The 72,089-nt window shown below is 43.1% G+C and overlaps 2 protein-coding genes across 2 annotated transcripts; both read right to left on the bottom strand.

Moving 5' to 3' along the window:
* Window positions 1-36,113: 36,113 nt before the first annotated feature.
* Window positions 36,114-43,531, bottom strand: LOC146250784 (histamine H2 receptor-like). Its single transcript, XM_084681270.1, has 2 exons — window positions 42,491-43,531; window positions 36,114-36,593 (listed from the first exon to the last, which is right to left on the bottom strand). The coding sequence occupies exons 1-2, from the start codon at window positions 43,529-43,531 to the stop codon at window positions 36,438-36,440; spliced, it is 1,197 nt and encodes a 398-aa protein (XP_084537396.1). The 3' UTR covers window positions 36,114-36,437.
* Window positions 43,532-44,211: 680 nt separating this feature from the next.
* On the bottom strand, window positions 44,212-67,181 carry ddx20 (DEAD (Asp-Glu-Ala-Asp) box polypeptide 20). The gene is made up of 11 exons (XM_084681033.1): window positions 66,926-67,181; window positions 66,170-66,264; window positions 65,861-66,029; window positions 64,746-64,860; window positions 64,415-64,557; window positions 64,087-64,225; window positions 63,878-63,936; window positions 63,219-63,301; window positions 62,977-63,082; window positions 62,619-62,720; window positions 44,212-45,682 (listed from the first exon to the last, which is right to left on the bottom strand). Exons 1-11 carry the CDS (start codon window positions 67,119-67,121, stop codon window positions 44,442-44,444), a joined length of 2,448 nt encoding a protein of 815 aa, XP_084537159.1. The 5' UTR covers window positions 67,122-67,181; the 3' UTR covers window positions 44,212-44,441.
* Window positions 67,182-72,089: the final 4,908 nt, after the last annotated feature.

The following is a 72,089-nucleotide window of genomic DNA, read 5'->3' as shown; positions in this document are numbered from 1 at the left end:
CTGGAATGGATAGGTTCACCAAGCCCCCTCCCTTCACGTATTGGCTTGAAAAAAGGCCCATGTGGATCTTGATGGTATTGCATTTCCGATTTTGTATGCAATGGTAAAAAGGTCTCAAAATCCTGAAACATAGATAGTATAGGCAAAGAAACAGTTTAACAAAAAGCCCATGTGGATCTTGTTGGTATTGCTTTTCCGATTTTGTATACAATGGTAAAAAGTTATAAAAATCTTGAAACATTGATAGTATAGACCAAGAGTAACTACCACACCACAAATGGCCCACTATTACCCATAGGTCTTCCCTTGACACACGCGCGGGCTTGGCAAGACGCACACGCAACATTTCAGGAGAGTGTGGGCTTACCAAGCCCCCACTCATTCCTTGGTCTTTTGCAAAGGCCTTGTGGATCTTGATGGTATTGCATTTCAGATTTTGTTTGCCATGGTAAAAAGTTCTCCAAATCCTGAAACATTGATAGTAAAGGCCAACAGTAACAACAACACTTTAACAAAAGCCCATGTGGATATTGTTGGTATTTTTTTCCGATTTTGTATGCAATGGTAAAAAGTTAAAAACATCCTGAAACATTGATAGTATAGGCCAAGAGTAACTACCACACCACAAATGGCCCACCATTACCAATAGGTGTCGCTACAGGCCACGCCTTAAAGCACAAAGCACTTCACTTCTTGTGAAGATTAAAGCACTTCACTTCTTGGCTTGAAATAAAGGCCCTTGTGGATCTTGATGTTATTGCATTTCAAATTTGGTATCCCATTGGAAATTCTGCAGCATTGATTTTTCTATACAGTTACAATTTGTCAAGAATATACATTTTTCAATGGTTCGCAATGCTTTACATGTAAGCCAGTCAAACAAGTTCATATGAAGACTCTTGAGAATGTTTAGTACACAAATCTGAGAAAAAGTTGACTCTAAGATGAAAGGTCGATTTTTGGTGAATCTTTGAAACATGCATGCTTGGCTAATTTCTAGGGAAATTTACAATGAAATGTGTCCCCTGCTCCTCCCCGCGCATGCTCCAAATTCTCACACACTCATTCTTCCCTTGACACGCGCGGGCTTGGCAAGACATACACGCAACATATCAGGACTGTGTGGGCTGACCAAGCCCCAACTCATTCCTTGAATATCAGCATAGGCCCTTGAGGACCTTGGTGTCATTGCATTTCCTACTTTGTATGCAATAGTAAAAAGGTCTCCAAATCCTGACACATTGACAGTACCGGCCAAGAGTAACTACCACACTTTACCCAAAGCCCATGTGGATCCTGTTGGTATTGCATTTTCGATTTTATATGCAGTGGTAAAAAGTTTTTAAAATCCTGAAACATTAATAGTATAGGCCAAGAGTAACTACCACACCACAAATGGCCCACCATTACCCATAGGTGGCGCTACAGGCCACGCCTTAATGCATAAAGATACAAGGCTTTCTGGAATGGATAAGCTCACCAAGCCCCCTTCCTTCACTTACTGGCTTGAAATAAAGGCCCTTGTGGATCTTGATGGTATTGCATTTCAGATTTGGTATGCCATTGGTAATTCTGCAGCATACATTCTTCTATACAGTTACAATTTGTCAAGAATAAACATTGTTCAATGGTTTGCAGTGTTTGGAGGAATCCGCCATTACTGCTTGCAGTTATATTTAGGATTCCTCCGTAAGGAGGAAACCTATTGTTATTGGTGGTTTTATTATTTGTAATTCTTGTACCATGGGAGTCAATGGCAGCCCCTAGACCCCATCGACAACTTTTTGTGAAATTTGGCACACTCATTAAGGACAGTTTCTTCTATACCTACACCAAGTTTCATGTCTCCCATTAGACCACTCTAGCGCCACCAATGGGTCAAAGTTGGACTTGTGTTTACACACGCAACTTTTGAACCGTATGACTAATTTTCAAAAATGAGGTACCATTGGATTCCCTGGATCAAGCCGAGTTCAACGCACACCATGGCGTTAATTTCCGGTTATATAGATTTCCCGCCATTTCCGGTTTTATCAAAAACCTTTGAAAGCCTACTCCTCCTACAATTTTTGTCATATATTCTTCAAAATCACCAGAGATGATCTTCAAACCAAGCCTCACAAAAGTTATCAAAGGAATTTTGATCCTCATAACCGTCTGTCCGGTACAGCCAATCAAATTCATCAGAAAAGCCGCCAAACAGGATGTGAAGTCATGTCTCAGCAAATCTTTGAGATATCAACACTAAACTTGGTAGATCGGAGGAAGACACTACAACATATTACCATGTGCAAAGGCAAATTCATATCTCTAAAAATGATTGATATAAATCAAATTGAACTTATCGCTAACGCTAAAATAATGCTTTGCACATCAGCCAGTCAAAAACTGATACTCTGATTCAATCACAAGTTCATATGAAGACTCTTGAGAATGTTCATAACACAAATCTGTGAAAAAGTTGACTGTAAGATGAAAGGTCGATTTTTGGTGAATATTTGAAACATGCTTGCTTGGCTAATTTCTAGGCAAATTTCCAATGAATGTCTCCCCTGCTCCTCCCCGCGCGTGCTCCAAAATCTCACACACACTCAGCCTTCCCTTGACACACGCGCGGCCAAGACGCACACGCAACATTTCAGGAGAGTGTGGGCTGACCAAGCCCCCACTCATTCCTTGGTCTTTAGCAAAGGCCCATGTGGCTCTTGATGGTATTGCATTTCCGATTTTGTATGCAATGGTAAAAAGGTCTCAAATCCTGAAACATTGATAGTATAGACCAAGAGTAAATACCACACCTCAAATGGCCCACCATTACCCATAGGTGGCGCTATAGGCCACGCCCAAAAGCACAAAGATACAAGGCTTTCTGGAATGGATAGGTTCACCAAGCCCCCTCCCTTCACGTATTGGCTTGAAAAAAGGCCCATGTGGATCTTGATGGTATTGCATTTCCGATTTTGTATGCAATGGTAAAAAGGTCTCAAAATCCTGAAACATAGATAGTATAGGCAAAGAAACAGTTTAACAAAAAGCCCATGTGGATCTTGTTGGTATTGCTTTTCCGATTTTGTATACAATGGTAAAAAGTTATAAAAATCCTGAAACATTGATAGTATAGACCAAGAGTAACTACCACACCACAAATGGCCCACTATTACCCATAGGTCTTCCCTTGACACACGCGCGGGCTTGGCAAGACGCACACGCAACATTTCAGGAGAGTGTGGGCTTACCAAGCCCCCACTCATTCCTTGGTCTTTTGCAAAGGCCTTGTGGATCTTGATGGTATTGCATTTCAGATTTTGTTTGCCATGGTAAAAAGTTCTCCAAATCCTGAAACATTGATAGTAAAGGCCAATAGTAACAACAACACTTTAACAAAAGCCCATGTGGATATTGTTGGTATATTTTTCCGATTTTGTATGCAATGGTAAAAAGTTAAAAACATCCTGAAACATTGATAGTATAGGCCAAGAGTAACTACCACACCACAAATGGCCCACCATTACCAATAGGTGTCGCTACAGGCCACGCCCTAAAGCACAAAGCACTTCACTTCTTGTGAAGATTAAAGCGCTTCACTTCTTGGCTTGAAATAAAGGCCCTTGTGGATCTTGATGTTATTGCATTTCAGATTTGGTATCCCATTGGAAATTCTGCAGCATTGATTTTTCTATACAGTTACAATTTGTCAAGAATATACATTTTTCAATGGTTCGCAATGCTTTACACGTAAGCCAGTCAAACAAGTTCATATGAAGACTCTTGAGAATGTTTAGTACACAAATCTGAGAAAAAGTTGACTCTAAGATGAAAGGTCGATTTTTGGTGAATCTTTGAAACATGCATACTTGGCTAATTTCTAGGGAAATTTACAATGAAATGTGTCCCCTGCTCCTCCCCGCGCATGCTCCAAATTCTCAGACACTCATTCTTCCCTTGACACGCGCGGGCTTGGCAAGACACACACGCAACATATCAGGACTGTGTGGGCTGACCAAGCCCCCACTCATTCCTTGAATATCAGCATAGGCCCTTGAGGACCTTGGTGTCATTGCATTTCCTACTTTGTATGCAATAGTAAAAAGGTCTCCAAATCCTGACACATTGACAGTACAGGCCAAGAGTAACTACCACACTTTACCCAAAGCCCATGTGGATCCTGTTGGTATTGCATTTCCGATTTTATATGCAATGGTAAAAAGTTTTTAAAATCCTGAAACATTAATAGTATAGGCCAAGAGTAACTACCACACCACAAATGGTCCACCATTACCCATAGGTGGCGCTACAGGCCACGCCTTAATGCATAAAGATACAAGGCTTTCTGGAATGGATAAGCTCACCAAGCCCCCTTCCTTCACTTACTGGCTTGAAATAAAGGCCCTTGTGGATCTTGATGGTATTGCATTTCAGATTTGGTATGCCATTGGTAATTCTGCAGCATACATTTTTCTATACAGTTACAATTTGTCAAAAATAAACATTTTTCAATGGTTCGCAGTGTTTGGAGGAATCCGCCATTACTGCTTGCAGTTATATTTATTATTATTATTACACTTCTTCTGTCATTGGAGTCTATGGCAGCCCCTAGAACCGTATGGTAAAAAGTTGTGAAATTTGGCACACTTATTAAGCACAGTCCCCTCTTTATATTCACCAAGTTTCATGTCTCTCATTGGAGCACTCTAGCGCCACCAACTGGTCAAAGTTGGACTTGTGTTTACACACGTAACTTTTGAACCGTATGACCGATTTTCAAAAATGAGGTACCATTGGATTCCCTGGATCAAGACGAGTTCAACACACCCTATGACGTCAATTTCCGGTTATATAGATTTTCCACCATTTTGAATTTTAAGGAAACACGTTTTTTCGCTTCAACTACTTTTATTTTTTTCAAATCTTCCCCAGAATTGGCACACATTATCATCAGACCAACCCTCACAGAAGTTATCAAAGGATATTCGATTTTCAAAACCGTTTGTCAACAAAGCAACCAAACAGGAAGTTGGGTCATATCTCAGCTAATCTTTGAGAAATCAACACCAAACTTAATATGATGACTCGGAACCCTCTTCTGAGGCTGTCCAATTAATTTGGTGTCATGTGATCACTGGGCGTGGCCGCAGGAAGCAAAAATGTGTTTTGGCCAATAACTGTCTATTTGTTTGCTTTCATTAAGTGATTCCTTTGTCTCATGATATGTTGGGACATCCCGTATGTGATACATGATAACTTGTGATAATAGCCTAATTGATCCGGCCGCCATTTTGAATTCATTGAAAAACGTTTTTTCTTTACTCCTCCCACACATGTTGTCCAATCTTCACCAAATTTGGCAGAGAGTATCTTCAGACCAAGCCTCACATAGGGTTTCACATAATTTTTTGATTTTCAGAACCGTTTGCCCGGTACAGGCAGTCAAAATGTGTCATTAAGCCAGCCAACAGGAAGTTGGGTCGTATCTCAGCAAATCTTTGATGGATTCACACCAAACTTGCTGCATGCACTCGGAACCCTGTTCTGAGGATTTCCAAAGTGTTTTATGGGTCATTTGACTGCTTGGCCACCACATTGCTGCTTGCAGCTATATTTATTATTACACTTCTTCTGTCATTGGAGTCAGCGGCGTAACAATGACTTGGCGGGCCCGAGTGCAGATCTCACCAACGGGCCCCTTACCGACCTATCGTCAGGCGAAATTATTGAGTGTTGAGCTTAGCGATGCACAGGGAAATTTAGGCTACTTATGATGTAGGCTACAATTAAGGGTTGCAACAATGTGTTTTAATGAAAACACCAATGAAGCTAGCTCATTACAATAACTTTACACATTGTTGTAGGCATAGGCTACTTATCGCAAAACTTTTTGATATTTTTCTACTTTCATTTACTTACCTAACAACTACTGCTCCTTCTATGTGAAGATAAATGACGGTTTAAAAAGTGAACGCCTCTGACTCGCGAGTCTCTGGCTCTAGATATGCTTGCAATAGGCCTACAACACGGAATGAGCATATTGGAACAGTCAGTGATGAGCCGACATATCTGCGACGTTTGAAATAGAGCACAGAGATGAGAAGAAATCTGATCATTTGCCGATGCTTATCCGACTGTCGTGTGCTATCTGGGTACTAGTAAAAAAAAGTCACTTCAATGCTGAATATTTGATTTTATGTTGGTTAGATATGCTAGTTTACTTTTAGTCTATCTAGCTTTAGCTATTTTCCGACTACATCCTGCACATAGTTTACAATATCTAACCTGGCTGCTGCCTGGTATAGCCCAGGTCTATATGTGCATTTTTATGACGTTTAATAGCCATGTCAACTGCATACACCAGACAGTAAACGTTATGTTAGGGATAATGTATAGAACGCCGGTCATTATCGGGAAAATAAGCCCCGACAGAGCGAACAGCACCCCGAAGCGAAGCGGTTTTGTTTCGCCCTGAAGGGGCTTTATTCAGCCAGATTATCCCTTACATTATCCCGCTTATTACACGGCTACTTGCCAACAAAAATAACTTAACACAGTGTGTCTTTTTACAGTTTATTTGTTACCATTCGTAGTGTTGATCAGCAGAGAAATAGTTCGCCAAAGATGTTGAACTTCATAGACGTTGAACATTCTTTAGGCTTCAAATCAGCTGACGTCGCTAAGCAACGGAGAATGCTGGGGTTGAAAAGTTACCGGACTACTTGCGGAGTGCTACGAAAGACGTGAATCCGAGGCAAAAAGTCCACTTCCCTTGACAGCGGTCAGTTATTCATAGCAACGGTCTGTTATCAAAAAATTATTGACCGCAGAACGTGAACATTCAAGTGAATGGGGCATTCTACAGCATTAAGAACAGCCGTGTAATAAGTAATTATTAGCCTACCCTGGTGGCTGAGTTTCACACTCATTGCTGTTGCCGGGCTGGGGGTCAGACGTAGCGTCTTCTTCAACACGCTTCGCCGTAAATCCAAATGAGGATAGACAGCTTTGCCACCCTTACATCTTGCTCTTTTCGTTCCTGCCGCTTTCTGGATCCACTTTTATGTTTAAAGGGCATGGCATGGGGTAGCCTAATTCGCTTCAAAAACACTAATGCAACACAACTGTATCCCAACAACAACTGTCTGTGGTATTCCAACAACTGGATGGGAACAATCGTGTGTGGGTGGGCGGGAATCTTTGACAATATTACCCAGACATCCTTGCTATTTTTCGAGGGCAATATTACTTAATAAAAACGAGATTTGTTTCATTCAGCAAAACGCAAATTAGGAAAAATGAATTATTTGCTGTTGTTAAGACTGACTGTTTTTAAAATGTTTATTGGGCAGGTGATAGCTCATAATGAATAACTGACACCATAATTGAGAAATGTTTGCGAATTGATGGGACTGGATCATGTCGGATTACAACTTGCGGTGTTAGAGCGGAGCAAGGGGCCCGGTCAAGTTGCCTCAAGGGGCCCGGTCAGGTTGTCTCAAGGGGCCCGGTCAGGTTGTCTCACTTTTACGATGACATCGAGGACGGGCCCCCTTTCGCCACGGGCCCTAGTGCAGCTGCACTCCCTGCACTCCCTGCCTATAACTGTTGATTTGTTTGCTTTTATGAAGGGATTCCTTTGTCTCATGATATGTTGGGACATCCCGTGTGTGATACATGATAACTTGTGATAATAGCCGAATTGATCCGGCCGCCATTTTGAATTAATTGAAAAACGTTTTTTCTTTACTCCTCCTACACATGTTGTCCAATCTTCACCAAATTTGGCAGACAGTATCTTCAGACCAAGCCTCACAAAGGGCTTCACACGATTTTTTGATTTTCAGAACCGTTTGCCCGGTACAGGCAGTCAAAATTTGCCATTAGTCCAGCCAACAGGAAGTTGGGTTGTATTTCTGCAAATCTTTGATGGATTCACACCAAACTTGCTGCATGCACTCGGAACCCTGTTCTGAGGATTTCTAAAGTGTTTTATGGGTCATTTGACAGCTTGGCCACCACATTGCTGCTTGCAGCTATATTTATTATTAGTTTTATTCTTTTTTTTTGTTTGTTTATTCTTGTACCATGGAAGTCAATGGCAGCCCCTAGAACCATATGGTAACTTTTTGTGAAATTTGGCACACTCATTAAGGACAGTCACTTCTACAGTTACACCAAGTTTCATGTCTCCTATTAGACCACTCTAGCGCCACCAACGGGTCAAAGTTGGACTTGTGTTTACACATGTAACTTTTGAACCGTATGACCGATTTTCAAAAATGAGGTACCATTGGATTCCCTGGATCAAGCAGAGTTCAACGCACACCATGGCGTCGATTTCCGTTATATAGATTTTCCGCTATTTCCGGTTTTATAAAAAAACTTTGAAAGCCTACTCCTCCTACAATTTTATTTCAATCTTCCCCAGAATTGGCATACATCATATTCAGAGCAACCCTCACTCAGGCATTACTTTCGTATTGGATTTTCAAAACCGTTTGTCCGCTACAGCCAATCAAAATTGGTAACAAAAAAACCAAACAGGAAATTGGATCAAATCTCGGCAAATCTTTGAGATGTCAACACCAAACTTGGTATGATGACTCAGAACTCTATTCTGAGGATGTCCACACAATTTGGTGTCATGTGATCACTGGGCGTGGCCGCAGGAAGCAAAAATGTGTTTTGGCCAATAAGTATTGATTTGTTTGCCTTTATTAAGTGATTCCTTTGTCTCATGATATCTTGAGACATCCCGTGTGTGACTCATAATAATTTGTGAGAATAGCCAAATTGATGCGGCCGCCATTTTGAATTCATTGATATACGTTTTTTCTCTACTCCTACAAATGTTGTCCAATCTTCACCAAATTTGGCAGATATTATCTCCAGACCAAGCCTCACAAAACCTTTCACGTTTTTTTTTTCTTCTCAAAAGCGTTTGCCCGTTACAGGCAATCAAAATGTGCCATTAAGCCAGCAAAAAGCAAGTTGGGTCGTATTTCAGCAAATCTTTGATGGATTCACACCAAACTTGCTGCGTGTATTTGTTCCCCTCTTCTGAGGATGTCTAAAATGTTTTCTGGGTTATTTGACTGCTTGGCCACCTCATTGCTGCTTGCAGCTATATTTTGAATTGGTCAGATTTGTTAGCCCCTTGGTAAGTCTGCAGCATAGATTTTTCTATACAGTTACAATTTGTCAAGAATAAACATTTTTCAATGGTTCGCAATGTTTGGAGGAATCCGCCATTACTGCTTGCAGTTATATTTGTTAGTTTTATTAGGATTCCTCCGTAAGGAGGAAACCTATTATTATTGTTAGTTTTATTATTGGGGTGTGCTTGCCATCGGCTAGCACAAACCATTGTAATCTCACATATATATTATTATTCTTTTTGCCCCCCTAAAACTTTGTCAATATTTGGACTACATAGACAACCTAGGTGTCAAAAGTTTCGTCTTGGTAGAGATTGAGATGCTTGTATTTGGATTTACGTTCCGTTGCACAGTTTAGGAGGTTACAACGTTTTTGTGGGGACAAAGTGCCTTTTGTCGACGAAGGGTAATCTGTGCTAGCCACGTCACCACGTCAACACACGTTAGCAATGACGCATGGATACAACGTGATAGACTTTCTAGCTCGCAAATTGGAGCTTGGATTACGAGTGAAAAATACCACACCCAAAAAATCACAACCATTTGGCTTTGTAGAGAAAGCGATTTCGAGTGGAACTGCAATCTCGCATTTTTGATTTAGGTCGTGACAGTCTATGAAATTTGAACAAGTGCAGGTCGCCCGTGAGACCGCCTCGTTTTTTAGGTGGCAGCCATGATAGAAAGCGTAATAGTAGTATTTTTTTAAGCTAATTTTCTAGTTCAATTTTACACCAAAAAACAGAAAGAGGGAAATGTTTTGACGATATGACTATTGTGAAAACAGCCAGGTGGTGCGATTTTAATCTAGGTTGCTGTAAAAACGTTAATTTGTTTGCTACGTGAGTGCCTGTCAGCCTCCATCGACGATTGCGGAAGTAACAACAGTGTTGACACTCAGTCAACTGACGATCTGCGTCTGGTGAGTATTTTCTTAATTTCGTACCAGGGTCAATTCTACATCTATATGGACAGCAGTGTTTTAAACATATGGCGATTGCGAAGACAGCCAGCGGGTCAGCATAGTTTGTTATTTGTGTAAAACTTCGAATTTGAGTGAGACCGCGTCTTGTTTTGACGTTGGCCTCAAAGTCACAGACTCAGCTTGCCCACTGGCAGTGTAGTAGTAGCCTACAGTACTGTCTTCAATGCCACAGCTATGGCTAAACGTTATTGGGGTGTGCCTGCCTTCGGCTTGCACAAACCATTGTTATCTCACATATATATTTATTATTATTATTATTTATTTTCCCACCCCTAAAACTTTGTCAATATTTGGACTACATAGGCAACCTAGGTGTCAAAAGTTTTGTCTTGGTAGCGATTGAGTTGCTTGTATCGGGATTTACGTTCCGTTGCACGGTTTAGTAGAAATTACGTTTTTGTGATGAAGTTAAGCTAACGGTGGCTAACTTGCTAGCCACAGTCACTGACGCCACTAACGTCACTAACGTCCCAGTCACTGACGTCACTGACGCCACTAACGTCACGAAAACTTGCGTGACTATCTCTAGCAGAACGTTAGTTTAGCAGCTCGTTAACTTCTGGGAGATGGCTAGGCTTAGGCTAACTTCTTTACAGCAAGGCAGCTGCAGAAACGCCACAAAAAAAGAGGCCTGGGTGATAACTATTTGCTCATTTTACTTTGTGATATGACACACAATTATGATGTGTTATGTACAATAAAAGGTAATATTATTAAGGAAGTACATCTACTTTCGGAAACGGTAGTCTACAATTTCACTGAAGTATTCGCATCATGACATTAGCCTCTGTTGCCCGGGCAACACATTCTACTGCGGTCTAATAAACATTCCTCACAAATACATTTTTGTTGTAGGATTTATTATGATATTAGATTACAACTAAACGATTTGTTGGTTAAATTATAATTACCTGTGGTTTCAAACCAGTGTAGCTCACTGCAACGCTGTACTGTAGCCTAGTCTAGAAGAAGGCTGGTAGCGTTAGCAAAAAAAAACATCTCCACAGCTGTTAACAGCTCGTAGGATCTCAAACGGCGGCTCATGTTCGGCACTACCCCTTACTTCAAAAGTCTTTTAATAGGTGAACCTATCTGACTAGTGACTACTAACCTGAACTCCATTGCCACAGCCTAAACTTTGTCAATCTGTTCATGAAAATAATTCATTTCAGCCTAGACCGTACAACAGAAGTAATGTTAAATCGAATTAAACCAACACAATCGCTACCAAGACAGTAGTACAGTAGTAGTAGCCTACAATTTACCAGGGCAGCTTCTCCACACAGCAGGGCTATATTGCATTTTGCCTTGTTACTGACAATGATCGCTACCACTGACATTTTTATGAATGAGTGATTTTCCCCTAACTAAATGTCAAGTTTATTCACGTTTTTGGGGGCATATTTTCAGTTAGCAGATGGTACTATTTTAATTGCGATTCCATCTGAGATAGCTACTGCTGGTAACGTTGTTGTTAAAATAAGCTTCAAAGGGGGTTCTATATTAATGAATGAATGCAATATGAGTAGGCTAAATGCCTGAAAATATCACGAGAAGGGAAAAACTTGCAATGACATTTAAGTCATAGAGATTACAATTTTTACACCGGTCTGCCAAATGTTTTCGTTTTACATTGTGATATGAAACACGTTTGTGAAATGTAGCTAGCTAGCTAAATATGATAGCTCTATAGCTACTACGCTGATATTATTAGAGCTAAGCTAGTAGATCTACTTTCGGAAACAGTGGTCTGCCATTTCAAAGAAGAGTTAGCTCTAGCTGTTAACCCAGCACATCTGCTACTATCTGCAGTGTTACCAAGTGTTAGACCTAGCTACAGTTAACTTGCTATCGTCCAGCCACCAGCTAGTGCCGTAGTGGTAGCCAGTTAGCTAAAAAAAAATCTAGCTAGTCTAGTCAACTTTGTTGTCTTTGGTAGAATACAAAGTGATTATTTATATATATTTCAAGTAGCTAAGTGAAATGTTCGGTTTACACATAACAACAGACCAGGAGGGTTTACAAAGATGCCTTTTCCATTCATACGTCTGAGCTTGCTTTTAAATAACAGAAAACATTAATTTATGGAGTTTAGATGGTTTTATGAATCAATAAGTCCTACACCAGCTTGCGATCCACTTGGGTCGGGAGTCGGGACCCACCACTTGAGAAACACTGTCCTACACATAATTATACTAACTGTAATATTGACGTCCCATAGCCTACAATTGACCCTTTAAATATAGCAAAGATGGATGTTGATTTTTTAATCCTTAATGTTTTGTGTAAAATTAGCTACATTATGCTGATGTCTTTCTAACCCGGTGCAACAGGTGCCCTGAGAGGATTAAGGAGTTGAAGAAGCAGATGCTGTGTCTTCCTCTTGTTGGGCAACCAACAAGTTGTTGAAGACTATGGGCAGCTGGGGCAGCCGCAAGCACACCCTCACAATTTCCCCAGAAATTGTATGCTCTCTAGTTATGTCTTATTACACGGCTGTTCTTAATGCTGTAGAATGCTCCATTCACTTGAATAGGGCTTCCCAACTTTCTGCGGTGAACAATTTTCTCATATTTGACCGTTGCTATGCATATTTGACCGCTGTCAAGGGAACTGGCCTTTTTGCCTCAGATTCACGTCTTTCGTAGCACTCCGCAAGTAGTCCGGTAACTTTTCAACCCCAGCGTACTCTGTTGCTTAGCGACGTCAGTTGATTTGAAGTCCAAATAATGCTCAAAGTAGCCGTGTAATAAGCGGGATAATGTAAAGAACGCCGGTCATTATCGGGAAATAAGCCCCTTCAGCTTTTCGTCGCATTATCCCTTACAAAAGAAACATTCTAATTTCCTGCGCTTTCAAACAATCAGTGGAGTGTGGATAGCAAGGGCAGCTAGCTTGCCTCTAGCAAACTGCTTTTGAATTAGCCATGTCCCCCTAAATTAATATCGAACTTATTTACGTTTTGGGGGGCTTATTTTTTAGTTAGCAGACTGTACTATTTGAATCGCAATTCCATCTGAAATACTGCCAGTGACAACGTTATTACAGTAGCTTGTTTCAAAGGGGGTTTCTTGTTTCAAAGGGTGTTCTTAATGAATTATGCAATATGAGTAGGCTAAATGCTTGAAAATATCACTAGAAGGGAAAACGCCAACCTGCAACTGAAGCAAGCAAGCACACCCTACAATTTCCCCAGAAATTATACCCTCTCTAGTTTTTATTCTTGTGCAATGGGAGTCAATGGCAGCCCCTAGAACCATATGGTAACTTTTTTTAGAAATTTGGCACACTCATTAAGGACAGTTCCTTCTATACCTACACCAAGTTTCATGTCTCCCATTAGACCACTCTAGCGCCACCACTGGGTCAAAGTTGGACTTGTGTTTTTTTGATTTTCAAAAATGAGGTACCATTGGATTCCCTGGATCAAGACGAGTTCAACGCACCCTATGACGTCAATTTCCGGTTATATAGATTTTCGGTTCTATCAAAAACCTTTGAAAGCCTACTCCTCCTACAATTCTTTTCCAATCTTCCCCAGAATTGGCACACATCATCTTCAGTTTGTGATAATAGCCGAATTGATGCGGCCGCCATTTTGAATTAATTGAAAAACGTTTCTTCTCTACTCCTCCTACACATCTTGTCCAATCTTCACCATTTGGCAGAGATTATCTTCAGACCAAGCCTCACAAAAGCTACCACATGGTGTTTTGATTTTCGAAACCGTTTGCCCGCTAAAGGCAATCAAAATGTGCCGTTAAGCCAGCAAACAGGAAGTTGGGTCGTATCTCAGCAAATCTTTGATGGATTCACACCAAACTTGTTGCGTGTACTCGTTCCCTCTTCTGAGGATGTGTAAAATGTTTTCTGGGTTATTTGACTGCTTGGCCACCTCATTGCTGCTTGCAGCTAAATTTGGAATTGGTCAGATTTGGTATCTCCACAGTTACAATTTGTCAAGATTAAACATTTTTCAATGGTTCGCAGTGTTTGGAGGAATCCGCCATTACTGCTTGCAGTTCTATTTATTATTATCATTATAATTGTAATTTATCTCATGAACACATTGGTAAAAAGTTTGGAAATTTGGCATATTGATACAACATGCCACAACTACGGCCAAAACACAGACTGGCCCACATCAGACCATAGGGGGCGCCACAGGCGACGCCCAAATGTCCACTTTTCAGAGTGGTTCCATTTCCAACCCATTGCTCCAATTATTCTGAAACTTGGTGTGCATGCCTCATTTTTCATGAGGAACAAAAAAGCTTCAAGGACCCATAAGGTCCGCCATGATGGATTTTCCTGTACAGTGATAATTTGGGAAAACATTCAAAATTCCTCTTCTCTTGAACCAAAGGTCTAATTGACTTGAAATTATATATTTATGTGTATGTATATATATGTATCATTGACGTATTTAAAAATGTTACTTAAGGCAATTGAATCAAGTACAAAATGGCTGAAAGGGGTGTATTTATGTAAATGTCCACATTTACTCAATATGTTTGTGTCAGTAAATCAAATGTCATTTTTGAAAGATGGTTTTTCAAACCTAATAGGCTTTAAGGTGACATCACTCTGACGTACCATACACAATTTCACCTTGGTATATCAAAATATGATTGAATCAGAGCTGTTTCAACTTTCGCTTACCGTTTTTAATACAGTAACCGAACATAAAAATATACAACACTGAGATTGGCTCACTGGGCTGGGACGGCGACCTGCAAAGTATAAGGTTGTAGGATCGAATCCAGCCACAGCCCTTTAGCCCGTCTTAAATTTGAATATCTGTTTAGTTAAACAGGATGACATTGTTCTGAGGTACAATTTCACCCGGATATGTCAAAAGATCATTGAATTACAGCTGTTTAAACTTTGGCCGAATCGAGCAATCCATACTGCAGAAGAAACGGCTTTCTTTTTTTATACAGAAACTGACCAGAACTTTGTAAGCGCGAGGTCACAGGTTCGAATCCAGGCACAGTCTTTTGGCCTGTCATAATTTTGATTACTTGTTTAGCTAAACAGGCAGACATCCTTCTGAAATACCATGCGGAATTTCATGAAATTTCACGTTGAAATGTCAACCGTTTCTTAACCTTTGTCCCAAAGCTGACCAAAAACTAATACTCATATCATGCAGTCGGAACACAGCTAGATAATCATCGTCAGCACCCTTGAGTACCCAGCATGCAGTGCGGCATGTCAAAAAATGCAAAGACTTGTGGAAAATAGTTTGGTTACAAAAGCTGTGCGAGGGATTTCAATTGTTGTGTTCGTTTAGTTAGATGTTTGTAATGTTATTGTTGGTTAGTTAATATAATTGTGTTGGTCACCCTGATTGTGTATGTTGTGTAGTTTAATCCGATCAGAGAATCGGCTGCTTTACCGTCACAGGCTACTCTTAGCCTGATGTTGTCATACTCATAATTCTAGTCAGAATATGAGTCTGAAAACTCTCCGTTGGGTTTCAAGTACGGAGCGTGTTTCAACCAAACTCGTCAAACAAATGCCTCTATGCTCAATTGGATAGACCTACAACCAATCAGAGCAACGTATTATGTTATTTGTTGAAAACGAATTCAACCCAAGGGCTCTTTCGTGACGTTGTTGATTACGTTACTGTTGATCATCTGTCCGCCTTGGCAATTTCATTAGTCCGTCCCGATTCTGGGTTTTCTGTAGTTGTCCCCAATACGAGACCCAACTTACCGAACACATTTTTTTGTGGGCGGGAGAAGTTGGGCTGGCAGCCAGGCTAGGCTATTCTCGAAAGGAGCTGCATATGAGCGCTGTTCTAGCCCAATTGCCCACATGACTATTGTTAGTTGTGCAATAACCGAGAGTCTGGAAAGAGATCAACTCAAGAATAGTTTCAATATCCTATAAAAGTTAATACTTAGCCCTTAGTAATTATATTATACAGTCTCAGCAGTTGGTGTATAGTAGAGAGGCTAGAGAGACTGACTTGTTACCTTATGCTCATGAGTTCAAATCCCTGTTCAGCCTATTGTTGTTGGCCAAACATGAAGTCATTTTGCTCTCTTGTTGTCCAAGTCTCGATCTTCTACAGTGTACATGTTTATAATATTTTGCCATTTTGCGGAGGAACCCGCATCGCTGCTTGCAGCTATATTTTTATAGTTCAATTTTACACTAAAAAACTGAAAGAGGGAAATGTTATGACGATATGACTGTTGTGAAAACAGCCAGGTGGTGAGATTTTAATATAGATTGCTGTAAAAATGTCGGTTTGCTATGTGAGAGCCTGTCAGCCTCCATTGACGATTGCGTCTGGTGAGTGTTTTCTTAATTTTGTACCAGGGTCAATTCTACATCTAAATGGACATCAGTGTTTTAAAGATATGGCGATTGCGAAGACAGCCAGCAAGTCAGCATAGTTTGTTATTTGTGTCAAACTTGGAATTTGAGTGAGACTGCGTTTTGACGTTAGCCACAGAGTCACAGACTCGGCTCGCCCACTGGCAGTGTAGTAGGCTACAGTACTGTCTTCAATGCCACAGCTATAGCTAAACTTTATTATGTCTTATTACACGGCTGTTCTTAATGCTGTAGAATGCTCAATTCACTTGAATGGGGCTTCCCAACATTCTGCGGTGAACAATTTTCTCATATTTGACCGTTGCTATATTTGACCGCTGTCAAGGGAAGTGGTCTTTTTGCTTCTGATTCACGTCTTTCGTAGCACTCCGCAAGTAGTCTGGTAACTTTTCAACCCCAAAGTACTCTGTGGCTTAGCGACGTCAGCTGATTTGAAGCCTAAATAATGTTCTAAGTCTATAAAGTTCAACGTCTTTGGCGAACAATTTGTCTGCTGATCAACAATACAAATGGTAACAAATACATTGTAAAAAGACACACTGTGTTAAGTTATTTTTGTTGGCAAGTAGCAGTGTAATAAGCGGGATAATTTATAGAACGCCAATCATTATCGGGGAAATAATAATCGGGTTTGGTGCTGTTCGCCCTGTCGGGTCTATATCCCTTACAAAAGAAACGTTCTAATTTCCTGCGCTTTCAAACAATCAGTGGTGTGGATAGCAACGGCAGCTAGCTTGCCTCTAGCAAACTGCTTTTGAATTAGCCCCCCGTGTCCCCCTAAATTAATATCGAACTTATTTAAGTTTTGGGGGGGCTTATTTTCTGTTAGCAGACGGTACTATTTGAATCGCAATTCCATCTGAAATACTGCCAGTGACAATACTGCCAGTAACAACGTTGTTACAGTAGCTTGTTTCAAAAGGGGTTCCTTGTTTCAAAGGCTGTTCTTAATGAATTATATACGAGTACGAAATATGAGTAGGCTAAATGCTTGATTGAAATATAAAATATCACAAGAAGGTGGTTTCAGACACACATAATCAATTTTAATGTGTTGCATCAGTCCATGTTAATGGAAACTTTACAATGCAATGCTTGAATTTATTTACACTTTCTAACGCTCTAGCACTTTGTTTTCTTCAAATTTTTTATGTTTTCCTTTTTTTCCCGCTGTCTCCTTGCTTAGTGTAATAATTCCAAGGACCACTTGTAAGGTTAAATGAATACCAGGTAATGTCTCATACACGGGTAATTTATTAACTTGCTAGATCATGTCAAGCCCAATCGTACATGTCTGACTACCCAGCTGCCGAGGCAAGCTCTGTTCCATACCGTCAATGCTAACAGCACCACCTAGTGCCTCCTGTAGATAAAGATTTTCCTAAACCACATTACCACATTCCTGCCCCCCTTAAGACAGCACTATGGACTTCCTATTTTCCCATGTTTTAAAACTATAAACTAATAGAACACATTAGTATGTAATAGGGTAGTACCCTTGGACCCTTAGTTTTCCAGAGGGTCTGGCCAATGCTCAGCAGAACATTATAGTCACCCATTTAGTCCCTGTCACCACACAACTGCTTGTTTACGAGCACTGTGTACTATAGGGATTGCTGAAGATCACATACAGTATACACAGACACTAACATAGACTGACAAACACTTTCACAGCACACACACATTAAGGACATTGTGACACAGCTACAGCACTGTAACCATGTGGGGTTGGTCCACTGGACATTGTAATATAATTTAAGGCTGTATGTTCTGTCTTACCTTCAAATTTAAGATGTATGTGTTTTTAGCACCCCCTGCTGGCCAGCGGTTTATTTACCAGGCAGCTATTTAGTTTCAGTTAGAAGTTCGCCTCACATAACATACTGTCGAGTTCCGAAGTGTTGTTGTTCTTCCGTGCGTAAGCATTGCTTGTGAGTATTGTGTTTTTCTAAGTCGCTTTTCTGTGCTGTTTGTTTGCTTATATACAACCCACATTTTTATTGTATTCTGTATTTTTTACAGTTTCACTCCTTTGTCATTGTCGAAATAAATCTGGAGCTAGAAGGCTAATTCCTGACTCCCGTGTCATGATGATAAGAGTTTGGCTGGCTGTCTAATTCGGGTTAGAAACACCTTAAGGAGGACAGTACAGTGAAAAAGCAAGCGACCAGCCGGTTAATTAACATCGTTGGAACTCAACCGAAATTAGACGATGGAAGAAAGCAGAGACAACATCAGTGTCTCTCAGGCTAGCTCAAGATCTTCATCAACGGCTAGCGCAGCTGCAAGGGCCCGTGCTAGGGCAGAAGCAGCACGCGCACGCGCCTCATTTGCCGAAAAGGAAGTTAAGTTAAAGATAGAAAAGGCTAAACTGGATGCTGAACTAGGAGCATTGACGCTGCATAGAGAAGCGGCTGCAGCTATAGCCCAGGCAGAAGCCTTAGAGGCAGCAGTGGAATTTGAAGGCGGAGGAATCCCTTACAATAAAGACAATAAGTCTGTATCTCAGAAAGATATATCAGAACGCACAACGGAGTATGTTCAAGAACAAGCTAAGTTTCATATCATCCCTACGCCTCCCGATGGTGTCAAAGGCCCATCTTCACTACACACTAATGACAGTACTATTACATGGTTAACACCCCATTTTAATAAACCCCATGCACATAAGCCTGAACCCGTGGTTCTGTCGTCAGACTTCAAACACGCAGCTATCTCCACTCAGGTCTTTTCAAACCTACAACAGTCTGACCCAGGACAGCACAACCAACTTGTAGATCCTCAGACTCAGCATTACGCTCCCCAACTTGACTCAGGCTTGTCTCCTGCAGGTCAAGCTCCAGCCATGCTGGATTTCGCCAAGTACCTAGCACGTCGTGAGCTTGTAAATACAGGACTCACTCAGTTTGATGATAGCCCTGAGAGCTTTAGAGCATGGCAGTCAAGCTTCCTTAACGCCATCAGAGGTCTAGACCTTTCGGCAAGCGAGGAACTGGACCTACTAATGAAGTGGCTAGGTAAGAATTCTATCCAACACGTAAAACGAATAAGATCAGCGCACATCAGTAATCCCAACGCAGCACTCAGAAAGGCCTGGGATAGATTAGCGGAGTGCTACGCCTCACCAGAGGTAATCGAAGATGCGCTCTTCAAGAAATTAGACCATTTTCCAAAGGTCGCAGCCAAAGACTATCCCAAGCTAAGAGAGCTAGGAGATCTTTTGATGGAGGTTCAGTCTGCAAAAGAAGATGGCTACTTACCTGGATTAACCTACTTGGACACTGCCCGAGGGATCAACCCTATCATAGAGAAGCTCCCCTATGGTCTCCAGGAGAAATGGATTTCCCAGGGCTCCAAGTTTAAAGAGGAACATCATGGACATTTTCCACCTTTCTCCTTCTTCACCTGGTTTATCTGCCAGGAAGCGCGTACCAGAAATGACCCCAGCTTTGCACTTCTCAGCAACAACAGTGAAATTGGGAGGACAGAAAAACCAAGTCAGCAGAGATCCCACATATCTGTCCACAAAACACACGTCTTCACAGCAGCTGGTTCCCGCGCAGACGTCACAACGACCAAAAGTGAAGGATCCAGTAAAAATTGTCTTCTCCACAACAAACCACACCCACTCGGGAAATGCAGAGGCTTCAGAGCAAAACCCCTGGAAGAAAGAAAGGCCTTTCTCAAAGAGAATGGAATCTGCTTCAAATGCTGCACATCGTCTATTCACCTCGCCAAGGACTGTAAAATTGAGGTGAATTGTAGTGAATGTGGAAGCAACAGTCATAGCACTGCCATGCATCCTGGACCACCACCTTGGACTACAGGGTCTCCCACATCAAAGGACAGCGGGGAGGGAGAAGACACAACCTCAGCCGCAGTCAGCTCCCTCTGTACTGAGGTGTGTGGTAAAGGACAAGCAGCTAGATCATGCGCTAAGATCTGCTTAGTTAACGTGTATCCCCAAGGACAGCGAGAGAGAGCTGTAAAGATGTACGCCATGCTCGATGACCAGAGCAACCGCTCATTGGCCAAGTCGGACTTCTTTGAGTTGTTTGATATCCAGAGCCCCAGCACGCCATATTCACTCCGAACCTGTTCTGGACTCATAGATATGTCAGGGAGAAAAGCAGATGGGTTTCAAATAGAGGCATTGAATGGTGAAGTCAGTCTTTCTCTACCATCACTAATAGAGTGCAATCACATTCTCGACAACAGGATGGAAATACCTACACCAGAGGTAGCTCTTCAATACCAGCATCTAAAGGCCATAGCTACTTGCATCCCAGAGCTCGATAAGGACGCCAAAATCCTGCTCCTACTAGGGAGAGACATCGTAAGAGTGCATAAAGTAAGAGATCAGGTCAATGGGCCACACAATGCCCCCTTTGCCCAGAAGCTGGACTTGGGCTGGGTTCTGGTGGGTGAAGTGTGCTTAGGGAATGTCCACATACCCACTGTGAGCACATTTAAGACCAATGTGTTGGATGGTGGGCGCCCTTCCTTCCTCACCCCGTGCGAAAGCTTCATGCAGCTGAAAGAGAAAGCTCGCTTCGGCTGGGAGAGAAACAGTGCCTCGAACCTATTTGAAAATAGAGCAAATAAAGAAAAGGTGACGGAACACAATATTGGACAGAATGTGTTCATCCAGACCGAGAACGACAATAAACCTGCTCCATCTATCGAAGATATAGTCTTCCTAAAGATCATGGATGAAGAAGTCTACCAGGACGAGGCAAATAGCTGGGTCGCCCCTCTTCCTTTTAGAGTGCCGAGGCAGCTTCTTCCCAACAACCGCGAGCAGGCATTGACACGCCTCACCTCTCTGCGTCGCAGTCTGAGCCAGAGATGAAAGAGCAGTTCTTTACCTTCATGGGAAAGATCTTTGATAACGACCACGCTGAGCCAGCACCTCCACTGAAAAAGGGAACAGAGTGCTGGTACCTGCCGACCTTCGGAGTCTACCATCCACAAAAGCCTGGTCAAATCAGGGTGGTCTTTGACTCCAGTGCACAGCAGTATGGTGTCTCCCTCAACAATGTACTTCTGACTGGCCCAGATTTAAATAACAGCCTACTTGGTGTCCTGATACGCTTCAGGAAAGAACCTGTAGCAATCACAGCCGACATCCAACAGATGTTTCATTGTTTTGTCGTTTGACAAGATCACAGAGACTACCTGAGGTTTCTGTGGTTCAGAGACAACAACATCACCAAGGACATCACAGAGTATAGGATGAAAGTCCACGTCTTTGGCAACAGCCCCTCTCCCGCAGTTGCTATCTATGGGCTCAGACGAGCCGCCCAGGAAGGCGCACAAGCACATGGAGCAGACACACAACGGTATGTGGACAGACATTTCTATGTTGATGACGGGCTCCAGTCCCTGCCCACTGCTACAGAAGCCATCGACCTCCTTAGGAGAACTCAAGCGTCACTGGCAGAGTCCAATCCAAGGCTGCACAAAATTGCTTCAAATTGTGCTGCTGTCATAGATGCCTTCCCTCCCGAAGACCATGTGAAGGGTGTAAAAGACATGGACCTCAGTGGAGAAAACACACCCGTACAACGTAGCCTTGGATTGTGCTGGGAAATAGCCACAGACACGTTCACCTTTGGAGTATCAGCCGATGAGAAACCATTCACACGTCGCGGCGTTCTGTCCACAGTGAACAGCCTCTTCGACCCGCTAGGGTTGGTAGCTCCAGTAACCATACAGGGAAGAGCTCTACTGCGGGAGTTCACCACAGACATATGTGACTGGGACACACCACTCCAACATGAAAGGTTAAGAGAATGGGAAGTATGGAGGGATTCTCTTCAAGATTTGAAGCAGTTTCACATCCCACGCACTTATACCTCCAAGTCGCTCTCCAACATGAAATACACAGAGCTATGTGTGTTTTCAGATGCCTCCGCCAAGGCTATTGGTGCTGTGTCTTACCTGAAAGCCATAGATGGACATGGTAAATCACATGTAGGATTTGTTCTAGGCAAGGCCAAACTAGCCCCCTTGTCTGATCCTACCATTCCTCGTCTCGAACTTTGCGCTGCAGTTCTTGCCGTAGAGATGGCAGAGCTTGTATTAGAAGAGATGGACTTTAAACTTGACGCTGTCCACTTCTATTGCGATAGTAAAGTGGTCCTGGGATACATACACAACGAGACAAAACGCTTCTATGTGTATGTGCACAATAGAGTGCAGCGCATCCGTCAGTCGTCAAAGCCAGAACAATGGCACTACGTTCCCACCGAGCACAATCCAGCTGACCATGCATCCAGGTCAGTCCCAGCATCCCACCTTACTCAGACTACATGGCTCACTGGACCAGCCTTCCTCCACAAACTCACAGATGGTAATCCAGGAAAACAAGCCTTTGAGCTAGTAAATCCAGAGTTAGATGCAGAGATACGGCCTCAGGTGACATGCTTCAAAACGCAAGCCAAGGGGAGAGGCCTCACATCTGAACGCTTCAAACGGTTCTCCAGTTGGAGGTCATTACTGAGAGCTGTGGCACTGCTCATCCATATTGCCCGCTCCCACAAGTCTATAAACAAGACATCTGAATGTTACGGTTGGCACCAGTGCAAAAAACTCCGCACACCAGATGAGCTCAATCAAGCCAAAAGAGTTATCATCAGGGCGACCCAAGGGGAAGCTTACCCACAGGAGCTGGCTGCACTCACTGGCAACAGAGATATTCCTAAAGGCAGTTCACTCACAAAACTTAGTCCTATAGTGGACGAAGACATCATCAGAATTGGCGGTAGACTAAAGCATGCAGAGCTAGACACCGGTGAGAAACATCCCATAATCCTACCCAGACAGAGTCACATCTCAATGCTGCTGGTCCGGTATTACCACAAGCAGGTTCAACATCAAGGTCGTCACTTAACAGAAGGGGCCATCAGAGTGGCAGGCCTATGGATCATTAGTGGTAAAAGGCTCATCAGCTCAGTTCTTCACAGTTGTGTAAACTGTCGAAAGCTCCGTGGCAGGATGGAAGAACAAAAGATGGCAGATCTTCCACCAGAACGCCTTTGTGTAGCTCCTCCCTTCACTTATGTCGGGTTGGACGTCTTCGGCCCTTGGAACGTAACTGCCCGGAGAACAAGAGGAGGACATGCCCATAGTAAACGCTGGGCAGTTATGTTCACTTGTATGAGCACAAGAGCAGTCCATATCGAGGTGATAGAAGCCATGGACACATCAAGTTGTATCAATGCTCTCAGAAGGTTCTTTGCAATTCGTGGGCCAGCCAAACAACTCAGGTCAGATTGCGGAACTAACTTTGTCGGAGCAAGTAATGAGCTAGGACTAAAAGAGAAAACACAAGAGGCTGCTGTTCAGGGGTTCCTGAGTGAACAAGGCTGCACATGGAAGTTCAACCCTCCACACTCTTCACATATGGGTGGAGCTTGGGAGCGGATGATTGGAGTTGCGCGCCGAATCCTTGACTCTATGCTGCTACAAGAGACCTCACACCTCTCACATGAGGTCTTGTGCACATTTATGGCTGAGGTCACCGCCATAATCAATGCAAGACCTCTTGTTCCGGTCTCAACCGATCCCGATTCACCACTCATCCTAACACCCGCAATGCTACTGACGCAGAAGGTTGGTACATCTCCTACTCCATCAGGAAGCTTCACAGACAAGGACCTCTTCAGGAGCCAATGGAGACATGTTCAGAGTCTCGCCACCAAGTTCTGGTCTCGTTGGAAGACCGAGTACCTACCAACTTTGCAGAGTCGACGGAAGTGGAACGTAACGCACCGCAACCTTCAGACTGGGGACCTTGTGATCTTAAAGGACAATCAGGTTTCTCGCAATGAGTGGCCAATGGCTCGGATCACTTCAGCCATACCCGGACGGGATGGCAAGGTACGCAAGGTTGAATTGAGGACGTCTCAAGGTAGTGCCGGAACATTCTTGAGACCCGTTTCGGAAGTCATTCTTCTCCTGCCTAAAGAGGGTTGATAAGTTAGCTTTAATTAGTTGCTAGCGGCATCTCATAGCCGCTAGGCGGGGAGTGTTCTGTCTTACCTTCAAATTTAAGATGTATGTGTTTTTAGCACCCCCTGCTGGCCAGCGGTTTATTTACCAGGCAGCTATTTAGTTTCAGTTAGAAGTTCGCCTCACATAACATACTGTCGAGTTCCGAAGTGTTGTTGTTCTTCCGTGCGTAAGCATTGCTTGTGAGTATTGTGTTCTTCTAAGTCGCTTTTCTGTGCTGTTTGTTTGCTTATATACAACCCACATTTTTATTGTATTCTGTATTTTTTACAGTTTCACTCCTTTGTCATTGTCGAAAGAAATCTGGAGCTAGAAGGCTAATTCCTGACTCCCGTGTCATGATGATAAGAGTTTGGCTGGCTGTCTAATTCGGGTTAGAAACACCTTAAGGAGGACAGTACACTGTATGTAAAATGTATTTGGGTTAGTATGATTTGATTTTAAGGCTTCTGTGTTCATTAATAAGTAACATCCTGTGACAAACTTGCAGGTTGCAGGAAAAGAGACAGATCAAGAGGCAGTTAAGGATGTTGGATCAGATGGCTAATCTGAGGGTTCTGACCACCTCACAGGGCAGTTGACCCTTAGGGATGGGCCTTTTCTAAGGTTTTGTGATTGAGGATGTTTGGCCTTAAGGAAGAGTAGTTTTGATCTAAGGAGGAAGATGGAGACAAGTCTGGGGGGATTGATAGATTCAACAAGTGATTGTGTTTTAGGAATGTGCTGATGCAAAGCAAGAGGCATTGTAGGAGTGGTGGTGTCTACTGGATTCTCCGGTTCTACTCTAGAATGCTAGATGGAGCTGTATGTTATTGTCTAGGATATTGGAGTTCAGGGGCCATCACCTGAGTAGTGCTGGAACGCAAAAAAAAATACATCTTAATGTCTGTCTTTATATGTGTATATGTGTCCTTTTCCCCCCACCTTTAAACTGGAGCAACTTCCTTACAAGATGAACATATCAGATCAGGTACTGAGCTGGCTAATGGCCACACACATTCTGAACTGCTGCATCTGATGTCTATACTTCCAGGATTACAGTAGCGGCATTGTACTCAAGGAATATGTGTGGGTGTGTGCATCTGTATGTTACTGTTTCAGAGTTCCATGGAAGATGACCAGCATCTTAGCAAGTCTACATCTCTTTTAGAGAGCCAACACCACCACCTACTGCTCTGTCTGGAGAAAACCACTGTGAGTACACGCACAAACACAACTTTCAACATATTGTTAATTAATTTAATAATGATGTGTTGTGATCCCGGCTACCCGGGGAGTGACAGGTGAACCCAAATGCAACACTCAGATGCTGATGGGGATATGAACCAGGTTTATTGTAGCCAAACGGAGGGTAATGATGGTGAGGTCCTTCCAGACAGGAGGAAGCGGGGTTGGAGCCGTAGGTGGTGGATGGTGGTGTCAAGGCAATGTCAAGGCAACGACTAACTACCGTCGAAGTAGCAACGTTGAACTGGCAATGAGTCTGTAGGAAGCCAGGGTAGATGAACTGTGCAGGTAACGATAGATGGGTGCGTCTGGTTGGGAGGTGAACTGGAAGATGTGAACCGGAGTATTGGGGTATGTGACCTGGAACATAGACTGGACAGACACACAAAAAACCAGGACTGGACAAGACAGAACATAACAGGACCCCCCCTCAATGGTCACCTCCAGGTGACTCATCTGAAGGACCCGGATGGGCACGGTGGAAATCCCGGATGAGCGCGGGATCGTATATGCTGGAGCGCGGGACCCAGCATCGTTCCTCCGCGCAATACCTCTCCCAGTCCACCAAATACTGATAGCCCCGGCCACGGCGACGAACATCCAGCAGGCGTCGCACCATGTAGACAGTGTGACCGTCAACAAGGCGAGGAGGGGGTAGTTCAGGGTCCGGAGGGCATAGAGGGTCGGGACATGACACGTGGAAGACCGGGTGGACTCTAAGGGAGGACGGCAGTTTCAGTCGGATGGAGCAAGGGTTAACAATGGAGTCCACCTCATAAGGATCCACATACCGTGGAGCCAGTTTGCGGGACTCCACTTTGAGAGACAAGTCTTTGGCTCGTAACCACACCTTCTGACCAGGAGTGTAGGCAGGGGCTGGAGTCCGATGCCGATCGGCAAGGCGTTTGCTGGTGGCAGAGGAACGCAAAAGCGCAGAGCGTGTCCGTTTCCAGATGCGCCGGCAACGGCGAATGTGGGTGTGGACGGATGGTACCGCAATCTCTTCCTCCTGAGCCGTGAACAGGGGTGGTTGATAGCCCAGAGAACATAAAAAAGGTGACAGTCCAGAGGACGAGCTGATCAAGGAGTTGTGGGCATATTCAACCCAGGGCAGGTAGGTACTCCACGAAGTAGGCTTGGAGGAACAGACAATGCGCAGGGACTTCTCCAATTCCTGGTTGGCCCGCTCCGTCTGTCCATTGGTCTGGGGGTGGTATCCGGAGGACAGACTGACTGTGGCTCCCACCGCTTTGCAGAAGGCCCTCCAGACCTGGGATGTAAACTGGGGACCACGATCAGACACAATGTTCCCGGGGATGCCGTGGAAACGGAAAACATGACCAACCAGGAGATCCGCCGTCTCACGGGTTGAGGGGAGCTTGGGCAGAGCAACAAAATGTGCAGCCTTGGAGAACCGGTCCACGATTGTGGTCAGGTTACTGGATGGCGGGAGACCTGTGACAAAGTCCACCGCAATGTTTGACCAAGGACGACTCGGAACGGGTAAAGGGCGCAGAAGACCCGCAGGAGGACGGGTGGACGTCTTGTTGCGGGCACACGTGGAACAGGCAGAGATGAAGGCCCGGGTATCTTGAGCCATGGTTGGCCACCAAAAATGCTGATCTAGGAAGGCGAGGGTAAGCGCCATGACGGGGTGCCACGTGAGCCGGGTGGAATGGGCCCAGCGCAGTACTTCAGAGCGGACAAACAAACGTGTCTGCGGACCAGGCCTGGGATCTGTCTGTAGCTGCTGAGCCCGGACAATGAGTGTTTCTATGTCCCAGGTGATAGCAGCCATGAGGCAGGTGAAAGGCAGGATAGTTTCTGGAGGTGTGTCGTCCTCCCCAGGTGCATACTGGCGAGAGAGCGCATCAGGCTTGACGTTGCGGGACCCTGGTCTGTATGTGAGAAGGAAGTTAAACCTGCCGAAAAACAGAGCCCTACGTGCCTGGCGAGAGTTGAGGCGCTTGGCCGATTGTAGGTAGGACCGATTCTTGTGGTCGGTCCATACCACAAAAGGCTGGTCGGCCCCCTCCAGCCAGTGACGCCACTCCTCCAGTGCCAGCTTGATGGCAAGTAGTTCTTTGTTGCCCACATCGTACTTTCTTTCAGCCGAGTTCAATTTCCTGGAGTTGTAAGCGCAGGGATGGAGTTTATTGTCGTGGGGAGATCTTTGTGACAGAACACCTCCTACCCCCGTGTTGGAGGCATCCACTTCTACCACAAACTGGAGGGCCGGATCTGGCTGGGTGAGGATTGGAGCTGAGACGAATCGGTTCTTCAAGAGGCGGAAGGCGGCGTCCGCCTCAGACGTCCATTTAAACGATGTAGATGTGGAGGTAAGAGAAGTGAGCAGCGATCTGGCTGTAGCCCCTTATGAATCTCCGATAGAAATTGGCAAAGCCCAAGAACCTCTGAAGCTGCTTGACGGTTGCAGGGGTAGGCCACTCGGTGACAGCAGCTACCTTAGCCGGGACCATCTTCATGCTACCCTCTGAGAGGACGTGACCCAGGAATGAAACAGTGGTGGCATGGAACTGGAATTTCTCAAGTTTCACAAACAACCGGTTTCTGAGAAGGCGTTCCAGGACCTGACGCACGTGAAGGACATGCTCAGCTGGGGACGGAGAGAAAATGAGGATGTCGTCCAAGTACACAAATACCGTCCGGTGTAACATGTCCCTAAGAACATCGTTAACCAGAGCCTGGAGCACAGCAGGGGCGTTGGATAGGCCAAACAGAACCACAAGGTACTCGAAGTGTCCGAGTGGGGTATTGAAGGAGGTCTTCCATTCGTCTCCCTCCCGGATGCGCACCAGATGATATGCGTTGCGCAAATCCAGTTTTGTGAAGATGGAAGCTCCATGAAGGGTAACGAGGGGCAGAGGATATTTGTACCGCGTAACAATGGCACTGAGTCCCCGGTAGTCGATGCAGGGGCGCAGTCCACCATCCTTCTTCCCCACGAAGAAGAAGCCTGCGCCAACCGGAGAAGACGAAGGGCGAATAACACCAGCGTTAAGAGTCGTTGATGTACCTCTCCATGGCTAGAGTCTCTGGACGGGACAGGTTAAAAAGACGCCAGCTAGGAAGGGGCGCTCCAGGTTTCAGGTCTATGGTGAGGTCATAGGGTCGATGTGGAGGCAAAGACACAGCTTGTTCCTTACTAAACACTGGGGCAAGATCACGGTATTCTTCAGGGATCCGTAATAGTTCGAGGGACTTGGTCTCCAGGACCTTGGTGGGTTCCGGGGGAGCAGCTGAGCCGAAGCAGCGGAGGAAACAGCCAGTTTAACCCAGTTGACATGGGGGTTGTGTAGACATAACCAAGGGAACCCCAGGACCAGTGGGGACAGGGGGCAATCAATGACCAGGACCTTTATCTCCTCACTGTGGTTACCCACGAGGGGTAGCTTCAGGGGTGCGGTCCGGTGTTCTACAAAGGCAATCCGACGACCCCTCAATCCCCTGACGACCATTGGAGGAACCACGGGTTCGAGATCCACCCCGAGTTGCTTCACCACTTCGCCGTCCATGAAATTACCATCTGCTCCCGAGTCAATGAGTGCCTGTACGGTTATGGCTGTTGTCTGCCACCTGAGCATGGCTTCAAGGGTGGAACGTGGAGGAGAGGGAGTTGAGGCTCTGCCCGTCCATATCTCCCCAGTTACCGGCGGGCACGGTCGTTTCCAGGACGCATAGGGCATCCCGAAATGGAGTGACCAGACTGGCCACAGTGGAAACAGGCCCCTCCGTGTGTAGACGTGTGCGCTCCTCTGTGGTCAACCCTGTGCGTCCCAGCTGCATGGGTTTAGCGTCGCTGGTCCCTGGTTTGATAAAGGAAGGCTCTGTGGGGCGTGACGTGGGCACAGGGAAGGTTCTGGTGGGTGAGCTTGACTGGTGAGCATGACGCATGGACTTCTCACAACGGAGTTCCCGCAGGCGGTTGTCTATCCGTATGGATAGCTGGATGAGCTGGTTCAGGTCCGTGGTGTCGTCTCTGGAAGCCAACTCATCCTTAAGCACATCCCCAAGACCCCGGTAGTAGGTAGCCCGTCGGGCAGCATCGTCCCAACCGCTCTTGGGGGACAGCGTACGAAAGTCTATGGCGTAGTCAGCAACGCTGCGAGACCCTTGATGAAGGGATGCCAGTCTTTTCCCAGGATCTGAGCCCCCATCCGGATGGAAGAACACTGTCTTCAACTCCTCAGTGAAGGCGGTGTATGAAGAACAGAGATGTCCCCCAGCGGTCCAAATGGCATTGGCCCAGGTGAGGGCTCGGCCAGAGAGGATCCCAATGACGTAAGCAATCCGGGCGGTGTCCGTTTGGTAGGATGAGGGCTGCTGTGCAAAGACGAGTGAGCACTGTAACAGGAATTCCTGACACCGATGTGGCTCCCCTGAATACCGCTCTGGGGCTGTGACGTGGGGCTCCCTAGGTGGGCGTGGAGGAGACTGGGCAGGTGCCGCTGCTTGGACGGGTGGAGGGGCTGCAAACACTTCTCCACGAAGGGTGTTCACAGCGGTAAGCAGTTGGTTCACCTGGTCTGACATGACATGGAGGACTTCTTCATGGCGTCCCAAGATGGAACCTTGATGAGAGATGACTTGGCAGAGTGCGTCTGAGTCTGCTGGGTCCATGTTGCAAGGCCAGTTCAAACTGTTGTGATCCTGGCTGCCCAGGGAGTGACAGGTGAACCCAAATGCAACACTCAGATGATGATGGGCATATGAACCAGGTTTATTGTAGCCAAACAGAGGGTAATGATGGTGAGGTCCTTCCAGACAGGAGGAAGCAGGGTTGGAGCAGTAGGTGGTGGATGGTGGTGTCTGTAGCACACAGGGACAGAGACAGGTTAGTATCTTCAAGGCAAAGGCAAGGCAACAACCAACTACCGTCGAAGTAGCAACGTTGAACTGGCAATGAGTCTGTGGGAAGCCAGGGTAGATGAACTGTGCAGGTAACAATAGATGGGTAACAGGTGCGTCTGGTTGGGAGGTGAACTGTAAGATGTGAACCGGAGTGTTGGGGTATGTGACCTGGAACATAGACTGGACAGACACACAAAAAAACAGGACTGGACAAGACAGAACATAACATGATGTTTACAATTGATATCAAATTACTACAGAAATTGAGGTAAATAATTAATTATTGAACAATTGATTTTCTTGTGTACATTTGATGTACCTATATTTTAACAATTTCAATTGCACAATAATAGCACATATTTCATGGTCATAAATGATTTTCATACACTTGGGCATTAAGTGCTTTCATGTGTATTGCACCTTGGTGTCTGATAGACTGGGAATGTACTGTTCTGTCTGCTCATCTGTTCTGCACAGTCTGGGTAAAATATTGCTTCTGACCCATCTTTCAGTAAGGATTTTTCCTAAGCCATATTTCAGTAAGGATAGAGCAGTGGGCACACAATAGTAGGATTCCTCATCTAGTGAGGCTGCCTCATGCTTTTTAGGAGGAGACTCAGAGGGGTGAAGCCAGATCTACCCTAAATGCAGATATGTGGTACCGTTTTGTCCCACCTCCCCACCACCATCACTTTTCCTTCCTCAATCTGTCTTCTGTTCGAGAACCATGAGTTTGTGAATGAGCAGTGTTACCAACAAAGCTACCTAGAGGGGGCGCTGGAGAGCTACCCATCCAGAAGCCTCTCCCTCTCCAACCAGGAGGGTGTAACAGGAACCTGCTGCTCCTGTTGCAACAAAAGCCATGCCCCTCTCTCCAATGCCAGCATACCAGCGGGTGTGCTCCTCCACCCCCGCACACAAACACATAGCCTCCAGGAGCTGAGCACCATTCACATTTAGCCACTCAGCACCAGGTAAGCCCCAAGCCCAGAGACAGTAGACATTTTCAACCACTATTGATTCATTTAGATAATTCGATAGATTTTCAATCTAAATTGATGTTAATGTTTATCATTTTATGTCAACAGAGAAAATGCTAATCAGGAAAGTCTAGCCCCTGAATAGTTAGAACACATAAAAGCATGACCAACTATTGTCATTAACATTATGGGCTCAAATGTAATAATAGTGTAATAAAGATATTCATTTATTCGTTTAGGGGAGACTTATTTAAAACATCTTCCCACTGGGAAGAGGCCCCGGGGAAGACCCAGGACACGCTGGAGGGACTATGTCTCTCGGCTGGCCTGGGAACGCCTCGGGGTCCCCCAGGAAGAGCTGGTGGAAGTGGCTGGGGAGAGGGAAGTCTGGGCCTCCCTGCTTAGGTCGCTGCCCCTGCGACCCGATCCCCGGACAAGCGGCAGATGATGAATTGATGGATTATTTAAAACATAATTGAACCTGCCACCTTATGATCTGTAGTCAAGTGGCCTATCACTGAGCTGTACTCATGTACTGCTGCGATAAGGCCGAATGTTCCACATTCACAACTTGTATTTTAGAGACAAATCTGGATTCTGATTGTAATGTGTGCATGTGAGTGGTTACAATTGTGAAAAGGGTGCAGGACATTTGAATGTAGGTTATAATCAACAACGAATGGAGACAATTGTATAACTTTATTTCCCTCCTGATCCTTGACCTTCTCCTCTGCCTATAGCCGCTCCAGTCTGAACATGCACGTGGACGAGCCAGCATGCCTTATTTGCCAGGGCGGCCATATCACAACAGCGATCATTAGCATCCCCACACCCCCAGCAACTACTCCTGACGGGGATGCCCACCTGCCCCCAGGTCCCACCCCACAGAACATTGTTCTGCACACAGAAATCCAGACAGCAAAGATGAACCGATGAACAAACTAATTAAGATGGACAGAGGGGGGAAAACTTAGACGGATGACTGGATGGACTAGCAGAAGGAAGGATTCCGTTTCAGCACAACCAAGGAGGGGACAGCCCTCTATTGAAAATGTACTGTCTCCAAATAGAAATGGAGAAAGCATTTTAGATTTAAATTCACATGTGTGTGACTGTATGTATGTGAGTGTGGAAAAAAGGGTATTTTGAGCTTACGTTGCGTTTGAGAGTGTAGGACAGAGTATGAATGAGAAGAGATGGCTGAAAGAAGAGCTCTTAGTATTCTGTATTAAGTTGAATTTTGTGAAGTAAGTTACGAGTTACTATGTACAAAGCAGCTTTTTGTTGTCAAAGTTAAATATCTTTGTGTTAAAGAACAGTGTATGAAAAGGTATTATAAAGAGTTAATATTTTAATGAACACCATTTTTTTTCAACTTGGTTTAACTTTTGTTTTGTTATATTTCATCAGTCCACTTATATATCTTGGTTGAACAATATTTCACAATACAGCTTTTTTTTCAGCCACAATATTTTAACCTATTCCATTAAATTATTCGGGGGATTATTTATGGTAGGTGTGACAGTGAGTTCCATTGTATGCATGTAAGACAGACTGTGGTGTGTGTATGTGACGGTGAAATGACGTATGTGCTGTTTAGCTCTCCTTAGTATGCAGTATGTGTGACTAGCTGCCACTCCATAAGGCTTTTACACACATTTCTGTCCAAAATTCTCAGCTGGAAGCCTTTCACACAAAATGTGCCTGTTTCGTTTGATTCAAAATTATTAATAAAAAATTCTGTTTTTCTGTACTTTTTGCCCGCAAGAGCCTAATGTCTGGCCCACGCTGACAGCTTTAAATCTATTCATGCTGCCAGTTTTAATGCAAACTATCCAGAAGAATCTGACCAGCGCAAACAAAAAATTTGAATCATGATAACATCATACAACATCATACACTCTGTTTTAACTATGTGTAAAACAACATCGGAACAAGAGAGCGCAACAGCTGCGTCGTTACACGTTTCTTGGAAACTTCATTCACCGATGCCGAGTTAATTAAACAATGTGCAATCGACATGGCTGCCTAAGTTTTAAACCAAAAGAAAAAGAAATAAAAAAGTTGTTGAGCTGTTCAGCTGCAAGTTCCACTGACGGCTAACACGGCAACCAGAAGATTCGAAGTTTTAGCGTAGGAGTATTTTCCCAGTCTACTCACCGATTTGAGGAAAACAGAAGCATTCTCACAAGCAAAAGACTCTTCCTGTGATCGAACCGACATGGAACAGCTGTCTGTTGCGTTTGCTGGAATTTTTGTTTGATGACTGTTTGCACAGAATATGCTTGTGGGGCATTTCATAATTAAATAGTTGGTTTAGGACAAATTCTGTTTCAAGAGTAAATTTTTCTTGTGTGACTCCCAACACCACTACAATAATTACAAAATTATAATAGAAGTAACCTTCATGCATAAAACTGGCCTTTGGCTTGGCATGTGTCGTGGCAGGCTGATTATTGTGTGGCAGAGTATTAAGGATAGATGAAGTCACCTTTAACCTATGTTAGGAGAAGGCCTGTTTGAGCAGGATGGAATGTAACTGCAGACATTACGTCTGCCATGGAAGGCAGGAGGGGGGCCGAGAGTGTGAAGCTAGGCTGTAAGTTACAGAGGGAGTTCTTCTGTGTGTGCGTATCTTGGTTTGTGGAACATTGCTGATAGCTTAGTTTGGACCAAGAAGAGACAAGGGAGTAGGGGTTGCTATGGATGCTGAGTGTTTCCAGCTGTTCTCAGTAGAAACTAAGGAGCTACTAACTCCCAAGGGTGGGAGCAGGATGCGAGCATGTCAGAGTGACTTCAAGTGAGGAGGGGGCTGAGTAAGGAAAGGAAGGTCTGAGTGAGAACAACATGGTTGAAGGTCAAGGAGAGTGGAGATTTTGGGAACATGCTACTTCAGGACACTGTGTGAAAGGTGAACGGTAGCCCCTAAGCCAAGGCTGAGGCTGCATGCGCAGTAAGGGATGGGTGACTTCATCTTCCAGAAGCTTATAGAAGGTTCCATATTGCATCTTATCTCTTGGGACAAGGGGTGTGCGCTAAATATACTGCCTATATTACCAGGTGTTGGGGAGAATTGGGGGCCTTTTGTTCTGTACCAGTGTATGTTTGTATTCAACTATCTGCCTGAATAAAGACCATCAAGCCACCTTTTTGGACTTGAGAACTAGACCCTGAGACTTGACTCTATTTTTGATCCACTCTTACCTAAAGAACTTCTTTTTAGAAATCTAATTGGGGAACCCTGCTCTACATTCCCTGCTAATGTCCAATACCCCATCTCCCTGACTACTAACAAACACTAACCCCTCAAAACATCCTCAAACTAAGTTATACCCAGAACTTCAAGCTTTGACATAAACCTTCTTACGACCTAATTTCAAGCCAAAAGATGCTAATTACTTCCGTTTTCTCATCATTGGTCTTTTGTCACTCATCCCCCTCTAAAAACAGAGTTGTCTACCTTTACACCATAAAGCTTGCAAAGGGGGTGATGTTGTGAAGGCATCATCTGAAAAAAATGCTTCCACTTAACTCAACCTAAATCAGTATATGATCCATAGTATGATGTACATCATCCCATGAAAGCAAATACTATACAAACAAAATGTGGATGACAATTCATTGGTGTGTACAACAATATTACTAGTGAATTAGTATTGCAGTGGTAAAAGCCAATGTAAACGTTAAAAGGAGGTATATGCATATGCCCTCTTTTGAATTGTATATAATCATCAGCATCCTTCTTAAGGTAGAGGTACAGAATCAGAATTTGGTTTATATGCCATGTATGTTATACAAACACGGAATTTACTGTGGCAGGGAGGTGCAAAACAATAAACATATACGAATCTTAAATTAAGTGAAATTACTAAAGTTTAACTATTACTAAGAACTAAACAATCTAAGAATACAACAATTTAAATATAAAATAAAATATAACAAAATAAGAATAACAATGAGTAGCATGAGTGGTCAACATGCAAAGTGCAATCGAATACTGAGAAGGTGGCTTATGTATACTGTAATTACCATTAGATGGACTTATAATAGTTAAATAAGTGAATGAATGTCAATTGGACTCCTTGGCCTTGTTGAAGAGGCCAGTAGTAGATGGAAAGAAACAGTTTTTATGGTGTAGGTTTTGGTCCTGATGGACCGCAGCCTTCTGCCAGAGGGGAGTAGCTGGAACAGGGAGTGACCAGGGTGGGAGGGGTTGGTCACAATCTTCGTCGCACGCCTCAGGTGTGCAGGTCCACGAGAGTAGGCAGATTGCAGCCGATCACCTTCTCAGCAGTGCGGATGATACGCTGCAGCCTGCTCTTGTCCTTGGCAGTGGCAGCAGCGTACCAGATAAGTGTTATTCCCAAGTTTTGCCCCGAACAATTTTTTGTTTTAATAAGGCTGAGATTGGATGCACCAAAAGAGGTTGTGCTGTGATCCTCAAGTGTCAAATCATTGTTTTTATTGTCAAATGACACACAACAGTGTTTTTTTCAGGTTTCCTTAACTCCTATACTTTTTTTCATGAACTCTCTTACTCCTCTTTTTAACTATTAACCCTCTTTTGATTAACTGTTGTTGTTGAGACTACTGCTGTTTGTACCGTCAGATGTTGAATATTATTTATGACCTATGTCATGTGTCCCGACTGAAACACCTCATAAACGTCTATATCTTCCACAAACAGGCTGTGGAATTTATTCAGATTGACTCCTTTTCTGTTTATTTATGTGTATATTGTGGGGAATATACACTATTCAACACACATGGAGCTAATTAACCTGCTTTCTCTCTCCACCCCACTAATCTAGTAATTAGTACCAATGCTGTAACGAGACCTTTATCTCTGGTCCCATAGCTTCAATCCCTCCACTGGAGGGGGCAGCCGGGGGCAGAGGACAGGAGTTTTCTGAACTCTGAACGAAACTGGCGGGTGACCATGGTGTAAATGAGGGGGTCCACAGCTGCAGGGATGCAGGTGAGCACCACAGCGGATGTCTCGAGTTCCAGGAGGACCTGCGGACAACAGGGAGAGAAGGGGGCCTGGAGATACACAACAACCATATAAGCCAACACAACCATCCCTATGGTGCCCACAACAACCTCTTAGAAATATTTGAATAGCAATCTTTGTTACACAGTGTAGGTGGTATGTCATCTTTAAATGCAAGTAGGCAGGAAAAGTTATCACATTGGTGACCTCGCCAATTACCCGAAAATGATACTTTGTAAAATATGAGGCAATGAGTGAAAAAAAAAATATATATACATATATTATTGGGTGTGCTTACCTATATTGTCTCTCATATATATTATTTATTATTGGTTGTGCTTGCCTTTGGCATAATTAAAGTTTTTGTGTAGAAAAGTGAAGCTAACACCTTCCCACAAGGTCGCCCAGCCTAAACGTGCCTGACTCCAACTGCAGGTGGATCCCTGATTTCCTGTCTGACAGGAAGCAGTGCGTTAAGCTGGGAACACACATCTCTGACTCGAGGTCAATCAGCACCGGATCTCGTCAAGGCTGCGTCCTTTCACCTCTGCTGTTCTCCCTGTACACCAACAGCTGCACCTCCAGTGATGAGTCCGTCAAACTCCTGAAGTTTGCGAACGACACCACCCTTATTGGGCTCATCTCTGGTGGGGATGAGTCTGACTACAGGTGGGAAGCTGACAACCTGGTGACCAGGGGCCTCATGTATAAACGTTGCGTACGCACAAAAAGCTTGCATACGCTGGTTTTCACGCACATTTTGTGATGTTTAAAGATTTACTTGACGTGAGAATGTGCGGGCCGTCACGGAATGTTTTGAGCAGACGTGAGAATGTGCGGACCGTCCGCAAAGTCTTGTCTGGCTCTGTAACATGGCGAATTCTAACTGAAAAGTGTCGAAACTCACCAAACATTACAAAATAAAGTTTCCACTACTATGTTTACGTTGACTATTCAAAAACCATAAAAATAAAAGTTTGATCATTAATGTGGACATCAAAAGGTCGAAGAAAAACGGTAAATCAGACAAAGAAATTACTTCAGGAGCTCATTTATAGACCATCTGCATATTCATTTAAGGGAGGAGGTAAGGCAGGGTCAGTGGCTCGTTCAATCTCACATTGATTGAAATTTATTAAGGAAAGGTGCGCAGGACCTGGCGTACGACCGGTTTTATACATGTGAATATTTCTGTGCGTAGGTACTTTTCGAGTTTTGGCCGTACGGCATCTTCTGGCATGAAAGCTGCACAATCCTTAATACCTGAGGCCCCAGGTGTAGCCAGAAGAGCTCAGTGCTCCTAAAGGTCACATAACATGAAAACTTCACTTTAGGAAGTTATTTAATATTAATGTGAGTTCCCCGAGCCTTCATTTGGTCCCCCGGTGGCTAGAATTTTTGATAGGTGTAAACAAAGCCCTAGGTATTTTTCTCCACCTTTGAGAAAATGACCTTGTTGTAATGTCACAACGAGCCAGGCTACCGCCCTTCTCTCTGCTTTGCCCGCCCAGATAATTTGGCCCACCCATGAAAAACTGAGTTACGATCGTGCGAAGGCAAGTGCGATATCGGTTTTTCCTGGAGAGACATCATGGCTAGCAAACGAACAAAGCATAACAGTTGCTCAGTGTTTGGATGTACAAATCAAAACAAAAGTATTTTTTTTGTTACTTCATCCAAGCCTCTGCACAACCAGTATCTTAATTTTATTTTTGCTGGAAATGCGCCAACACAACTTTCCAAAACTCTGGATGTCTGCGCCAAAGATTTCAGCCACTACTGTATCCTCAATTTCAGCCAATACAAAGCTGGCTTTGCTGAAATTTAATTCTGTATTATTATTAACTCTCCTTGGTCAAGCTACAAACCTTGGACAAGTAAGTTAACTAACGCTATATCATTTTGTTGCTTTACTGTATATGGTTACCTAGCTTGCTACCCTGAGAATGTGGCTGTAACATTTGCTCCGCAGCTAACAGCTGAGTTACTGTTGCTAATGTAAAGGTAGATGGCATAGTGTGTGTGAGAGTACAAATGCTGTAACGCGAGTGTTGTACACGTCTTTTTGTTTGGATAACCTTTTTGCTGTTGGTGTTATGGCGCGCGCTTTATCCGCCTTTCTCCTCATTGAAATGACTATGAGTGTGCACCTCTGCAAACCAGGGTGATCAGATGAGAATGGGCAAATAGGAGGCATCTTACAGCAACGGGGGCTATGAGCCATTGCAATACATCCGCCCCTCTCCTCCTCATTAGCATTTAAAGCTACACACACAGAAACTGAAGGCTGAATTTTGGGAAGGATACTTCAGATACAGTAATAGGGAAGCACTAAGGCCTATATAAAGCATCCAAACAGCATTTCATGTGACCTTTAAGACAGTGGAGATGGTTGTGGACTTAAGTGTCAGAAAAGTTAAGAATGTAACCTTTTATTGAAGGCAAGCACAAACCATTGTTCTCTCTCTCATATACATTTATTATTATTATTTGTATTTCTTTTCCCACCCCTAAGGATCCCTCAATATTTGAACTACATAAACAATGTTGGTTTCAAAAGGTTTCGTCTTGTTAGTGATTGTGTTGCTTGTATTATTTACGTTCTGTTGCACTGTTTAGGCTTGAATTAAGTTTTTGTGGAAAAAAGTGCCTTGTGTGGCAAAAGGGAACTCAGTGGTAGCCTAAAGTCACAACATCAGCACGCGTTAGCAACGACGCATAGATACGTTCTCCTTTGATACTTTTGGTGAGCAGTCTCGCAAGCCCTACTTACCCGGCGTCATGGAGCCGACCAGCTAAATAGTTATTCAGCACTAAGCGGTGCTACTGTATCCCTGCCTGTGTTTGCACTGTTGCTCAGCAATTTAAGACTTGAATGTACAGTACGTCATGTCACATTATAATCATAATAAGTGAAGTAAACACCATTTTGCTAACTACATTTACCTAGCTACAGCTGGTAGCTGTGCTTCGTTTTGGTCCTAGATTCAGACCTAGTCCCGGTAAATTGTAGAGCTAGTTAAACTACTAGACTTCTACCGTGTGGAAATCGCAGGAGCTAAAAAGTCAAAGGGTGTACAAAAGCACACCCTACAATTTCCCCAGAAATTGTACCCTCTATAGTTTTGTATTACATGATAGCCTTGTGTGCAAAGAGAGGCCATAAGAGAGGCCATTTCCTCCGTAAGGAGGAAACCTATTGTTGGTGGCCAAACCGCGAAGCGGCGAAGCCACTTCAGTGTTTCTACTTTTTATTATTATTATTAGGGGGCAAACAGCGAAGCTGCGAGGCACCTGTTGTAATTGGTAGTATTATTGTGATTCCTCCGTAAGGAGGAAACCTATTGTTATTGTTAGTTTTATTCTTTTTGGTGGCCAAGCCGCTTAAGTGTTTTTACCTACTCTTCTTATTATTAATCATCTTCTTCCGCCATTGGAGTCTATGGCAGCCCCTAGAACCGTATGGTAAAAAGTTGTAAAATTTGGCACACTCTTTAAGCACAGTTGTGAAAGAAATTTTGGGCCTATGTACAATGAATGTGTTTTAAAAGAAGTTTACAGTTGGTTAAAAAGCTTGATACAATGTATGTAGATTCAACTCATTTGGTAGAGATGCTACCTGTAGTTTTATAACACCTAACTAGGAGACATGAAGTCTCGGAAACGTGAAGTCTGGGTGACCTGGGAGAGTTCTTGTCACCTGGGGGAAGAGACAGTTGTTCTGAAGACAATGTGAATTCAACTGTATTGTTCTAAGGATTTAACCAAAGACAGAAGAGATTTTGTATAGCTGCATGTCTGTAGGATGGACCAATGACTTTTGAAAACTGTCGTATCTATAAAATGGTCTGTTGAAGAATGTTCTGGGGGGTTCGGGGCCATCAGCTGGGTAGTGCTGGTGGGCTGGATTCTCCCGGTTCCATTCTAGAATGCTAGATGGAGCTGTATGGAATTGTGTTTGTGTTATTGTCTTATGTTTGTGTGCTAATGATGTTATGTTGGTAACGTTATTATGTTTACATCTACGTCAAATAAACATAAACTCTCATTAATACTTCACCCGACTTCAGCTTGAACGATTGATTCTCTCAAAAACTTCCACGACAGTTTTAGAGGGGGCATCCGGATGTTCATTGAGGTGCGACCTGGACTCGTGAGTGGCAAGAATGAGATTCTTCCTCAGTGTCAAGTGGTTCAATGCGACATTTTGCGACACCACTAACCCTAACAGGGGAAAGTGGTGAGTTACTGAGATCGATTACGTTGAGCAAAGTTATGGTGAGGTTGAAGTTGTTGTTGAATTTGATGGGGTTTGTTTAAATGGTACAATTTTAGTCTGATAAATAGATGTGCAATTCTATCTCTTACATTTACTTAATTCGGGTCCAAATTGTGATATTGCTACATTCCTACTGTAAATCCTCTGTGTTTAGTCTTTGAGTAGTTCAAAGATGCAGTTATGGTCTGTGTTTAGTCTTTGATGTTGTTCAAAAATGCAGATGGCCAGTTTATGTTGCTGCGCCAGTTTTCATATGCATAGTTCATGTGGTTGTCCATCCATGGGTGTGTGAATGAGTGTATGGGTAATGTTCTCGAAATTCACAGTGGATCCTGATCTGTGAATGGATTGGTTGAAATTGTCATATCTAGTTAACTATTGAAGTCATGTAATTACTAAAGTATACTAATACATGTTAAAGGGTTCGAGGCCTGTGGCTTTGAAGTCGTACAAAGGATCTTGAGTCCCATTAGGGCTTACAAGTTCTGCATGACACAGTCCCCTCTTTATAATCACCAAGTTCCATGTGGCCCATTGGAGCACTCTAGCGCCACCAACTGGTCAAAGTTGGACTTGACCGATTTTCAAAAATGAGGTATCGTTGGATTCCCTGGATCAAGACGAGTTCAAGACACCCTATGACGTCAATTTCCGGTCATATAGTTTTTCCGCCATTTCCAGTTTTATCGAAAACCTTTAAAAAGCCTACTCCTCCTACAAATTTTCTTAAATCTTCCCCAGAATTGGAACACATTACGGGAGTCAGATGGCTGAGGTGTTAGGGTATCGGGCTAGTAATCTGAAGGTTGCCAGTTTGATTCCCAGCCGTGCCAAATGATGTTATGTCCTTGGGCAAGGCACTTCACCCTACTTGCCTCGCGGGAAATGTCTATACTTACTGTAAGTCGCTCTGGATAAGGGCATCTGCTAAATGACTAAATGTAAACAGCAAGCAAAGCACAGACAATTGAATGCTCTGATAAAAGTTTAAGGTTGTTATAGCGGTTGTTAGCGATCTAAGGAAACTTTTATTCCCTTGTGTAGGCTAAAGCATGCAGCCAATTAGGTATGTTGTTTTGTGTCTGTATTTTACTTTGGTGAACGTTATTTTCATGCTACACATGTCACTGTATGTTCATATTAAGCGAATGTGGTCTTTATTTTATTGTTACAGTGTGAGTTTCAGTTAAATTTGGATAAGAAGCTTCAAATAAACCTGTAGCAAGAAAGCCACTTGTGTCTGCCAGTGCTTCATGTGATGTAATGTTACCAAAAAAATGTAATGTACTTAAATGAAAGGTTGGATTTTTCACTTTTTTTGCATTTGGGTTCTATGTTGTTTAAAAAAAAAGGAGAATTTTTTTAAGTCCACGACCTTATCTTAAACAGGGGTGGCAATAATTGTGGAGGGCACTGTATGTTTCCAATCTGTGATATCAACACCCTGTATAATGATGCTCATAGTCAGAAATCCGCACAGATTTCAGCACAGATTGCCGGTCAGACCCATCGGCAACCGGTGCAAGCAGACCTCACAAATTCCCCAGAAATTGTACCCTCTTTAGTTCTACGTATAACAATAATTGATATGAATTCTAATGCAAAATCCTGAGCAGGATGAACATTTAAGCCCAAACTCACCGAGCCTGTGTTTCTTCCCATCTGCAGTAGCAGAGTCACAACCATGGGTGCCCAGAATACCGTAAACGCAATGATGATGTATCCAAAGCGCTGGGCCAGTTTCCCTTCCATCGTCTTCTTCCCCCTCATTCTGGCGGTGGGCGATAAGAGACAAACTGCCCCTAAAATCTGTGGATGTTTACTTCTCTTCCCCGGGACGTCCTCGGCGCTGCAAGCCAGACGCGGTGAGCTGGCTTCGGACACAGTGATGACTGTGCATTGCGGGGGGCATGGCTTTCTGGTTGATTGCTTGGTGGGTACTGTTCGAGGTGCTGAAACAGTAAGGTCCCAAATGTGTTTCCCCAGTGATGGTTTCAACTGAATCCCACCGTCAAACACTTTTTTGCTGTGTTTCCTCACCACAATGAAAATTCGCACATAATGAACAATTATCAGTGTCAGGCAACAACTCCACAACGGAACCAAAACATACACACCAAACGGATCCAAATATGCACCACCATGCAAATACTCTTGAGCCCGTCGACGGCACATCATGTAGAACACAACCTGTTTGGACAGAGTGAGGGAAAGTATGGCCAAGATCACCCCACACACCCAGATTGAGAAAATCCACAGACGGATCCTTGCTTTTGTTTTCTCTGTCTGGAGTGGAAATGCGATAGCCCGAAATCGCTCCACACTAATACTGACCAACGTAAGTAACTGGGCGCAGCTACAAAGGGAATAGGTAAACTGCTGCAAGGCACACCAAAAGGCTGACACCTTTTCATGCCTCCCTTCTCGTAGGACAGAGAGTAGCAACAGCGGTATGTCCACTGTACATTTGAGGAGGTCACTGGCGGCTAGATTAACTAGAGGTGCATTGTTAACAGTTTGGAGACTTCGGTTTTTAAAAACCACCAAACACACTAACAAGTTTCCTGGCAACCCTAAAAGAAAGGTCAATATCAAGATCGCACAGTTAACCACGAGAAAAACTGTATCTGTAGGCAGCCCAGTCGCAGTTCCATTCCATGCAGCATCCAGACGACTGTCCATCATTTATCATATACCTGCTAAGCAGCATTCCAGTCTGATAAAGCACCCTTTGACTGTTTACAAAACATGCATAGCTTTGTCACTGGGAGTCCGACATCCAGAAGTCAGATGGGTCTTCTGTGAGTGTAGCCTATTATCCTTGTTGCACAAAGAATCACTTCCTAAAGAAATATGTAAAGATGGACGTGGATCAATATTCATTACATGACAGATAACAGGTCCAGGACATTAATTAAGAAATGTTAACCAACAAGCCATGTAATCTTGTTACCCTTTAGCAAGAAATATTCAATTTAGCAAGAAACATGCCGTCTCCATGCGAACCAGTCTGACTAGTCAGTCTCTGTCCTGAGTGGAGTGGGGTTTGTTCAGACTGAGACAACTCAGCACTGATTGGATGGGCAGTGCTGTCTGATTGGCCTGTAATCAAAGGCTGTGAGGTCTCAGTGTGACCTTGCTTTTTGAAGTCCTGCCCTGAAGTACTTGTTCAATTATATAGCTGCACTCCAATCAAATGATCAGACTATGCTGTACTTTCAAACTACACATATTCCACACGCATTTTCTGTTATGAACATGATCAAATATTATAAATCTAAATATATAAACAGGACATAAGAGGAAATGTATTATCCTACAGAGTGTTACTCAAGATCCTTGGCAAAACAATCTCACCGTGATGAAATAAAAATAAATTTATTTGAATGCAAACATTTAGAGGTTAAATACATGATACAGGTTGCAATGAAGGGTTGAAACATACCAGTAGCAACAAACTGAATTTTTTATAATCTTCCTTCTGACGGGGCATCTGCAAACATTTTGTGTTTATGAACTGTAGCTCAAAATCAGTTAGTATTTGCTGTCTGAGCATAAGCCTTCAATTGCCGTCTCAGTTTTGTTCAGTCAGTCAATGTTTGAGTAGCTCCTCCATGTACACCGAGTTCATGCGATAAGCTGCTAACCAGCTTTGGGCCATGGTCATATACTGGTAGCCAGGGCGAGACTGTTGCTGGGTGGGGGACATTGAGGCATAGTATCTTTCCCAGGCTCTGTAGTGGGCCCCCCAGTAACCCTCAATATCCCCATCCACCTGCCCATCGTGCCCATCTCTCCTTGTCTTCTCCTTTTTACGCCTGTTCTTGGGTACTTTACCTGTTTTTGCCTCATTGACTCTCCCTACAGTCTCACCCTTAAAATATATCTCTATATGCCCTCCTCCTGTCTGGACTGGAGCATTCTCCCAGGGCTGCTTGCTTGCATCCTTACCTGTTATAGGCTCAATATCTCTTTCCTTGGTGCCTAAGACTGTCCCCTTTGATCTGGGCCTTATCTGGTGGCTGTTATGTGGCAGAGGTGGGTGGTTGCTTTTAGTTCCAGAACACGCAGGCTTTGCTTTGTACTCGTCTAACCATCTGTGTTTGACACCTAGAGTCTGATCAGCGAAGCTTTGCAGTAATTCATCAGCCTGACTTTTGTACTCCATGTCAGAGCCAGAGCTATCTGAGGCTGATCTTGATGGTGAAGCCCTGTTCCACTTAGGAAGCTGCATTGTGTGTTGAACCGAGTTCTTCCTGCTCAGCACGGTATGAGTGTGTGTGAGTGGACGGTCACATCCACAGTCATCACGGTCATGGAGTGTGTGTGAGTTCTCGTGCCCGTGCTGGCTGCTGAACCCGTTGTCCTCTCCTTGACCTCTGAACTGGCGGATGATCTCCACCGACCTTCCCAAGCCTTCGTTGATGAAGCTTTGGAAGTCTAACTCTGCTTCCAGGAGGGTCATTGACTCTGACCTTTGACTCTTGAAGGCACTGAGGGGAGGGATCTTGGGTAAAGCCTCCTGCTGCTCTTTACGACCGAGATCCAGTGAGGGCCCAAGTGCTGCTGAACTAACAGGGGCAGGTAGTAGGGCATCCAGGACAGGAAGCACCTTTCTGGGACTTCCATTTTCTTTAGTCCCAGCTGGGAGATGGCCCATTGCGAGGCTATGGTTCTGGTCCCTAAAAGATTTTGGAGAAGGGGCTTTGGCCTTTGCCTGTCTCCTCTTCAGTGTTTTGGGGAACAGTTGACTGTGAACCTCCTGTGATGCAGAGGACACCACGGTAACATCCCAGTCACAGGATTCCGGCATTAATCCGGGCTCAATAGGGTCTGAAAAAAAAGTGGAAGGCATCAAAATCATATTGTAAGTTTTACAGAGTAGCCACTAGACAGTGACATGTCACTTCGCAAACCAACTGTCAGCATCTCAACCATACAAGCCCTCATTAATTTGTATTGTTATAATTTATGTTGCATGTTAGTTCTATTCTTTTTCTTCTGCAATGGGAGACAGATAGTTTACAGTCTGAACTTATCGCAGGAAATGTGGACTCTCTTACTCAAACATTCTAGCACCACCAATTGGGCAAAGTCGGAGGTGCGTATAAATACGGTTCAAAAGTTATTTTCAATGATAAACAATTTTAAAAATGAGGCATCTTTGGATTCACTGGATTAAACCGAGCTCAACGCACCGTGACGTCCATTTCTGGTTATATAGATTTTTTGATATATCAAAAAATGGCTGTAAAGGCTGTAAAAACAGGAAGTGAGGTCATCTTTCAGTATAAGTTATAAGTCCAGGTTAGTTTAGGTAGCTCTTATCACACTGATGTCTGTTCAAGTGCTTATTTTTCTGATCAGTTTGTTTTAAAATTGTTATTTGATAATATAAAAAGTGGTTAGTTTGTGCTCGTGATTGGGTGACACCAGCGCAAGATGGTAGCAACCGCATCCAGGATATTTTTGTACAGTGGGAGAAAGTGGAGACACATTGTTGTGTGACCTAGTTGTTGCACAAGTGCAATAGAGGCTTTGGTTGAATCTCAATACTGTGTCTCACCCCTACCCCTTAGTTTACCCCTAGCCCTTGTCTCAAAACTGAGGGGTAAGGGCTACATAGCCCTATGAAATGAGATACCACTTGGTTACGGTTACGTATATCAATGTTTCCAAAGCAAGTAATGTTATGGACTGATATCAAACAATTCGCTGCTAATGGAGTTTAGTTAAAACTGTAGACATGCATGGAGTCTATTCAGGGCTAATCAGAGAAATGCGGGACTGTTGTGTAAATCAGCAATGTAACGTTAGCGTAGAAAACTAGCTATTTTTAAAAACCTTTAAATTAAGAACATGGTTGCAAATACAGGGGTAAGGTGTACGGCTTAGACAGAGTATTGGGATTCAGCCTTTGTCCTGCTCTGGATTGCCTGGCCCCTTTAATGCTTCTTGCAGCTATATTATGATTTGTTAATTTGTATTTGTTGTAATATAGATCTAACTGTGACTACCGTGACCAAATAAAGGCATCTTGCATAAAAATGCCTATTGCCCCCTTCCCTACACAGTTGGGTTGCTTGCGTCTTTCTAATAATGCCAGGAATTTGTCTGTTTTGTGTGTCCTCGTTAGTTCCCCGCGATTATCTGGAGAACCGGGCATTCATAGTTCATAATTTTGCAAATGTCCTGTGCCGCGACTGATGTTGATGTTTACATTTACAATCCCCATCTTTCATGTGCCTCCACAGGCATCATGGAAACTCACCCCAGCCATTTCACTCAGATTCAGGGCTGGACTGGTACAAAAAAAATAGTCCCTGGTATTTTGGCCCAGGCGGCCCACACCCACCGTGATTGGTCAGACACATTCCATGCAGACAGTCCTCTTAAAATATGCGTACATTCCAGTGTTTCCCACAGATTAGAAAGCTATTTTTGGCAGGGTGGGGGAGGGGGAGGTTTCAAAATGATTAACACATTCACAAAATCAACAACAACAAACAAATAATTTCTGCATATGCAGGTAGCAACGCTCACGCTAAATAACTATTTAGCAAACTGGTAGGCTCCTTGACGCTGGGTAAGTAGCTAGCTCCTGAGACTTCTCACCAGAAGAACAAAAGTGAACCTTTGATTAAGACATGTTCGTAGGTACCTAGTGAAAAGTTGCCTCAACTTTCCTAGACCTTTAGCTACGGCACTAATGCTGAAGGCTCGCTGATATAGCTGTCGGTCTTACTAGAACGAAGTAGGTCTGCATCGTTGCTAACATGTGCTGACGTTGTGACTGTGAGTACGTGAGAAAGACGCTTGAGTGACAGAGAGATGGAGGAAGAGCAGAGAAAGGAAATGTAGCTGCACGAATATTTAGGTAAAAACACGCAGCATAGTGTTTCAATTTTTTTTTTACCGCCACAAATTAGTCTGTGTGGGAAATACAGCATTCTCTGATATGAGTTGCCTGGTGTTCTGCATTCATGTGATAGTTTTGGATCCTTCAAGAGGGGTCTGAAGACTTCACTTAAATAATTAATTGGGTGTGCTCACGCCTTGAGGTAGTACAACCATTGATTTCTCACATATATTTATTAGGGTTCCTAGGAGGGAACCTATTGTTTTTGTTAGTATTCTTATTATTTTTTTCTCTGTTAAATGGCTCAATAGCTCAAAAAGTCCTTGACCTGATTTTTTAAAATTTGGCCCATTGATCCAACAGGTCACTCATTACTCCCAGACGGCTAATGGCCCATGTACGCCCATAGGCGGCGCTATAAAACATGCCCAAAGTCTACTTGATTTCCCCAGCGCCCCATTACTCCAAAATGCCAGAAAATTGGCATACATGCCTTATTTCTCATGGGGGACAAAAAAGCCTCAAGAACCCATAAGGTCCGCCATGATAGATTTTGCTGTACTGTCCAAATTTGCTACAACCTTCAAAACCCTTCTCCTCATGAACCATGGATCCAATCGACTTGAAATTTGTTACAGATGTGTACAATACATGTTTTTACATAGGGTGACATGGAATAAGAAATGCAATACAAAATGGCTGAAAGGGGTGTATTTATGTAAATGTCCACATTGCCTCAATATCTTTGTGTCAATAAATCAAATATAATTTTGACTCAGGGTTTTTCAAACCTAATAGGGTTCAAGACGACATCACTCTGAAGTACCATAAACAATTTCACTTTGGTATGTCTATATATGATTGAATTCAATTGAATTGCTCCACAGCGCACGCTCCAAATTCTCACAGGCTCATCCTGCTCCTTGACACTAGAGTGACCACCTGTCTCGCTTTGCGTTGTGTCGCACAGCATTTTCACCACTTGTCCCGCACGTCGCATATTGAATATGCTGTGCGATACAGCGCAAAGAGGGACAAGTGGTCAACCTACTTGACACACGCGCGAGCTTGGCGAGACGCACACACATCCTTTCTGGAAATGGTGTGCTTACCAAGCCCCCACCCTTGGTCTTTAGCTCCTGTTTCATTTAGCTTCCAATCGCAGCTCACCGTTACGAATATAAAGTCTTTTTTGGCGGCCATTGTTGTTTTCAACTGGAATCACCTGATAGCTGTGTTGGAGGCAGCCACGTTCGGTAAGTCCTATTTTTACACTTTAACCTAGAATCAATGATTGGGTTCGTGAAAGTACACTACTCTTCAATTATGGTGAAGGTTTGAGCACTTTGAGACCTTTAGATCGTGAGTTTGAAGTGACGGAAAACCAAACTCAAAAAGTAGCTATCTTTTTCCCTCTGTGTAATTACTGAATCATGTACCATTTCGGCGAATTCATCAAAAAGGTAGAGGAGGGCAGCTATTAGGAGAACAAGCGATTCCCCACAGACCTGTTGGCTCAGAATTTTGATTTGGGTCGAGAAAGTCTTTGTAATAAGCCTGCCTGCCAGCCCTCCCGAGACAGACAGTCACCCCACAGACACAGTAGCTCTGCAGACTGCTTTTTTGAGGACATTGATGAAAAAGGACACACCAGCATTTTTACTTCTAAATGTTTAATCCTTTCCATGTCCCAGCATGCCAAGCTGCTGACTTTAAAACCATATTTTCAAACTGTCATATTCCATATAATTCATTGTCTACCACACATCTCACCACCCCTGTGTAAATTGTTTTAATGTGTCTTGTTCTTGTTTTTTATCATTGTTGATTTTGTTTTTTTAACTATGCCCTGTAAGGTGACCTTGGGTGCTTTGAAAGGCGCCCTCAAATAAAACGAATTATTATTATTATTATTTTAGTGTCTTAAGTAATGAAACCAGTTCAAGTTATAAACTTTTGACCTGAATCCAATGATTAGTCATCTGAATAAAAACCACTCAAGAGAAGTACTCACACATTTGCCTTTGTTTCCATGGGATTCATGGAATTGCTAGTTTCTGCTCCTCCATTGTGTAATAAATAATAATTTAGGACAGCAATTCAATTTTTTTGTTATCTTTTCGCATTCCACACATTTAGTCAATGTTCTTAAACTCAACCGATTGTTGTCATTTTACCATACTGTTCATATTGAACAGACATCAGTGTTTGGGGAGATTACTGTATATTTCCACTTTTGATTTGTATTTCCATCGTACATTTGGTCTTTTTTTTTTTTTTTCAATTGGAAGTGTTATTAAAGTTCTTAAAAAGTCTTAAATTTAACTTGTTTACACCTGTAGACACTGAAGCCCCCACCCCCCACTCCAGAGACAGTTGGTGACAGAGAGGTGCAGACATTAAGTTAAACATGGTTATGCCTTAAGAGTAGAGTAAATAATAGAGACTAAATGTGTAAATGGATGCTGAAACTCAGTTCTCTGAGTTGGTGCATGTCAGTTTAGGCAAAGGTTGTATTTTAAACCTCTTGGTTTAAAAATAATTCAGATTTGATTGGAACTCTCTCTTTTATAAATGTATAGTTGGATTTGACATTTAACAGCCATTGAATTCATTAAGCAAGTTGTTTAACTCAAACAACCATAACACAGTAGGCTACATATGGTATACAAAGCTGCAGTCAGATTTGGCGAAATTGTTAGCTTGGATGTTATCTTGACATATACATGGGGTCTTGATGATGATGATGCGCACGCAGCTTCAAGGCAGAAAGACGTGTTCCATTTCAGGAGACTCCAAGACCTTAGCGCGTCACTAGCATCTTGTCAGAGCCTGTTTAAGGAGAGCCTGCCCACTCCCTATTAAGCCTGATTGTACCGAATTTTGTTGCAGTTCCACCAGAGTTCCACTGGGAGTGATCGCGGTTGTGTGCAACATGAATAGGAGTCTATGGAGCTAAACGGCTAAATTTGTCTCTTTCAACTGATTGTCGTTGATAAATCTCTGATTTGATTGTAGTTTTCGCATGTTCAACATGGATTACAGGTCAAAAGTTGAATGAACAAGTTATTATTTCCTTTCGATTTTCGATTCCTTTCGATTACTTACAGGGTAAGTCGTTGTTGCCCATAACACGCTAGCATTCTGCTAACGAATGCTGATTGGTTAGTGAAGGACTGACTACGACAAGAGATCCCGCTTGATGGCATCCGAAGCAGAACCAGAATGTCAGAGCATTAGCAACATTAGCAACAAAATTAGCAAGCCAAAACTCTTTCTAGCATGTGTATTGACAGGAACAGTCTAACCTGCAAGCAGTGTTCGATGCCTCGAGAGAAAAGTGGAAGTAAACAGAGCTTAACGTCAAGCAGTAGCTCTGGTTGTACGATGTGTATGACGTCAATGCCATTTTCAAAGGCTTTTTAGAACAGAGAGGCTACTTAAATAAAATCTAATCTCGTCATATCACGCAGTCGGAGCACAGCTAGATCATCAGCGTCAGCGCTCTTGGGTACCCAGCATGCAGTGCGGCATGTCAAAAAACGCCAAGACTAGTAATTTTGTTGTTTGTTAGTTAAAATATTCTTGTTGGTCACCCTGACAGTGCACGTTGTGTGGTTTAATGGGAAATAACAGTCGGCTATGAAGCATTAACGCTTGCAAGGAATCGATCATGGGCTATGCATTAGACCTATTGCCAATGAGCCTATTCTTGATTGTAAATTGGCTGTAATTCTGGAATGTGGTCTTCAAGCCATCTTTGAGAAATTCTGGAATGCATGTTGTGATCAGTGTTTTGATTGAGGGAGGCCATTTTTGGTCAACATCTAAACCTCATGCGTCCGCTACAGCATTTCTGCTTTGGCGTGACTTGCGCTGGGAGGGAGGTAAACGGTATGGATTGGGATAGTGTGCGGGCAGGTGTATTTTTATATAGGGTGAAATGGAATGAGAAATGTAATACAAAATGTCTGAAATGGGTGTATTTATGTAAATTTCCACATTGCTTCAATATCTTTCTGTCAATAAATCAAATATCATTTTGACTGATGGTTTTCAAACCTTACTGGGTGATGACAAGATGACATCACTCTGAAGTACCATCAAAAATTTCACCTTGGTATGTTAAAATATCATTGAATTAGAGTAGTTTAAACATTGGCAGAATTGAACAACTCTTACCAAAGAAGAAACAGCTTACTTTTTTTATACACTAACTGAACATGACAATTTTCAACACTGAGAAAAGCGCAATGGACTGGGACAGCGACCTGCAAAGTGTAAGGTTGTAGGTTTGAATCCAGCCACAGTCTTTTAGCCTGTCTTAAATTTGAATATCTGTTTTGTTAAACAGGATGACATCATTATGAAATACCATGCCCAATTTCATGCAATTCCACTTTGAAATGTCAACTGCTTCTTAACCTTTGTTCCAAAGCTGACCAAAGCTAATACTTTGCCCTTTTTACTCTTACATTCTCGATAGTTGGTGTGTAGCAGAGAGAATAAAGAGGCTGCCTTGTTACCTTATGCTCATGAGTTCAAATCCCGACTCAGCCTATTGTAGTTGGCCCAACATGAAGTAATTTTGTTCAATTGTTGTCCAACTCTTGACCTTCTACAATGTACATTTTTATTATATTTGACCATTTTGCGGAGGAACCCGCATTGCTGCTTGCAGCTATATTTAGGGTTCCTCCGGTAGGAGGGAACCCTATTGTTATTGGTGGCCAAGCCGCGAAGCGGTGAAGCCACATCAGTGATTCTACCTTTTCTTATTGGTGGCCAAGCCGCGAAGCGGCGAAGCCACATAAGTGATTCTACCTTTTCTTATTGGTGGGACAGGTTTGCTTCTTTCCCCACATATTAAATACACATCCACGCCACTCTCTTTTACTGCCAAATCATTTGAACACCATTATGTGATGATAACTAATCCTATCAAAGCATGCTTAATTGTTCTTTATCGCCCACCAGGACCGCTAGCTGACTTTGTGGACGAGTTGGACATGCTCCTAAGCGTCCTCCCGGATGATGGAACCCCCCTGATAGTCCTTGGGGACTTCAACATCCACCTCCAAGGAACGCAGGCTGTTGACTTCTTGTCCCTCCTGACTGCCTTTGATTTGACGCTGCTGAGCACACCGGCGACCCACAAGGCAGGCAAACAGCTAGACCTCGTCCTGACACGTAACTGTATCACTGACTTAACCTCTGTAACCCCACTGCACATATCTGATCACTACTTTATCAAATTCTCTGTCTCTCTCCCTCCAACTCCTCCTACCTCCCCTCCCCTCGTAACTTTCCGGCGCAACCTCCGCTCCCTATCCCCCTCCCATTTCTCCTCTGTTGTAACATCCTCCATCCCTCCCATTGACGAGTTCTCGTCCCACCCCACTAACACTGCCACCGACACCCTGTTCACCACTTTAACTGCATCACTTGACTCTCTCTGTCCCCTGTCAACCAGGCCTGCACGATCTTCTCCCTCCTGCCCGTGGCTTACGGATGTTATTCGTGAAAAGCGGTCCTCCCTTCGAGCAGCTGAGAGGAGATGGCGCAAGTCCAAAGACGGTCTGGACCTTGATAAGTATCACTCCCTCCTTAAATCCTTCTCTTCTCACATAACTGGTGCTAAAACCCTCTACTTTCTTAACAAAATTAACTCTGCTTCTAACCCCCACAAACTTTTCTCTACCTTCTCCACCCTTCTTAACCCACCTCCCCCACCCCCCCCCCCCCTCCACTCTGACAGCAGACGACTTCTCCTCCTTCTTTGAGGAAAAAGTCTCCGACATTAGCAGTCGGTTCCCTAAACCCACCTTTCCTACCCCCTCACCTTTCATGACTGACCCAACTAAATGTCTAAACTCTTTCTCTCCCCTGTCCGAGTCAGAGCTCTCTGACCTCATTCTCTCTCATCGCCCCACCTCCTGCCCCCTTGATCCTGTCCCCTCCCCTCTCTTTCTCCCCCTCTATCATAACTTTTCTGCTCCATGTCCTAAACTCCTCTCTTACCTCTGGCACCTTCCCCTCTGCCTTCAAACAGGCCAGAGTTGTTCCTCTACTCAAAAAACCCTCCCTTAACCCTGCCGTCCTCCAGAACTACAGACCGGTATCACTGCTACCCTTCTTTTCTAAAACAATTGAACGTGCTGTATCTAACCAACTGTCTAACTTTCTCAGAACAACCTGCTTGACCCCAACCAATCGGGCTTCAAGACCGGCCACTCCACAGAGACTGCCCTCCTTTCAGTCACCACTGCCCTCCAGTCTGCCAGAGCGGCTTCGAGGTCATCAGTCATCATTCTGCTGGACCTTTCTGCAGCGTTTGACACGGTTAACCACCAGACCCTGCTCTACAGACTTGGAGAGATGGGCATCACTGGCACTGCACTCCAGTGGATCTCATCCTACCTCTCGGGAAGATCCTACCAGGTCTCCTGGGGAGGCAAACTGTCAGACCCCCGCCAGCTCTCCACCGGTGTCCCACAGGGCTCCGTCCTTGGACCCCTCCTCTTCTCTCTGTACACCACCTCACTTGGACCAATCATCACCTCCCATGGCTTCTCCTACCACTGCTACGCTGACGACACCCAGCTGTACCTGTCGTTCCCCCCGACCGATCCGGGGATCTCTGCTAGGATTGAGGCCTGCCTCGCAGACATCTCCGCCTGGATGACCGAGCACCACCTCCAGTTGAACCTCGCCAAAACAGAACTTCTCATCATCCCGGCAAAGCCCTCCATCTCCCACGACCTGTCAAGAGGGTGACCCCTCATCCTCTGCCAGGAACCTTGGGGTTACAATGGATGACGAGCTCTCCTTCACGGCCCACATCGCCGCAGTCTCCCGGTCTTGTAGATTCACCCTCTACAACATCCGAAAGATCAGGAGATACCTGTCTGAGCACTCCACCCAGCTGCTAGTCCAAGCACTGGTCCTCTCCAAGTTGGACTACTGCAACTCGCTGCTCGCTGGTCTCCCAGCATGTGCAACCCGCCCTCTTCAGAGGATTCAGAATGCAGCGGCCCGCCTGGTCTACAATCTACCCAGACGCTCCCATGTTACCCCGCTCCTCATCTCCCTCCACTGGCTACCCATCAACGCCCGTATCAGATTCAAGACCCTGGTACTGACCTTCCGAGCAGTGAACGGGACTGCACCCATCTACATCAAGTCTCTCCTGCAACCTTACACCCCCACCCGTCACCTACGGTCTTCTTCAGACAACCGCCTGGTGGTCCCACCGCTCAAGACTGCCCGGTCCCAACACAAGCTCTTCTCCTGCCTGGCGCCCCAATGGTGGAACCAGCTCCCCACCTCCATCAGGGACACTGACTGTCTCCCCACCTTCAAGAAAAGGCTCAAGACGCACTTGTTCCGGGAGTACAACGGCACTTAAGAATGCTTGGCTGGACTTGTTAGTTTCCTCCAGGATCACTACGACTCTTATTGAGTGGCTTGTTGCTATTGTAGGTTAGATATAACGAAGTTAAGTCTTGTACTTGCTGTGTAATATTTTACTGTTGATTGTTCTTTTACAGGTACAGTCCTGCAATTTTGTGGTTCATGTTGTTTTAATTTGTAACTTGTATAACTACATGCTCTTATGGGTCTTCCATTTTTGGCACTTGTTTAGCTTTTTCACAATGTATGCTTCATGTTTTGGCTGCTTGCGATGTTTGGGACTATCTCGTTGTTATGATCAGTGACCTATGCTATTTTGTAAAGCTCTCTCTTGGAAGTCGCTTTGGATAAAAGCGTCTGCTAAATGAATAAATGTAAATGTAAATTGGTGGCCAAGCCGCGAAGCCACAAGTGATTCTACCTTTTCTTATTATTATTACACTTCTTCTGTCATTGGAGTCTATGGCAGCCCCTAGAACCGTGTGGTAAAAAGTTGTGAAATTTGGCACACTTATTAAGAACAGTCCCCTCTTTATATTCACCAAGTTTCATGTCTCCCATTAGACCACTCTAGCGCCACCAACGGGTCAAAGTTGGACTTGTGTTTACACACGTAACTTGAGGTAAAAAATGACGTACCATTGGATTCCCTGGATCAAGACGAGTTCAACGCACCCTATGACGTCAATTTCCGGTTATATAGATTTTCCACCATTTTGAATTATAAGGAAACACGTTTTTTCGCTTCGACTACTTCTATTTTTGTCAAATCTTCCCCAGAATTGTCACACATTATCATCAGACCAACCCTCACAGAAGTTATCAAAGGATATTTGATTTTCAAAACCGTTTGTCCGGTACAGCCAATCAAAATCGGCAACAAAGCAACCAAACAGGAAGTTGGGTCATATCTCAGCTAATCTTTGAGAAATCAACACCAAACTTAATATGAGGACTCAGAACCCTCTTCTGAGGCTGTCCAATTAATTTGGTGTCAGGTGATCACTGGCTGTGGCCGCAGGAAGCAAAAATGTGTTTTGGCCAATAACTGTCGATTTGTTTGCTTTTATTAAGTGATTCCTTCGTCTCATGATATGTTGGGACATCCCGTATGTGATACATGATAACTTGTGATAATAGCCTAATTGATCCGGCCGCTATTTTGAATTCATTGAAAAACGTTTTTTCTTTACTTCTCCTACACATGTTGTCCAATCTTCACCAAATTTGACAGATATTATCTTCAGACCAAGCCTCACAAAAGCTTTCACATGGTTCTTTTATTTTCAAAACCGTTTGCCCGCTACAGGCAAACAAAATGTGCCATTAAGCCAGCAAACAGGAAGATGGGTCGTATTTCAGCAAATCTTTGATGGATTCACACCAAACTTGTAGCATGCACTCAGAACCCTGTTTTGAAGATTTCTAAACAGTTTTAGGGGTCATTTGACTGCTTGGCCACCACATTGCTGCTTGCAGCTATATTTGGTGGTATTATTATTGTTTTACCCATGGGAGTCAACGGCAGCCCCTAGAGCACAATGGTATAAAGTTGTGAAATTTGGCATGTTGAAACTGCAGACCATTAGTAACTACCATACGAAACATGGGCCATGTGTGACAATAGGTGGCGCTACAGGCCACACCCCAATATGTCAATTTCCAAATTGATGCCATAAGTGCCAAAATGCTGAAATGTATTACATATGCCTCATTTCTCATGAGGAACAAAAAAGCCTCTAGAACCTATAACGGCACCCCCACAAATCTGAAAAATAGTTCAATGTAAGATGAAAAGTAGATTAATTGTGAATATTTAAAATATGTATTCTTGGCTCATTTCTAGAGCTTTTTCCCCAAATCCTGTCTGTAATATGTTTAAACAAACATAGCCTTTTAAACCTCTAGGTTTAATGATCTCTTTATACATTTAAAGTTGGATTTGACATTTAATCATTTAGCAAGTTATTTGACTCAAAAACCATGACAGAACATGGCCCCAACAGTACCAAGCTCCCACCTTCACTCCTTAGTCTAGTAGACATTTTAGACTAGTAGGCATTCTGTGATTAGTTTGGCCACAGCTAATTCTACTGTTAAAAGAAACAGAAGGTCTTCTTCTTCAGAACTATACAGTTGAATCAACCAAACACAGCTTGGTCATGTTATCATCTTCTTTGGCACATCTAAACTAAGGACTAGACTTTTAAGAAAGCATGACCAAAGCAATTTGGTGAGGGAGGGTTCCTCCATAAACAGTTGCTGACAAAGAATTTCAGACAATAACTTAAACATAGTCTTGCATTAAGAGTAGAGTCAACAAATTGAAAAACTGTGCTAAAGGTTGTTGAAACTCATTGCACTAAGTTGGTGCATGTCAACAAAAGCAGTGGTGCCCAGAAATGTTTGGTAGGAGTGGCGAAAAAGAGAAGCAGAACAGTGGAACACCATCCCACTACCATTATCTCTTATTCACTCTCATCTGTGTTGTATATCTGTAACTGGTATAGTATGGGACTACGTGAAAGTTTCAAAGTCAAAGTGTAGCAGTGCAGAATAGAGGATGGGTGTACAAGGGTGTACTGGGTGTACAAGCTTCTGCTTGCGGAATGAATGCTCCATGACATGTTTAATAAAACTTGAGAAGTCTCCCTTTATTCGTGGTGTGTCCAGTATATAACGTCTCGCCCTGCTTTATCCTACCGCCCTGCTCACCGGCTCCTTGTAGTAGCCTCATCTCCATGCCCATAACATTACGCCATTAACTAGATCCAGTTACATGACACTGGGAAATGGGTGCTGATGTGGAAAGTCTCCCAAAACAGCAGAAAACAAGGAAAATATGGAGGCATCTATTGGATAAATGTGGTAACTCCTTTGTTGTACACCCAACAAATATTGGGCTACTTTACAGGCATTTTGGGTTGGTTTGAAGTAGATTTATTGTGAATATTATAAATATGCATGCTTGGCTGATTGCTAGGTATTCTTCCAAATGCGCCTGCATCAAATTCTCACACACACATTCGTGCAAGCTTAGGGAGACGCACACACATTCAAGGAGTGTTGCTTTTTTTTTTTTACAATATTGTGGTTATCAGACATGATTTATTGTCAACAATGTCAACAATCTATAACAATCTATAATGACGCCTTAACATGCCACGATATCACTAAATATGTTATGCTATAATTACGTTTGTCATGCTATGAACATATTATTCATTACAAAATTTAAATCTGCTTTAAAATAACGGAAATAAACAACTATTTAAACAACCGTCATGTATGTGTGCAACCATTTGTAAAACTGGCTACAGCAAGGCAGGCGCACTGTAGATTATTAGACATTTTTAGGCAACTTTTCTTTGGATTGGTTTCAAACTTTGCAAAAATCAGAATTTTTTTGGGGGAAAAAAACTAGGTATAGTAGTGTGAGTCTGGTTCTAGAATTGAACCAAATTTATTGCGGGAGATAGGATTGGATAGTTGACTGGAGTTAATAGAATAAAGTCGACAGGTCGGGTACCAAATCGGAAATGCAATACCACCAACACACCGGTGCCATTACCTCAACCGAGGGGCCAGGGTCTGAGGTGAACACAAGATAAATACCACCTTCATTACCGAGAGAAGAACAATCTTTCATTCGACAGCTTTTTTGATATTTGTTCATATTTGACCGCACAGTAAGTAAGGAAAGCAGAACTATAACAGCGACACACAAAATGTATTTTTGCGTTTTAATTTGTATGATAACTTGAACACGATTTTATAGCCTACTGTTTTACGCTTATTTTAGCTGAGCCAAGAATTCGTGTTTGCTAGTAGAAAGTAGGCTATGTATGTATTGCAGCGTAGCAAGCTATAACCCTTAACATATAGGCTAGTTTTTGCTTCAATGGACGGCGTTTCGAATTAATGTGCTGTACGTACCTACGCTTGTGTTATTCTATTTTTAGCTACATGTCATTGTTGATGTAATTTTGTTTGTGCGTTCCAAGTTTTTTTGACGGTATTCACATCGTGAGTTATTCTTTTCGAAACTGTAGCTAGGTCGCCAAGTTTATTGCATATTTAAAGCTACCTAGCATTAAACAAGTAGCAATGGTACCATGGTTGTTTTACTTGCTAGCTTTGTTTGGGTTCATGGTTTGAACGTTTATAAGGAATTTCGGAATTTTGTACTATGCTGCACAATTTCCTATCTCTTGATAACATTTTATATTTGTATCTATTTTGTACACTAAATTGCCAAAGTATTTGCTTGGTTGCCTTTACATGCTCATGAATGTGAGTGACATCCCATTCTTAAACCATAGGATGTAATATGATGTCGGCCCACCCTTTGCAGCTATAATAGCTTCAACTCGTCTAGGAAGGCTTTCCACAAGGTTTAAGAGTTTTATGGAAATGTTTACCATTATTCCAGAAGTGCATTTGTGAGTTTGAACACTGATGTCGAACAAGCGCCTGTCTCTGCTGTAATTCATCCCAAAGGTGTTGTATTGGGTTGAGGTCAGGCCACTCAAGTTCGTCAACACCAAACTCGCTCATCCATGTGTTTATGGGCCCTGCTTTGTGCACTGGTGCACAGTCATGTTAGAACAGGAAGGGGCCATCTCCAAACTGTTCCCACAAAGTTTGGAGCATGAAATTGTTCAAAATGTTATTGCTATATTGTACACACACGCACACACACGCACGCACGCACGCACACACGCACGCACGCACACACACACGCCTTAATGTAATTGTCGTCCTTACATTACATACACGTCCTTTACTAAAGTGTATCTTCCCTTTCATAAAGTTATTGTTGTAATCAAAGCTTTTAAAGAATGGATTTCTGCATGATGGGCCTGACCAGAGCACAGGTGGCCTGAGAGAACACGCTTCAAAGTTGTCACTTTCAAAAGGGTGGCATTTTAACCCTGTTTGTCCAAAATGTCTAAAAGTTGGTACGCATGCCTTATATTGCTCATGGGGAACAAAAGAGTATCAAGAACCCATAATGTCGGCAGCATGGATATTTCTCTACAGTGACAATTTGTGAAGAATTTCAGAAAATGACTTAAAATCAGCCATTGATCCAGTTGTCTTGAAATGTTGTGTACATGTATGAAATACATGTCTGTGTCATGTCAATTTGGTAATGGTTTGCAATGTTAAGGAGGAACCCGCCATTGCTGCCTGCAGCTATATTTTTTATTTGTTTTTGTATTGGGTAATTTGGGTAAACACAAGGACAGTTCGTTATGAACCTTTGGGTCATGTGACCCGAAGGCAACACAAAGGTTAATTAATTAAGCTTGATTAAACTTATAATTCATTCTTATTCTTAATATCTGTGATGTGTATTGTGAATTGGGGGAATAATTGTGGGGACTTTCCCTTTTATTACTGTAAAAGGCGTAATTTACAATCATGTTGACGAATCATCTACATTTATTTTCTCGGCACTATCAGAGTAGGCCTATCATGTTACGTTTCATTTTAATAAATGAACAAAACTGGACTTTTATGAATTATTATTACAATATAGAGTACATAATAATGATGGAAGAATCCGATGGAGGAAACTTGTGTTGCTGGATGTTAATGTTTGCTGATGCTCACGTACAACAATATTGTGGGATATAATTGTAAACCTACATGGCAAATAAAACTACATTCTGATTCTGAAATCAAAATGTTCCAATACCCTTGACTACTTCCTTCCTCCAGTAGTATCCCTATTATTTCTGCTATTTTCCTAATAACTGCGCCTGCACTTCTGGTAGACGTGTGATTTCTGGCATGTGTGATTTGTCTTCAAATAAAACAAGCAGAGGCTTTTTTCCTCCATGGCTCTGGTCCAGAAGAGCACCAAAACTTTGAACGAGTTTGTGACGTTTGAAGCATTGAACGTCATGAATCACGTGAATGTCGTAAATTGACAACAGCTCTAAAACATTTTTTTGAAATTGTGCGTATTGTTTGTGACACAAATGTTGACGTGTCAGTGCCATAAGTCCCACCCTTATGAAATACTAAGAAAAAGACAAGATTTAAAGTGGATGGTTTATTCCGGAAGGTTATTAGCTATAATTAGTTTGCAATGCTGTCTGCCATCATAACATTAAATCAGCTAGGGCTGCAACTAACGATTATTTTAGTAATCAATTAATCTGTTTTCTTTTTTCGATTAATCGATGAATCGGATAAAAAAAAAAAAAGCTTTAATTCCCAACCCTTCATTCAAAAACAGAACTGACAGTGCAAAACATCTTCAGAATGTGCACAAACAGGCACACAATTTTGAAAAAAGTTAAGATTTACGAGGATTAAGCTATTTTCAAAGATTAGTGATTTTCTATCATTTTATTTGAAACTTAATTGAAAAGTAAAGGCTTTGGAGGTATACCAGACATTGTTAGGATACTCTGGTGTCTGTCTGAGGTTTCATATTCATAAAAATATTATAAGTCAACATTTTTCCAAATGGTATGGGTAGTTTTCACCCTGTCCCTAGCGCGACGTGGCAAAGTTGCGTCTTCCGAATGTGAGACGAATGTCGAATATGAAACTAACTTCACCTGGGTTAATTAACACACCTTTGACGTATTTCGTGTGAAATGCCCCCACACCTTGGATGACTTGGGTCGTACTGATTTCTCCGCCATGTGTTTCAATACAACGTTACTAAACGTCTCTCCGATGGTCTTTCCTCTACCTCCGCTTTGTTCGGCGCTCCACTAAACTTTTTTTTTTTATACTCAAACATCTCCATGACTTATTGAGTGGTGTAATAATCGCGCCACACAACAAATCGCTGATGAAATTTGTTGCCAATGGTTTTAATAATCAATTTTAATTGTTTCGTTGTTGCAGCCCTAAAAATCAGCATGCTTTCAAAGGGTTTGCTTTATGGATGAATTGGCTCGCTAACGGAACGACAATATTAAGTGAATACCTTAGGTTACATAAATGTACCAGAGCATTGGTAATTTGTTTGAATGAATGAGAACTTGCTTTTATGATGTGCATAAGTGACTGGAATAGATAATGTGGAGGTTGAACAAGTGCTTCTAAGGTGACAGAGAATTTCAATTGTGATCAATTGAATATTGTGATCACTGTAATATGGTATCATTCTCCATGGCAGGATATACTCCGAGTAGGGGTGGGAAAAAGAATCTAATTTTGATTGATTGCGGTGTATATGTTTTACGATTCATGTCGAGGCCAAATTCGAAACGAATCAAAGACAATTTACATTGTATTCCATGTTTCTGTTGTCTAAATCATTAATTACAAATTTTAAAAAACTTACTAACATTTTAGACCATACAGAAGTGGGGTTGTCATGCCAAAAACGGTCCGGCCTGACTTCCCAATGCTGTTCGAATGCAAAGACATTTCTGAGACGGCAAGTAGTGTTTGTAAAGGGTGATGCCTGGATAGGATAGCTCCAGATCAAGTGTCAACCATCACCAATGTGTACTCTAGACTCACCTGGAAGAGGACACAGATTGAGGCAGCACTTCTGAGCAATGGCCATCAGTTTGTTTTCTTCCTCCCCATAGCAACAGTAGGTCACAGCCAGCCCCTGAGTACCTAGAGACAGATGATTTAATAATTGTCCAATCATTATAGACAGAGCACTGCATACAACTGCTCTGTCATTGTCAAGGCAATGTTTAGTGGGTCTCATGCCTCTTGAGGTGAAGCATTCACTCTCTTACCCTCCTATAGGACAAAGTAAACAATTGACCTTGGGGTGTTTTTTCCAAATACAAATTATGGTTGCAAAGTGTGTGTGTGTGTAGGGGTTGGGCAAGAGAATAAATAAACAGAGGTTTAACAAACGCACCAAAGCGACCTGCCCGGCCGACTCGATGCATGTAGGTCTCCCAGTCCTGAGGGACGTCCAGGTTTATCACCAGGTTCACCTTCTCTGCATCTATACCCCTGGAGGTCTAGAAGCAAAAGAAACAGGGATACATTGAATTGAAGATCGTTACCTAGTGAAGAATGTATTAATTTAGGCAAGTAAGAAAACCTTTAAGGATTACATTTACGTTTGTGTGTGTGCACCCTAACTGGCTTCCTCACCAAGTCGGTGGAGATGAGGACTCGACACTGGTACTGCTTCAATTTAGACATGGCCTCCAGTCTCTGGTCCTGAGTCAGACCACCTCCACACAATAACAGCATACATATGAAATATAGTCTATGGATCCATACATCCATCCATTGCTGCAACAGTAACGTTTTCCTTCAGGAATCAATGAAGTTACTATCCATCTAATCCAGGGGTCCTCGAGAGCCGCTGTCCTGCATGTTTTAGATGTTTCCCTGCTCCAGCACACCTGATTCAAATGAATGGGTTGTCATCAAGCTCTAAAACATGAAGGACAGCGGCTCTTGAGGACCAGGGTTGTCCACCCCTGATGTATCCATCTATCCAAATACAATAAAAAAATCTTGCATGGTGGAGTTGGGACTACAACAAAACAGTTGTTTTGCACAAAGGATATATTTGTTGTTCCAGTCACTCACATCTTTATTTAAATGTTTTACAATCTCCCACCAGCCCTCTAGTGGTTTAATAACGTAACCATCTGTCTCTATGGATTGTTTTGAAGTTTCCTTTTACTATAAGTAATGAAATGTTATTTTCATGTGATAGGAAATGAGAAAAAAATCTGCACCACAATCTTACTATTACGCCACAGTAGTACCCCCTGCTGGTGTCTTCCCCTAATCCTCACCTGAGATGCAGACGGCAGGCAGGCCTTTGGCAGAAAGGATATCAGCCAGATTCTGAGCCCTGTAGGAATGAAACATGCATGAGTATGTGCACACACATTAGCCACTGCACCCAAATGCCATATTAAACTGCATGAAAAACTGTTGATTCCCAAATGTCATCCTATTAATATCAGAGAAGACAGATACAAATTGTAATCATAGTCTTCACCTGGAGTGAAGGTTGGAGAAGACCAAGGCTTGGTTGAAGGGCACTTTGCTGAACAGGTCCAGTAGAAGTAGAACTTTCTCCTCAAACACCCTGTGAGGCAGAACGTGTGATCTGACCTGCTGGTAGTACTGCTTCAAACCTGATAGGGAGACGAAGACATCTCTCAGTGAAGGAAAACCATTACATCAATGACCATCCCTCCAAACTAACATTTAGTGAAACAAAGACAAAAAAAAGTATGGGGTTGACAGAAGGAAGAATTTCTTGAGGGACTCACAGAGCCAAGACTACCTTAGAGTCCCAATGCTGTGTGCATGACAGCACTAACCTAGGAGTGCGGGATCGGTGGGGTTGAGTCTGACAAAGGTGGGCTCTCTCATGTAGCGGGCCAGATGCTGAGCAAGGGATTCTGGATAGGTTGCAGAAAGTGCCAACATCTGTTTGTTCACAGGTAAAGAGGAAAAGATCCAGCTGGAAAGGAGTTTGTGGGGAGTTAGGATCTGAAGAAGGGGGTGTATGATAGACAGTAGGAGGGAGAGAGTACACATAGTGTATATATATATAGTGTATAGGTACTGTATGTATGATGCAGAAAGTGTATGACAAGAAAGTAAATAAGAGTACATATTTGTGTGTGTGTGCATACGAATGTGTCTCACTTAATCTGGTCTTGGAAACTGCCCTCCTCTAGCAGTTTATCTGCCTCGTCCAATACAAACAGACGGACACTGGACGTGGATAACAACCCCAGTTCTATTAGCTGCTTGATGCGTCCTACACACATACAGGTAAAAACAAGACATGACGGTTACTTTTTTTAGAGGTCAAATGACATGAAAACTTCACTTTAGGAGGTTATTTAACATTAATACGAGCTCCCCTAGCCTGCCTTTGGTCCCCCAGTGGCTTTTAGCTGGAAATGCGCTGACACAACCTCTCAAAGTTTTGCATGTCTGCGCCAAACATTTCAGCCACCACTGTTTCCTTAACTTGAGCCAATACAAAGTTGGCCTTGCTGACCATCTGAATTTAAATTCTGGATCAGTACACCTTGGTCCAGCAGCTACAAACCTCGGACAAGTAAGTCGACTAACGCTATATCATATTGTTGCTTACTATATGGTTACATAGCTTGCTACCCTTAGAATCTGGCTGTAACATTAGCTCTGCAGCTAACAGCTGAGGTACTGTCGCTAATGTAAAGCTAGATAGCATCAAGTATGTGTGTGAATACACATTCTGTAGCGCAGTGTTGTACGCTTCGTTGTTATGTGGATAACGTTGTTGGTCTTATGGCGCGCGCGAAATCTGCCTTTCCCCACATTTAAATGACTGAGTGTGCAGCTCTGCAAAGTTGGGTTATCAGATGAGAAAGGGCAAATTCAAGGCATCTTACAGCAACGGGTCTACGAGCCATTGCAATATCATAGGCTACATTCACTGTAAACATTAGCGCATGGTGCCGCCTCTCTCCTCCTCATTAGCATTTAAAGCTACAGACACAGAAACAGCGCATTCTGAGGAAAGCTCATTGTGGGACTACTCGTCGTGGCTATAATTCTGCATCAAGACTTAACTTCGGGAGAGAGACTTCAGATATATATAAAAGCATATATATATATAAAAGCATCCAAAAACATTTCATGTGACCTTAAAAGCACAAACTCTACAAAAAGCGAATCCCCGGTTTTTCTAATCTTGCATACTTTTTCCATAAGTCAAAGTTTGGTTCAAAAAAACACTCAAATATAGAACTAGGTTCATAAGGACTGACCAGGTGAGCCAACAGCAATGTGGCATTTCTTAAGGTGAATCTTGTCCTGGCCCACGGGCCTACCACCGATAAAGACATGGCATTCCAATCCCTCCATGGCACTACCAATGGCCATTACTACCCCGTGGATCTGCACAGCAATCTCACGCGTAGGAGCCAATACCAGAACCTAGAAAAATACAAGTGTGTGTGAGCATGTTTATTCATTAAAGATATTTTATTAATACATTTGTGTAATGTGTCTTGGACTTTTACGTTTGGATGGTTTTCATAACCCTTGAAAGGGACATAGCAGACTATGGATTTCACCTGTATGGTGCTGTTCTCAAGGACCAATGAGTCCAGGGCGATGGTAGAAAACACACAAGTCTTCCCTGTGCCAGACTTGGCTTGCACGATCAGATCTGAAAAAATAGCCAACACGTAGGTTGGGAAATTGTCATTGACGTCAATTCATTAGATTCTTAATTATGTAAAACCCAGTCAAAAGACACTGTGGGTAGGTAGACCAAATATCAAGGTCCAAGTCTGGGCCGATTCTATAAGTGGGCTGGAGCGGGCATTGACCCACCAGATTTTCATCCGGCCTCCCAACTAATAAATAAGAAAACGTTTAATTTCTCGTTAACAACCAATACAATCCCATTTAAAACGTTTTATTTGTTATTAATGCATATAGTCTACACTCCTTGCCGATTATCGGATGCTGTGACAAGTCTTCAGTTTTCAAAGCGTGTGGCGTTTTAGTATTTCACGTTATTTTGCGTAACAAACATTAGTAGTAGGCTGTATGATCATAGGCTAAGTTATAACTCTTTTGTTGTAATTTAATAATGTTTTGTGTAGGGTGGATTGCTGGTTTTGTGTGTACTGGAGAGAAAGGGCTTTCTTAGATTACTGCTAGGTAGTTGTGTACATAGACATATAGTTACATGTCTATGGTTGTGTAGGCCTACTCTTAACCAACCAACATTTTTCTCAGTAGCCCCGTCAAAGTTGTCTAGAACAGGCTCGATACAGGTTGCACTAGGCTACTGCTATGTGGCTAGCTATCCAACTACATACCTAATCCACATCTGCCCAAAGGAATGGCTTTGAGCTGAATTGGAGACGGCCTCTGAAAGCCGGCCCCCGCGAGTCCATCCAGAACTAGCGGAGAAAGCAGCAAGGAATTAAAGTATATCCCCTCTAATAATAAAACATCACCAGTACGAGTTCGTGTTTCAATATCGTGGGCAGATTTTGCAATGGAAGTAGCCATGTTGAAGTACAGCGTTGCGAGTAATTCTCGAGGTGAATCTTCCTAAATTTCTTCGTCTTCTTCTTCTGTTGAGTTTGTGGTAGATTGCAAAAATCTTTGAGAGGTGCATTACCGCCATCTACTGTTCTGGAATGTGACACCGGCGGCCTGCACTAATATCAAATCAAATATAGCTGCAAGCAGCAATGCGGGTTCCTCCGCAAAATGGGAAACTATTATAAAAATGTGCATTATAGAAGATCAAGAGACGGACAACAAGAGAGCAAAACTTCTTCATAAAGTTAGCCAACAACAACAATAGGCTGAACAGGGATTTGAACTCATGAGCATAAGATTATAAATCAGTCTCTCAATCGTCTCTGCTAAACACCAACTTTTGAGATTTATTGCATAGAAATGGCACACTGTTACCTTTGGTCAGCTTTGGGACAAAGGTTAAGAAACGGTTGACATTGAAATGTCAAATTGCATGAAATTGTGCATGGTACTACTTCAGAATGATGTAATCTCGAAGCCAATAAGGTTTGAAAAAACATCAGTGAAAATTATATTTGATTTATTGATACAAAGATATTGAGGCAATGTGTACATTTACATAAATACCCCCCTTTCAACCATTTTGTATTGCATTTTCTTATTCCATTTCACACTATATAAAGACACATCTGCCCACACACAACTTCCATCCATGCTGTTTCCCTCTCTCCCAGGACAGGTCATGCCAAGGCAGAAATGCTGCAGCAGCCTCATGAGTTTTAAGGGTAGCCCAAAAACATGCCTCCCACAATTGACACATTTTCCCCAAGTTGGCTAAAAAACTGCAGATACTGTAGTTCTTCTTGAGTTGATCTCTTCCCAGAATCTCAGTCAATGCACAATTAAGAATAGTCATGTGGGCACCTGGGCTAGGGCAGAGCTCATGCTGAGCTCCTTGCGAGAATAGCCTATAACAGTACAGCAGCTGACTCTGGTCCCATTAAAATACACAACATGCACAATCAGGGTGACCAACAAGATTATATTAACTGATAAACAATAACATTACAAACATCTAACTGAACAAACACATCAACTGAAATCCCTTGCACGGTTGTAACCGCACTATTTTCCACAAGTCTTTGCCTATTTGACATACCGCACTGCATGCTGGGTACCCAAGGGGCGCTGACGCTGATTATCTAGCTGTGCTCCGACTGTGTGATTTGAGTATTAGCTTTGGTCAGCTTTGGGACAAAGGTTAAGAAATGGTTGACATTTCAAGGTGAAATTGCGCATTGTATATCAGAATGATTTCTTCCTGTTTAACTAAACAGATAATCAAAATTATGACAGGCCAAAAGACTGCAGCTGGATTTGAATCTGTGACCTTGCAGTGCACTGTCTTAGCCTACTGAGCTATTCTCAGTGTTGAGAACCATTGTGGTCAGTTACTGTATGGACAAGTGAGCTATTTGTTCTGTGGCAAGCATTATAAGTTTAAACAGCTGTTATTCTGTGATCTTTTGCGATATCAAGGCAGGGTCAGGCAGGCAGGGCAGGCCAGCTGGATGGAGCTGTCTTGGGGGCAGGGCTGAAGAGAAGCTGTCCAGCTAGAGAGGGGTAGTCCAGCAAGGGGTCTGTGTTTCCCTCAGCATTCTCTATTGCATCCTCTCTTGTTGCTCTCATTATGCTCTGTTGCATTCTGTTGAGCAGGCCTCTGCATGACCTGTAAAAGTGAAGAAAGGGTCCATGTCAGTGTTGAAAAATGAAGCTTTTTCCATCTACACTTGATACAAACTTAGTTTTCACTGTGATGCAATACTTGAACTTGAATCCAAATGTGTTGGAAACCTATTCAAAGTTAATCAAAACAGTGGTTCGATTCCAGGCTCTAGCAACAGTGTTTAGCTCTAGTAAGTAAGTAAGTAAGTAAGTAAGACTTTATTTATATAGCACTTTTCATACAATAATTGCTGCTCAAAGTGCTTTACATAAAATCAACAAAAACAACAATACAAGTGTTGATCTAACTAGCCGCACTCTATCTGCGGTCTCTCAAATCCGTCTTAGATCCGAACTGCCACTTGCAGTTTCTAATACACAAACATGACAAGGGGGTAGACAGGACGGGAATACATTTTCAGCATAACATGAGGAGAGAGAGGAGAAAAAAAAGGCAACCCCCAGACTATGCTCCTAGAGGAGTACAGTGTGGGAACAGGCAAAAAATACCTCAGCACATAAGCACATACATTGTACAACATTACAGAACCACATGACTTGCAATTGGGAGGGGGGAGGAGTATGGTCAAGCAGCATCTGGACCTGCAGCCATATATGTGCTGGTCACAGACCCGCAAGCCACACTGGGGGAACAAGCAGGCGAAGGCGTTGGATGGGGGAAGGGGTGTGTATGAGTGTGCCTGGGTTGTGATGTGGAAAAAACATCATACTGTTGTAATTATGAAGATGGTTAATGATGATGGACCCAAAGATATTTGTAATCACTCTTTGGAATATGCTATACTAATTGGAAACCATATTAATACAAGTTATATCATGGGAAACCAAATGCAAAGCTGTTTTGCTGATTACTGTTATTCCTAAACAATAGTAGGAGACGTGAAGCCCTAAATATAAGGTTTAAATAATTAAAGGATGAGTGGGGGAGAGGAGCATGTGTATGCTTTCATAAAAGACCAGGATGCATAGCTGTAACTTATGAGACATATTTGTGGCCTTACGCCCAGAAGCCTAATGCAGCTGGCTGTTCAAGGTCAGAAAGAGCCTAATTTCAAGCAGTGTCTATGTAGGAAAGTACCTGTTTTGAATCCCCTGAGACAAGGGACCCGCTTGGTAAGATTACCTAATGTCTACGAAACCAACTAATGTCGTACCATATTAACATACAATGGGGAGAAGACTATATAAGTTAAATTGTCCGGAGAAAACTTCAGTCTGATCCCGGGATCACGCTCACGTTCTATTGGCAATCTTTGTTACCTGAGAACCAATAAAACACTTTGCATCAACCCTGCTGAGTTCCAGTGCTGTTTTTACATCTTGAGAAGTGACTGAAGACGTACATAACTTTTGTTTCATCAATTGGCGAGCTAGCCAGGAGAAGTTTGAGAGATCCACCACGGGCCTGTGGGAAGAGAGCACCTCGGAACACGCCTTGGCCAAACAAATTTATAAGGTAAGCAGAGTTTTTATATACATCTGCTTAAATTCTGTGTGTTTCCGAGGTGTGAGCCCACCCTGCAGGCCAGGTAAACTGGTGCAATCTCTTCTTCAAAAGAACCTATTTCTTTTATTTAAAGTAATAAAACTATCAGAGCACTGAAACCCAGGTTTGATGCAAACATATTTTATGTTTGTATGTCTTGTACTGCTATTGGTGTGGAAAGAATGAATGATTAATATGTGTGCTTTCATTTAGATTAGAAGGTATTTGAATGTGTGAGGCATATGCGATATAGTTGGTTTCCAGAGATGGTTAAATCAAAGGAGGACATCTAATATTGGGTGTGTCGTGTGTTTGAATGTGTGAGACATATGCGATATAGTTGGTTTCCAGAGATGGTTAAATCAAAGGAGGACATCTAATATTGGGTGTGTCGTGTGTTTGAATGTGTGAGACATATGCGATATAGTTGGTTTCCAGAGATGGTTAAATCAAAGGAGGACATCTAATATTGGGTGTGTCGTGTGTTTGAATGTGTGAGACATATGCGATATAGTTGGTTTCCAGAGATGGTTAAATCAAAGGAGGACATCTAATATTGGGTGTGTCGTGTGTTTGAATGTGTGAGACATATGCGATATAGTTGGTTTCCAGAGATGGTTAAATCAAAGGAGGACATCTAATATTGGGTGTGTCGTGTGTTTGAATGTGTGAGACATATGCGATATAGTTGGTTTCCAGAGATGGTTAAATCAAAGGAGGACATCTAATATTGGGTGTGTCGTGTGTTTGAATGTGTGAGGCATATGCGATATAGTTGGTTTCCAGAGATGGTTAAATCAAAGGAGGACATCTAATATTGGGTGTGTCGTGTGTTTGAATGTGTGAGACATATGCGATATAGTTGGTTTCTAGAGATGGTTAAATCAAAGGAGGACATCTAATATTGGGTGTGTCGTGTGTTTGAATGTGTGAGACATATGCGATATAGTTGGTTTCCAGAGATGGTTAAATCAAAGGAGGACATCTAATATTGGGTGTGTCATGTATTTGAATGTGTGAGATAAATGTGGTATAGATGGTCTCCTGAGACGGTTAAATCAAAGGCAGACATGGTATAGATGGTCTCCTGAGACGGTTAAGTCAAAGGCAGACATGGTATAGATGGTTCCTGAGACGGTTAAATCAAAGGAATGACAGAGCTGGTTAAAGCTCTATTATAAGCCGGCAGACTCTCTTGGGATAGGGAGTCGAAGTACTTTGTCAATTAGATAACAACTGCGCGCATCGCTGGAATAGCGATAAATAACGTCATTGGCCAGAACTTAATGCTTGTGAATATGCTTTTGTATCAGAATGAGTAGATATTGGACATATAAAGGACTGTAATTTACTGTAAATAGAGAAAAACACACACAGCGAAGTCTGCACATGCACCAGGAACATTAACATTAAATGTGGTAGAGTAAGGAAAGACAAGAGGCTACAAATTGTCTGCTGGGCTGGGCGATAGCCAGATCTGCGTATTGCTCCTGGAACTCCGCGCCTTCACCTAAACCGTGATAGACGTGGCCGGCAGAGACAAGCGCAGCCTGGTTGTCGTTTGGGCAGCGGGTGATAAAGAAAAAAGAAAAGCCTGTACATCTCTGTGAGCCCGTAAGGCTTGACAGAGAAATGAACCACTAATAACCTGGGCACTCCAACCAGGAATAAAGTGGGGTTGTTACGGAACGAGGCCCGAAAAAACATAAAAGTAAATAGCCACACTTATTCTGCCCCAGACAGAAAACCACATTGTTATA

Source organism: Hypomesus nipponensis, chromosome 18 (genome assembly GCF_054491055.1).
Source record: "Hypomesus nipponensis isolate SF chromosome 18, ASM5449105v1, whole genome shotgun sequence".
Taxonomy (NCBI): Eukaryota; Metazoa; Chordata; class Actinopteri; order Osmeriformes; family Osmeridae; genus Hypomesus; species Hypomesus nipponensis.
The sequence above is the reverse complement of the archived record's forward strand: the minus strand, read 5'-3'. Positions and strand labels throughout refer to the sequence as shown.

Bases quoted from the DNA above. Each gene is read 5' to 3' on its own strand.
- ddx20 (XM_084681033.1), bottom strand. From the start codon at position 67,121: ATGGCTACTTCCATTGCAAAATCTGCCCACGATATTGAAACACGAACT. The intron at 64,861-65,860 runs GTCAGTCCTTAT...GTATGTGTGTAG, and splicing joins CATTGCTGTTGGCTCACCTG to GACGCATCAAGCAGCTAATA. The intron at 62,721-62,976 runs GTGCGTTTGTTA...ATCTGTCTCTAG, and splicing joins CGGCCGGGCAGGTCGCTTTG to GTACTCAGGGGCTGGCTGTG.
- LOC146250784 (XM_084681270.1), bottom strand. From the start codon at position 43,531: ATGGACAGTCGTCTGGATGCTGCATGGAATGGAACTGCGACTGGGCTG. The intron at 36,594-42,490 runs GTGAGTTTGGGC...TGTTGTCCGCAG, and splicing joins TGGGAAGAAACACAGGCTCG to GTCCTCCTGGAACTCGAGAC.